The 72,089-nt window shown below is 44.1% G+C and overlaps 1 protein-coding gene and 2 long non-coding RNA genes across 7 annotated transcripts; 1 reads left to right on the top strand and 2 right to left on the bottom strand.

Moving 5' to 3' along the window:
• Window positions 1-9,258: 9,258 nt before the first annotated feature.
• Window positions 9,259-11,140, bottom strand: LOC143296979 (uncharacterized). Its single transcript, XR_013057209.1, has 2 exons — window positions 10,859-11,140; window positions 9,259-10,710 (listed from the first exon to the last, which is right to left on the bottom strand). It is a non-coding gene; the product is annotated as an uncharacterized LOC143296979 (long non-coding RNA).
• Window positions 11,141-12,330: 1,190 nt separating this feature from the next.
• Window positions 12,331-43,035, bottom strand: LOC143297356 (uncharacterized). 2 transcript variants are annotated; one of them, XM_076609662.1, is made up of 6 exons: window positions 42,945-43,035; window positions 32,682-32,984; window positions 28,166-28,307; window positions 23,853-23,945; window positions 18,678-18,749; window positions 12,331-12,625 (listed from the first exon to the last, which is right to left on the bottom strand). In XM_076609662.1, the coding sequence occupies exons 2-6, from the start codon at window positions 32,964-32,966 to the stop codon at window positions 12,480-12,482; spliced, it is 738 nt and encodes a 245-aa protein (XP_076465777.1). In that variant the 5' UTR covers window positions 32,967-32,984; window positions 42,945-43,035; the 3' UTR covers window positions 12,331-12,479. The 2 variants fall into 2 exon arrangements, with proteins under 2 accessions (XP_076465777.1, XP_076465778.1); XM_076609663.1 differs by lacking the exon at window positions 42,945-43,035 and adding an exon at window positions 42,871-42,888.
• A 10-nt stretch (window positions 43,036-43,045) lies between these two features.
• On the top strand, window positions 43,046-59,934 carry LOC143297355 (uncharacterized). 4 transcript variants are annotated; one of them, XR_013057258.1, is made up of 3 exons: window positions 43,046-43,090; window positions 52,638-52,861; window positions 57,770-59,934. It is a non-coding gene; the product is annotated as an uncharacterized LOC143297355 (long non-coding RNA). The 4 variants fall into 4 exon arrangements; XR_013057257.1 differs by having other exon boundaries at window positions 52,638-52,864; XR_013057259.1 differs by lacking the exon at window positions 57,770-59,934 and adding an exon at window positions 54,124-54,597 and having other exon boundaries at window positions 52,638-52,864.
• Window positions 59,935-72,089: the final 12,155 nt, after the last annotated feature.

Raw genomic sequence — 72,089 nt, 5'->3', positions numbered from 1 at the left:
CGTTATGGGCATCATCAACTGTCATGTTGTCCTAACAACAACACCCAGAAAACTGACGTTATAGGCATCATCAACTGTCATGTTGTCATAACAACACCCAGAAAACTGACGTTATAGGCATCATCAACTGTCATGTTGTCCTAACAACAACACCCAGAAAACTGACGTTATGGGCACTATCAACAGGCATGTTGTCGTGACAACAACACCCCGAATAAAGACGTTATAGGCACCATCAACAGTCACGTGAAGACAACAGAAGAATCCGGCAAGATGCTGTTCCATCTGTATCATTCTCTCATTCACTCACTGCACTCATCACACCCTCACCTTCACTCACTGCACTCATCACACCCTCACCTTCACTCACTGCACTCATCACACCCTCACCTCCACTCACTGCACTCATCATACACTAACCTTCACTCACTGCACTCATCACACCCTCACCTTCACTCACTGCACTCGTCACACCCTCACCTTCACTCACTGCACTCATCATACACTAACCTTCAGTCACTGCACTCATCACACCCTCACCTTCACTGACTGCACTCATCATGCACTCACCTTCACTCACTGCACACACAGCACTCGTCACACCCTCACCTTCACTGACTGCACTCATCATACACTCACCTTCACTCACTGCACACACAGCACTCGTCACACCCTCACCTTCACTCAGGGCACTCGTCACACCCTCACCTTCACTCAGGGCACTCGTCACACCCTCACCTTCACTCAGGGCACTCGTCACACCCTCACCTTCACTCAGGGCACTCATCACACCCTCACCTTCACTCACTGCACTCATCACACCCTCACCTTCACTCACTGCACTCATCACACCCTCACCTCCACTCACTGCACACACAGCACTCGTCACACCCTCACCTTCACTCAGTGCAGTCACGAACATCACCACTGTCAAACGACACCAGGGGATCTTGGACAAGCACTCCCACTGTCTTTCTTCCAAACAGCACTGCTGGCTCTGTATCACGGTAGGGGTGGGGTGGTCATCGGAGAGTCAGTCAGAGAGGACCACAGCTCTGTAGCTGTGTAACGGTAGAGGTGGTGGTGGTCATCGAATTGTAACTGACAAAACCCCACAGCTCTGTGTGACGGTGGAGGTGGGGGTGGTCATCGAAGAGTTAAGTCACAGAAGAGGAAGCGGGTTGCTGCTGGAAGCCAAATGGAGAGAGTAGCGCGTTGCTGTTGGAAGTCTAATGGAAAGTGTAGCGACGTGGAAACGGGTATCAGCGATTCCCGTGCCGAGAGCACAGCCACGTGAAGACTGGCGGACGTGCACACCGTGTTGTGTGGCAGTGAGGCCAGGGAAAGGGGGTGTGGCAGAAAGTCAATCACCGTGTGTGTGTGTGCCGCTGCCGTCACCATTGATTATTGTCTCCCCAGCAGGGCCTCACCGCTTATCAGGCAAGCGTCGTGAAGCATAGACAGTGTTGTCTGTCTGTCTGTCTGTCTGTCTGTCCGTCTGTCAGTATATCTGTCCATGTGTGTGTCGACTTATACATGCATCACAATTTGTCTCTGTGAGTGTCTGTCTGTCTGTCTGTCCGTCTGTCCGTCTGTCCATGTGTCTGTTGTATTATGTATGTATCACATTATGTCTGTCTGTCTGTCTGTCTGTCAGTCTGACTGTCGGTACATCTAATCCATGTGTGTGTTGTATAAGATATGTATCACAAAATTATCTCTGTGAGTCTCTCTCTGTATGTGTGTGTTGTATTATACATGTATCTCAATATGTCTGTCTGTCAGTCTGTCTCTCTCTGTCTGTCTCTCAGTATATCTACCCATGTGTGTGTTGTATAAGACGTATTACAATCTGTCTGTCTGTCTGTCTGTCTGGCTGTCTGTGTATTTGTCCATATGTGTGTTGCATAATACATGAATCACAATCTGTCTGTCTGTATATTTGTCTGTCTGTCTAATCATATGTGTGTTGTATTATATATATATATATATATATATATATAAATACAACACAATTTGTCTGTCGATGTGTGTGCTGTATTATAAACGTATCAAAACATGTCTATCTGTCTGTCAGTCAGTCTGTCTGTCTGTCAGTCAGTCTGTCTGTCTGTCCATGTGTGTGTTGTATTATACATTTATCACAATATGTCTGTCTGTCATTCCGTCTGTCTGTCTGTCTCTCAGTATATCTACCCATGTGCGCTGTATAAGACGTATTAGAATCTTTTTGTCTGTCTGTATATCTGTCCATGTGTGTGTTGTATTATCATGTATCACAATGTGTCTCTCTGTATGTCTGTCATTCTGTCTGTCAGTCTGTCTATCCATCAGTGTGATGTATTATACATATCTTACAATTTGTCTGTCTGTCTGTTCGTTCTAGAGAACTGGTCGGCTTTTTGTCGTTCTGTTGATGTTGAGCAGAGAACTGGTCGGCTTTTTGTCTTTCTGTTGATGTTGAGCAGAGAACTGGTCGGCTTTTTGTCGTTCTGTTGATGTTGAGCAGAGAACTGGTCGGCTTTTTGTCGTTCTGTTATGTTGAGCAGAGAACTGGTCGGCTTTTTCCGTTCTGTTGATGTTGAGCAGAGAACTCATCGGCTTTTTGTCGTTCTGTTGATGTTGAGCAGAGAACTCATCGGCTTTTTGTCGTTCTGTTGATGTTGAGCAGAGAACTGGTCGGTTTTTTCCGTTCTGTTGATGTTGAGCAGAGAACTGGTCGGCTTTTTGTCGTTCTGTTGATGTTGAGCAGAGAACTGGTCGGCTTTTTGTCGTTCTGTTGATGTTGAGCAGAGAACTCATCGGCTTTTTGTCGTTCTGTTGATGTTGAGCAGAGAACTGGTTGGCTTTTTGTCGTTCTGTTGATGTTGAGCAGAGAACTCATCGGCTTTTTCCGTTCTGTTGATGTTGAGCAGAGAACTGGTCGGCTTTTTGTCGTTCTGTTGATGTTGAGCAGAGAACTGGTCGGCTTTTTGTCGTTCTGTTGATGTTGAGCAGAGACCTGGTCGGCTTTTTGTCGTTCTGCTGATGTTGAGCAGAGAACTGGTCGGCTTTTTGTCGTTCTGCTGATGTTGAGCAGAGAACTGGTCGGCTTTTTGTCGTTCTGTTATGTTGAGCAGAGAACTGGTCGGCTTTTTGTCGTTCTGCTGATGTTGAGCAGAGAACTGGTCGGCTTTTTGTCGTTCTGTTGATGTTGAGCAGAGAACTGGTCGGCTTTGTGTCGTTCTGTTGATGTTGAGCAGAGAGCAGATCGGCTTTTTGTCGTTCTGTTGATGTTGAGCAGAGAGTCCGTTCTGTTGATGTTGAGCAGAGAGTCCGTTCTGTTGATGTTGAGCAGAGAACTCATCGGCTTTTTGTCGTTCTGTTGATGTTGAGCAGAGCTAGAGAACTGGTCGGCTTTTTCCGTTCTGTTGATGTTGAGCAGAGAACTCATCGGCTTTTTGTCGTTCTGTTGATGTTGAGCAGAGAACTGGTCGGCTTTTTGTCGTTCTGTTGATGTTGAGCAACAAACACACACGTCAGTCGTGAAGGCTTTGCCTCTTATCATGTTAATGTTTTACACAAACCAAGAATAGGCTCTCAGGCACTCGAGACCTAATCAGCGCGTTGGGTTTATGCGATGTTCAGGTATCCACTTCCTGTTGTTGTTTTTTTAACAGCAGAGGTGGTGTAACGTGTATGGATTAGTCCGAGCGCTCTGACACCTCCTTTAAACCGAAACTGAAACAGTCGTTTTCTCCCAGCTGGCTGCTGGCGCAAGGAAAATGGGAAGACCACTGAACCGCTTCAAGGACACCCTGAAAGCTTCTCTCGGGCCTGCAGCATTTCCATCCACTGAACCGCTTCAAGGACACCCTGAAAGCTTCCCTCGGGCCTGCAGCATTTCCATCCACTGAACCGCTTCAAGGACATCCTGAAAGCTTCCCTCGGGCCTGCAGCATTTCCATCCACGGGAGGCAAACCCTCACCACTGACCACAGCGCCTGGCGACTGACTGTCTACAAAGGAGTTGTGACGTTTGAAGAGAGGCGTCTTCAGGACCTGGGCCACAAGCGTCAACCGTGCAAAGAGAGGAGACGAGACCCACCTGCTGTTGCCTGCCCACAGTGCGACCACACTGGTGCGTTTGTCGTTGGGATGCGTCAGTCCGGAGTCACTGAGCATTTATCGTTCGCGATGGTCTTCCATAAATATAGTGATGATAACTTTTCCCACACACTGCATAGCCATAGTACTTTTACCCCATACTGTGTACCCATTAGTACACTTCCCACATACTGTATACCCGGTAGTACTTTCCCACATACTGTACACACAGTAATACTGTAACCAACATACTATACACCCGTTAATACTTTTCCCAATATACTGTATACCCAGCAATACTTTAACCAACATACTGTATACCCGGTAGTACTTTTTCCACATACTGTATACCCAGCAATATTTTAACCAACATACTGTACACCCGGTAATACATTTCCCAATATACTGTATACCCAGCAATATTTAACCAACATACTGTACACCCGATAATACATTTCCCACATACTGTATACCCAGCAATATTTTACCCAACATACTGTACACCCGGTAATGCATTTCCCAATATGCTGTATACCCAGCAATACTTTAACCCACTTACTGTATACCCGGTAGTACTATTCCCAATATGAGGTCCCTACCAGGATAGATGAAGGCCTAGGCAAGTCAGAAAATGAGGGCTTTGAGTGAATGAGAAGTGCTTCTGTCTTATTATCTCATTGTCTTATTTAGTTTGAGTTTGTGCTCTGTCATCCATGGTTTGACATCTGTGATGCATGACTGTAAAGTTTGTATGATTTGACCTTTTTCTGTAGGGTGACATGTTCTATAAAGCTGTGTGTCATCTGCGAAAGACTGATTGGAAACAGATTTTGAATGAGTGTATGAAGAGGTTTGGTGTACATGATGAAGAGTAAAGGACCTAACACAGAACCCTGTGGAACTCCGAACAAAACAGGTGCTGGTTGCGATGAGTGATTATTGATGACTGTCAGTATGCGACTTGAAAGATAGCGTTTGACCCAAGAAAGAGCTAATCCTGAAACTCCATAACAGTGATAAAGGACATACAACAAAAGTGTATGGTCTTTGGTATTAAACGCTGCGCTGAGATCTAACAAACTAAGTACAGAAACATGAACTTGATCTAGTGCCAAAAGTATATCGTTTGTGACCTTGAGAAGTGCAGTTTCTGTACTATGTGAGGGTGTGTATGCTGACTGGTTGGGTGACAGCAGGGAATGTGAGTTTAAGTATTCAAATAACTGACTCATAACAACTTTTTCAATAACCTTAGACATAAAAGATAAGTTTGAGACTGGTCGATAATTTTGTAGAACATATTGATCCATAGAGGGTTTCTTATCTTGTGGTTTTACAACTGCGGCTTTATAACTGGAGGGGAAAGAACCGGACAGAAGACTTTCATTGACTATATGTGTCAAAGTGGGCAAGAGAGTGTCGATGTTTTCAACTAACAAAGAGGTAAGGATGGGATCAAGTTGGCAGGTGGTCGGTTTTGACTTTGAAATGATCTTTTTTAGTTCATGTTCCGTGACAGGATGGAAACAGTCAAAAACAGAGGAAACTGAATTAGTGGCTTGATTCGAACTGATCGCATATAATGCAGTAGTTGTCATACGATCACGTTCTTGTCTGATGTCAAACTTAGAAGTAACAAAAGTACCAGTGTTAGACTCTGCTATAAGGGTAGTGCTCCAGCGAGAATGCTAGCTATCTTCGTTCTAAAATAATCACTAAAAACAGTTGGCAACTGACTAACAGGATACAAATTGGGGAGGGGAGATGGCCTTTCATTGCCAGTGAATCTACCACAGACACTAGAAAGCTGCCTCATCGATTTGCTACCTGAAATCTGAGCACCATAATACATAGCTTTTGCCTTTTGGACAATCTTGGTGAATTTTCTCTTCGCAGAAGCAAAGATTTGTTTACAAACAATCAGTTCAGTCTGCACCGCACCGACATCAGCTGCTTGTGGTGACTTAGCGGTGCAGTGATTTCGGATTCAACACTGTGATTTAGTTAGGAGTTTCTTACGACCAGGTGTTTATTACGATCGTAAGCAGTCAATGCGGATCGTGCGTGACAGTGGGCGCAAAACGGGAGGTGACTGTGAGAGTGATAGAAGTGTGCTAACAGACTGAATGTTGAATTCCACGCCTCAGCAATCGATGCCAGCTGGGCGGATGGCTGCATCTGTGATCATTTCACTCCTTCTCCTGCATAATTGATCCCATCAGCCGCCCAGCCCTGGACACGATAGTTGCTAACGGTTGCAGGAAGCACTGTCTTGGTTACCTGCAACGAGTGACTGCCTCTCTCCCAGCACGGACACACACATTTCCACTCTCCCTGCACCGACACAGACATCTCCACTCTCCCTGCACCGACACAGACATCTCCACTCTCCCTGCACCGACACACACATCTCCACTCTCCCTGCACCAACAAACACATCTCCACTCTCCTAGCACTGACACACACACCTCCACTCTCCCTGCACCAGCACACACATCTCCACTCTCCCTGCACCGACACAGACATCTCCACTCTCCCTGCACCAGTACAGGCATCTCCACTCTCCCTGCACCGACACACACATCTCCACTCTCCCTGCACTGACACACACATCTCCACTCTCCCTGCACCGACACAGATATCTCCACTCTCCCAGCACTGACACACACATCTCCACTCTCCCTGCACCAACGAAGACATCTCCACTCTCCCTGCTCCAGTACAGACATCTCCACTCTGGCTGAACGTTCAAAGATACGTCAATTCTCCCTGCAACAGTATAGACATCTCCACTCTCCCTGCACCAACACAGACATCTCCACTCTCCCTGAACTTGTAAAGATATATCCACTCTCCCTGCACCAACACAGACACCCCCACTTTCCCTGCACCAATAGAAATCTCCAACCTCACAGACAGGCACATTAAGAGGTGTGTGGCCACAGACAGGCACATTAAGAGGTGTGTGGCCACATAGTGTCCCTACAAAGAGTGTGTGTGGCCACAGAGAGGCACATTAAAAGGTGTGTGGCCACAGGCAGGCACATTAAGAGGTATGCGACCACAGACAGGCACATTAAGAGGTGTGTGGCCACAGACAGGCACATTAAGAGGTGTGTGGCCAGACAGGCACATTAAGAGGTGTGTGGTCAGACAGGCACATTAAGAGGTGTGTGGCCAGACAGGCACATTAAGAGGTGTGTGGCCACAGACAGGCATATTAAGGTGTGTGGCCACACAGACAGGCACATTAAGAGGTGTGTGGCCACAGTCAGGCATATTAAGAGGTGTGTGGCCACACAGACAGGCACATTAAGAGGTGTGTGGCCACAGTCAGGCATATTAAGAGGTGTGTGGCCACAGACAGGCACATTAAGAGGTGTGTGACCAGACAGCCACATTAAGAGGTGTGTGGCCACAGACAGGCACATTAAGAGGTGTGTGGCCACAAACAGGCACATTAAGAGGTGTGTGGCCAGACAGGCACATTAAGAGGTGTGTGACCAGACAGGCACATTAAGAGGTGTGTGGCCAGACAGGCACATTAAGAGGTGTGTGGCCACAAACAGGCACATTAAGAGGTGTGTGGCCAGACAGGCACATTAAGAGGTGTGTGGCCACAAACAGGCACATTTAGAGGTGTGTGGCCACAGACAGGCATATTAAGGGGTGTGGCCACAGACAGGCACATTAAGTGGTGTGTGGCCACAGACAGGCACATTAAGAGATGTGTGGCCAGACAGGCACATTGAAAGATGTGGCCACAGACAGGCACATTAAGAGGTATGCGACCACATACTGTCCCTACAAAGGGTGTGTGTGGCCACAGACAGGCACCTAAAGAGGTGTGTGACCACAGACAGGCATTTTGAGGTGTGTGACAAGACAGGCACATTAAGTGTGTGGCCACATATTGTCTGCTCACTCAGCCCTACACCGTCTCCACGCTCAGCTGAACACATAACGGGTGTTTTTTTTGTTTGGTTTTTTTTTTGGCTTTTTTTTTTTTTTTTTCTTTCTCCTACTGGCGTCAGTACACACTCTCCCTCTCCTATTAGACGATTTTAACAGAAACTTCTTGAAATCGGACGAACTCGGAAACAATGTCCATAACCTCATAGATCACATTAGAACTTCAGAACTGAACTTTGTTCTCCATGTTCTCAAGTAAGACCTATGGACACAGATCGTTTTCTTTTCAATCGCCAAAGACGTGGAACAAGCTCCCAGATAACCTCCGTCATTCTGATTCCCTCACATCTTTTAAATCTCGTCTCAAAACTCACCTTTTCCCTCAGCAATAAGTTCAATTGTGGCAGGTCCACTTCCTTTGCGTTAACTGTGCTTGACTATATATGTATACATATGTGTGTGTACATAACTACATGCATGTATATGAATGTGTATTGTGTGCGCGTGCGTTTATATACGTTTGTGCCTGCCAACGTGTGCGTATGTGTTAGGGTAGCTGTTAGATACACATGTATTGTTAAAAAATGTATGTACGCAGTGTGTGTGTGTGCGTGTGTGTGTGTAGTCATATTTTGGTGTGTGTATGTAACATAGATGTAATGTTTTATGTCAACAAAGCGTTTTTGTAAAGCACCTAGAGCAGATTTCTGGATAGTGTGCTATATAAGTATCCATTATTATTATTCGTCATTTTTGACTCACGTGTGTGTTGCCTATGTAATAACACTGCATTTCTAGCGTTTGTGTCCGTACAAACACATGTGTGTGCACGTGTGGGGGTGTGTGGTTTTGGTGGTGGTGTGTGCACGTGTGGGGGTGTGTGGTTTTGGTGGTGGTGTGTGCATGTGTGAATGCGTGTTTGTGTGTATGCGTGTGTGTTTGCATGCGCGTGTGTCTGTGTGAACGAGAGAATACATTTGATGAGCTCTCAAGAGCCTACTAGTGCACAGTATGTGTGTGTACATGTGTGTGTGTGTGTGTGTGTGTGTGTGTGTGTGAAGTCAAGTCAAAATGAACTTTATTGGCGGTAAAATAATAAGATTGTACAGCTTTCTTGCTTTTTTTCATTATGCCCTCAGGAAAAAAACAAAAAGAGAAAAGAAAACAAGAAAAACGGGGAGAAGAAAGAAAGGCATAATGTAAAAACCAGTCACGATAAGCACGCACACAGACATACATACACTCAGGGAACTGGGCAGCAAAGAATTCATGCCGGTTTAATGCTCTGTACAAGCATACACATGCATGTAATCATGGACACAGAAAAACAACAACACCCTTACACAAATGATGTGTTCACTGGTACTGGCATCAACACACACACACACACACACACACCTGTCTGACTTGACTTGTCCTTTGTGGTATAGACTGTATTGCAGAAGTGGAAACACACACACACGGACACCCCAAGTCACTTTTTAAAGCATCTTTATTTGATCCCAAAACAACATTGACTAATGAAGCACACACACACACACACACACACGTGCGCGCGTGCACAGGGAGCATGCTGAATTTTTCATGACTTTTCCATGAAATTTGCTAATTTTGCAAGGATTATATTACAATCACAGTAACCAATCTATAATAAACTTGCCAACAATTTTCATCTTAAACTTAAAGAACTGTGAACTGATGTATCCACCTGTTTTGGGGTTGTTGTTTTTTTAGCTGCATCTATAGAAATTTCATATAGATTTGAGACTGTTTCTTCATCACACCCACCCTGCGCGTCCAGCCTGTATGACGTCACTGGACTTGATGTTGTTTCACGTCATATCCAACAATTTCTCACACATGACCTGTGTTTCCACCCTGTATGACGTCACTGGACTTGATGTTGTTTCACGTCATATCCAACAATTTCTCACACGTGACCTGTGTTTCCACCCTGTATGACGTCACTGGACTTGATGTTGTTTCACGTCATATCCAACAATTTCTCACACGTGACCTGTGTTTCCAGCCTGTATGACGTCACTGGACTTGATGTTGTTTCACGTCATATCCAACAATTTCTCACACATGACCTGTGTTTCCAGTCTGTATGACGTCACTGGACTTGATGTTGCTTCACGTCATATCCAACAATTTCTCACACATGACCCGTGTTTCCAGTCTGTATGACGTCACTGGTCATACTGTTGTTTCACGTCATATCCAATGATTTCTCACACATGACCTGTTTCCAGCCTGTATGACGTCACTGGACTTGATGTTGTTTCACGTCATATCCAACAATTCCTCACACATGACCTGTGTTTCCAGTCTGTATGACGTCACTGGTCATACTGTTGTTTCACGTCATATCCAATGATTTCTCACACATGACCTGTGTTTCCAGCCTGTATGACGTCACTGGACCTGATGTTGTTTCACGTCATATCCAACGATTTCTCACACATGACCTGTGTTTCCAGCCTGTATGACGTCACTGGACTTGATGTTGTTTCACGTCATATCCAACGATTTCTCACACATGACCTGTGTTTCCAGCCTGTATGACGTCACTGGACTTGATGTTGTTTCACGTCATATCCAACGATTTCTCACACATGACCTGTGTTTCCAGCCTGTATGACGTCACTGGACTTGATGTTGTTTCACGTCATATCCAACGATTTCTCACACATGACCTGTGTTTCCAGCCTGTATGACGTCACTGGACTTGATGTTGTTTCACGTCATATCCAACGATTTCTCACACATGACCTGTTTCCAGCCTGTATGACGTCACTGGACTTGATGTTGTTTCACGTCATATCCAATGATTTTTCATACATGACCTGTTTCCAGCATTTCAGAAGAGACCCTGCACAAAGGGTTTAAAAGGGAAGAAAGGGGGTCAGTCACAGGGGAGAGGGGGTCAGTGACAGGGGAGAGGGGTCAGTCACAGGGGAGAGGGGTCAGTCATTGGGGGACAGGGATCAGTCATGGGGAAGAGGGGTCAGTGACAGGGGAGAGGGGTCAGTGACAGGGGAGAGGGGTCAGTGACAGGGGTCAGTCATGGGGGGACAGGGGTCAGTCATGGGGAAGAGGGGTCAGTGACAGGGGAGAGGGGTCAGTGACAGGGGAGAGGGGTCAGTCACAGGGGACAGGGGTCAGTCACAGGGGTCAGTCATGGGGGGACAGGGGTCAGTCATGGGGAAGAGGGGTCAGTCACAGGGGAGAGGGGTCAGTGACAGGGGAGAGGGGTCAGTGACAGGGGGTCAGTGATAGGGGGAGAGGGGTCAGTCACAGGGGAGAGGGGTCAGTGATGGGGAAGAGGGGTCAGTCACACGGGAGAGGGGTCAGTCACAGGGGAGAGGGGTCAGTCATGGGGGGACAGGGGTCAGTCACAGGGGACAGGGGTCAGTCATGGGGGACAGGGGTCAGTCACAGGGGAGAGGGGTCAGTCAGTCATAGTGGAGAGGGGGTCAGTCAGTCAAAGGGGAGAGGGGGTCAGTCAGTCACAGGGGGAGGGGGTCAGTCAGTCACAGGGGGGAGGGGGTCAGTCAGTCACAGGGGGAGGGGGTCAGTCAGTCACAGGGGGGAGGGGGTCAGTCAGTCACAGGGGGTGGGGGGGTGGGGTGGGGTGTGTCAGTCAGTCACAGGGGGAGGGGGTCAGTCAGTCACAGGGGGGAGGGGGTCAGTCAGTCACAGGGGGGAGGGGGTCAGTCAGTCACAGGCGAGAGGGGTCGGTCACAGGCGAGAGGGGTTGGTCACAGGCGAGAGGGGTCAGTCACAGGGGAGAGGGGGTCGGTCAGTCACAGGGGAGAGGGGTCAGTCAGTCACGGGGAGGGGGTCAGTCACAGGGGAGAGGGGTCAGTCACAGGGGAGGGGGTCAGTCACAGGGGAGAGGGGTCAGTCAGTCACAGGGGAGAGGGGTCAGTCAGTCACAGGGGAGAGGGGTCAGTCACAGGGGAGAGGGGTCAGTCACAGGGGAGGGGGTCAGTCACAGGGGAGGGGGTCAGTCACAGGGGAGGGGGTCAGTCACAGGGGAGAGGGGTCGGTCACAGGGGAGGGGGTCAGTCACAGGGGAGAGTGGTCAGTCAGTCACAGGGGAGAGGGGTCAGTCACAGGGGAGAGGGGTCAGTCACGGGGAGGGGGTCAGTCACAGGGGAGGGGGTCAGTCACAGGGGAGGGGGTCAGTCACAGGGGAGAGGGGTCGGTCACAGGGGAGGGGGTCAGTCACAGGGGAGAGTGGTCAGTCAGTCACAGGGGAGAGGGGTCAGTCACAGGGGAGAGGGGTCAGTCACGGAGAGGGGGTCAGTCACAGGGGAGGGGGTCAGTCACAGGGGGGGGTCAGTCATGGGGAGAGGGGTCAGTCAGTCACAGGGGAGAGGGGGTCGGTCAGTCACAGGCGAGAGGGGTCAGTCACAGGGGTGTCGGTCACAGGGGTGTCAGTCACAGAGGGCGGGAGCGGTTCAGTGCGGGAATCAAAACTTGATCACTTTGGGTTTCTTCTTCTTGGCCACCCTGTGGGTGGGCTGGTCCCCAGCGGGGAGGCCCGGGCCACGGTCAGTATCCTCAGCGTCAGCGCTGCTCCCTTCACTGATGGTGCTCAGCTTCTGGCTGCCGATACCTGCAACACACCGTCACCGTCATCAGGGTCTTTATCCGCCCTCTCCGTGTGCTGTTTGTGTGGTCTATGCTCTGTATTGTCTGTGTGGTCCTTCAGTCCTCTGTACTGTCTGTGTGGTGTCTGTGTGGTGTGGTCCTTCAGTCCTCTGTACTGTCTGTGTGGTGTCTGTGTGGTGCGGTCCTTCAGTCCTCTGTACTGTCTGTGTGGTGTCTGTGTGGTGTGGTCCTTCAGTCCTCTGTACTGTCTGTGTGGTCCTTCAGTCCTCTGTACTGTCTGTGTGGTGTGGTCCTTCAGTCCTCTGTACTGTCTGTGTGATGTCTGTGTGGTGTGGTCCTTCAGTCCTCTGTACTGTCTGTGTGATGTCTGTGTGGTGTGGTCCTTCAGTCCTCTGTACTGTCTGTGTGGTGTGGTCCTTCAGTCCTCTGTACTGTCTGTATGGTGTCTGTGTGGTGTGGTCCTTCAGTCCTCTGTACTGTCTGTGTGGTGTGGTCCTTCAGTCCTCTGTACTGTCTGTATGGTGTCTGTGTGGTGTGGTCCTTCAGTCCTCTGTACTGTCTGTGTGGTCCTTCAGTCCTCTGTACTGTCTGTGTGGTGTGGTCCTTCAGTCCTCTGTACTGTCTGTGTGGTGTGGTCCTTCAGTCCTCTGTACTGTCTGTATGGTGTCTGTGTGGTGTGGTCCTTCAGTCCTCTGTACTGTCTGTGTGGTGTGGTCCTTCAGTCCTCTGTACTGTCTGTGTGGTGTGGTCCTTCAGTCCTCTGTACTGTCTGTGTGGTGTCTGTGTGGTGTGGTCCTTCAGTCCTCTGTACTGTCTGTGTGGTGTCTGTGTGGTGTGGTCCTTCAGTCCTCTGTACTGTCTGTGTGGTGTCTGTGTGGTGTGGTCCTTCAGTCCTCTGTACTGTCTGTGTGGTGTCTGTGTGGTGTGGTCCTTCAGTCCTCTGTACTGTCTGTATGGTGTCTGTGTGGTGTGGTCCTTCAGTCCTCTGTACTGTCTGTATGGTGTCTGTGTGGTGTGGTCCCTCAGTACTCCATACTGTCTGTGTGGTGTGGTCCTTCAGTCCTCTGTACTGTCTGTGTGGTGTCTGTGTGGTGTGGTCCTTCAGTCCTCTGTACTGTCTGTGTGGTCCGTCCTCTGTACTGTCTGTGTGGTCCATCCATCCTCTGTACTGTCTGTGTGGTCCTCCAGTCCTCTGTACTGTCTGTGTACGTGTGGTCCGTCCATCCTCTGTACTGTCTGTGTGGTCCTCCAGTCCTCTGTACTGTCCGTGTGGTCCGTCCATCCTCTGTATTGTCTGTGTGGTCCTTCAGTCCTCTGTACTGTCTGTGTGGTGTGGTCCTTCAGTCCTCTGTACTGTCTGTGTGGTGTGGTCCTCCAGTCCTCTGTTCTGTCTGTGTGGTCCATCCTCTGTACTGTCTGTGTGGTCCGTCCATCCTCTGTACTGTCTGTGTGGTCCGTCCTCTGTACTGTCTGTGTGGTCCATCCTCTGTACTGTCTGAGTGGTCCTCCAGTCCTCTGTACTGTCTGTGTGGTCCATCCTCTGTACTGTCTGTGGTCCGTCTGTCCTCTGTACTGTCTGTGTGGTCCATCCTCTGTACTGTCTGTGGTCCATCCATCCTCTGTACTGTCTGTGTGGTCCTCCAGTCCTCTGTTCTGTCTGTGTGGTCCATCCTCTGTACTGTCTGTGTGGTCCGTCCATCCTCTGTACTGTCTGTGTGGTCCATCCTCTGTACTGTCTGTGTGGTCCGTCCATCCTCTGTACTGTCTGTGGTCCGTCCGTCCTCTGTACTGTCTGTGTGGTCCGTCCATCCTCTGTACTGTCTGTGGTCCATCCTCTGTACTGTCTGTGGTCCGTCCATCCTCTGTACTGTCTGTGTGGTCCATCCTCTGTACTGTCTGTGTGGTCCGTCCATCCTCTGTACTGTCTGTGGTCCGTCCATCCTCTGTACTGTCTGTGGTCCGTCCATCCTCTGTACTGTCTGTGTGGTCCATCCTCTGTACTGTCTGTGTGGTCCATCCTCTGTACTGTCTGTGGTCCGTCCATCCTCTGTACTGTCTGTGGTCCGTCCGTCCTCTGTACTGTCTGTGTGGTCCATCCATCCTCTGTACTGTCTGTGGGGTCCATCCTCTGTATTGTCTGTGTGGTCCATCCTCTGTACTGTCTGTGTGGTCCTCCAGTCCTCTGTACTGTCTGTGTGGTCCTCCAGTCCTCTGTACTGTCTGTGGTCCATCCATCCTCTGTACTGTCTGTGTGGTCCGTCCATCCTCTGTACTGTCTGTGTGGTCCATCCTCTGTACTGTCTGTGTGGTCCTCCAGTCCTCTGTACTGTCTGTGGTCCATCCTCTGTACTGTCTGTGTGGTCCTCCAGTCCTCTGTACTGTCTGTGGTCCGTCCGTCCTCTGTACTGTCTGTGGTCCGTCCGTCCTCTGTACTGTCTGTGTGGTCCATCCTCTGTACTGTCTGTGTGGTCCATCCTCTGTACTGTCTGTGTGGTCCGTCCATCCTCTGTATTGTCTGTGTGGTCCTCCATACTGTCTGTGTGGTCCTCCAGTCCTCTATACTGTCTGTGTGGTCCTCCAGTCCTCTGTACTGTCTGTGGTCCATCCTCTGTACTGTCTGTGTGGTCCGTCCATCCTCTGTACTGTCTGTGTGGTCCTCCAGTCCTCTATACTGTCTGTGTGGTCCTCCAGTCCTCTGTACTGTCTGTGTGGTCCATCCTCTGTACTGTCTGTGTGGTCCGTCCATCCTCTGTACTGTCTGTGTGGTCCTCCAGTCCTCTGTATTGTCTGTGGTCCATCCTCTGTACTGTCTGTGTGGTCCATCCTCTGTACTGTCTGTGTGGTCCGTCCATCCTCTGTATTGTCTGTGGTCCATCCTCTGTACTGTCTGTGGTCCATCCTCTGTACTGTCTGTGTGGTCCTCCAGTCCTCTGTACTGTCTGTGTGGTCCTCCAGTCCTCTGTACTGTCTGTGTGGTCCATCCTCTGTACTGTCTGTGTGGTCCTCCAGTCCTCTATACTGTCTGTGTGGTCCTCCAGTCCTCTGTACTGTCTGTGGTCCATCCTCTGTACTGTCTGTGTGGTCCGTCCATCCTCTGTACTGTCTGTGTGGTCCGTCCATCCTCTGTATTGTCTGTGTGGTCCTCCATACTGTCTGTGTGGTCCTCCAGTCCTCTATACTGTCTGTGTGGTCCTCCAGTCCTCTGTACTGTCTGTGGTCCATCCTCTGTACTGTCTGTGTGGTCCGTCCATCCTCTGTACTGTCTGTGTGGTCCGTCCATCCTCTGTACTGTCTGTGTGGTCCTCCAGTCCTCTGTACTGTCTGTGTGGTCCGTCCTCTGTACTGTCTGTGTGGTCCGTCCTCTGTACTGTGTGTGGTCCGTCCATCCTCTGTACTGTCTGTGTGGTCCGTCCTCTGTACTGTCTGTGTGGTCCGTCCTCTGTACTGTCTGTGTGGTCCGTCCATCCTCTGTACTGTCTGTGTGGTCCGTCCTCTGTACTGTCTGTGTGGTCCGTCCATCCTCTGTACTGTCTGTGTGGTCCGTCCTCTGTACTGTCTGTGTGGTCCGTCCTCTGTACTGTGTGTGGTCCGTCCTCTGTACTGTCTGTGTGGTCCATCCTCTGTACTGTCTGTGTGGTCCATCCATCCTCTGTACTGTCTGTGTGGTCCGTCCATCCTCTGTACTGTCTGTGTGGTCCGTCCATCCTCTGTACTGTCTGTGTGGTCCGTCCTCTGTACTGTCTGTGTGGTCCTCCAGTCCTCTGTACTGTCTGTGTGGTCCGTCCATCCTCTGTACTGTCTGTGTGGTCCGTCCGTCCTCTGTACTGTCTGTGTGGTCCATCCTCTGTACTGTCTGTGTGGTCCTCCAGTCCTCTGTACTGTCTGTGTGGTCCGCCCATCCTCTGTACTGTCTGTGGTCCATCCTCTGTACTGTCTGTGTGGTCCATCCATCCTCTGTACTGTCTGTGTGGTCCATCCATCCTCTGTACTGTCTGTGTGGTCCGTCCATCCTCTGTACTGTCTGTGTGGTCCGTCCATCCTCTGTACTGTCTGTGGTCCGTCCGTCCTCTGTACTGTCTGTGTGGTCCGTCCATCCTCTGTACTGTCTGTGTGGTCCGTCCATCCTCTGTACTGTCTGTGTGGTCCGTCCATCCTCTGTACTGTCTGTGTGGTCCTCCAGTCCTCTGTACTGTCTGTGTGGTCCGTCCTCTGTACTGTCTGTGTGGTCCTCCAGTCCTCTGTACTGTCTGTGTGGTCCTCCAGTCCTCTGTACTGTCTGTGTGGTCCGTCCTCTGTACTGTCTGTGTGGTCCATCCTCTGTACTGTCTGTGTGGTCCGTCCATTCCCTGTACTGTCTGTGGTCCGTTCATCCTCTGTACTGTCTGTGTGGTCCGTTCATCCTCTGTACTGTCTGTGTTCCGTTCATCCTCTGTACTGTCTGTTTGACCTCAGGATGTTGTATATAGTGGTCTGTAATGTGCATAAACAGCTATGGCTCTGGAACGTAACTTGCTGGACACTACTGCATTATTAGAAAATTTTGTTTCTTTGTTCAAGAATTTCTAGACATGGCCTCTGTATGGAATAACAAAGACTGGCACCCCTCAGCCATGGGTAGCTAAACAAACAAAACACTACCCTGCTAACTAAAGTTAGCATGCACTTCCAGGGTATGCTCATTCAGTTCAATTCAGTTCAAAATACTTTATTGTCTGCTTCAACCAAAACCGAAAATTCTCTCTCGGCTCACCTGAAATGCCCGTCAGCAAAAAAAAAAAAAAAAAAAAAAAAAGAAGAAGAAGAAAAAAAAAAGAAAAAAAGAAAAAAGAAAAAAGAAAGAAAGAAAATGGAATAACTGTCACACCCTTCCCTCATCACCATGCACACATCAGTTATTATGTAAAATGAAAAACATCTGGGTGAGATAGTATTTCACTATAAGATAGAGTGAAACGACTGTGTGTGTGCGTATGGGTGCGCATGTGTGTGTGTGTGTGTGTGTGTGTGTGTGCATGCGTCGGTGTGTGTGTGTGTGTGTGTGTGCACGTATGTGAGCCTGTGTGTGAGCGAGTGTGCATATGTGTATGTTTCAATCATTATAAAAAGGAAAGTAATCAGTAAGATAATTATAACATTTTAAAAGACAAATGCCCATCAACAAATCTGACAAAAACGAATGAGCAACTGGCACACCCTTCCTTGATCACAGCGCACATATAAATTATCATGTAAAAAGAAAACATTCTGGTAAGAAAACAGATTACATTTAAAAATAAAGTGAAACATTCTCGTCATATGAAAGGACAATATTCACTAAGAAGATCCTAACATTTTAAGACACAAATGAAATGAAAATAAACAAATAACCCATCCATACTTCCCTTACAGCTGTGCAGACATTAATCATCACAAGAAAAGAACAAGAGAGGCAAGGCCTTCAAGACTCACTTCTGATACACTTTATAAAAAAATTAAAAAAAAAATCCAAGCTTTTTATGTATTGAGTATAATTTCAAAATGTAATGTTTACGATGAGAAAGATCAGTTTAAAGCAAATTAAGTCCCCTAGCATTAATTACAGAGTAATTTCCCTTTTTTACCATCTACACCAAAACATTTGCAAAATAAATAAAACTTCCATGCTTAGCAAAAGAATTTCCTGTTTGAACAAAAAATGATAATAATGACTGCTCTTGTTGTTGGGTCAGAATATCAGATCAAAGTGCCAAGTTTAGAGAATACAAAAAATATAAATATAACAGTAAATGTAGTTTGCATATAATTTGGCTTTTTTTTTTTTTTTTTTTTTTTTCCCCCATCCCAGAGGTGCAATATTGTTTTAAACAAGATGACTAGAAAGAACTGAATTTTTCCTATTTTTGTGCTTAATTTGGTGTCAATTGACAAAGTATTTGCAGAGAAAATGTCAATGTTAAAGTTTACCACGGACACACAGACACACACACACAGACAACCGAACATCGGGTTAAAACATAGACTCACTTTGTTTACACAAGTGAGTCAAAAAGAGAAATATATCTGGGAACAGATCTTACCTTGTTTGGCCAAATATTCAGGGCAGTCTCTTTGAAAGTGTTCCACTGACCCACATGTTCTGCATCCCCCACCTGCATTCACAAAACACATGCTGGGACACTTCCAGTCCACCAAACACTGCAGTACATCACAAAACACATGCTGGGACACTTCCAGTCCACTAAACACTGCAGTACATCACAAAACACATGTCAGGACACCCTGAGTCCATCAAACACTGCAGTACATCACAAAACACATGTCAGGACACCCTGAGTCCATCAAACACTGCAGTACATCACAAAACACATGTCAGGACACCCTGAGTCCATCAAACACTGCAGTACATCACAAAACACATGTCAGGACACCCTGAGTCCATCAAACACTGCAGTACATCACAAAACACATGTCAGGACACCCTGAACCCATCAAACACTGCAGTACATCACAAAACACATGTCAGGACACCCTGAGTCCCATGTAAATGAAACCCGGGGAATGTATTCAAAAGATGAGTGACACACAAACGCATGTGGTGAGCATCCTGAGGTCCACTTACGAGCAGTGCATTTTTACATCATTAAAAAACATGTCAGACACCTAACATCAACATTTAAAGTACAATCACAAAATCTGACAAAACGATGACACCTGACCTTTCCTATCACAGCGTACATCACAAATACACATGTCAGAAAAACTCTGAGCATAAACACGATTACATAAATAAAGAAACATTGTAAAGGGACAATCCTGAGTCCATTTAAACACCAAATGAAATCGACAAAAACAAATAACCACCATACCCATTACAGCGTGCAGTTACATCACAAAAAACAATGTAGGACAACCTTCCCATAATCACTGCTGTACATCAAAAAACAAAAACAAAAACCATACAAAAAAAAAACAAAAAAAAAATTCAAGACATACTTGAGTTAATTCAAATATGTTAAGTAACATCATTAAACAAATGTAGGACACCCTGAGTCCATGAAACACTGCAGTACATCACAAAACACATGTAGGGACACCCTGAGTCCATCAAACACTGCAGTACATCACAAAACACATGTCAGGACACCCCTGAACCATCAAACACTGCAGTACATCACAAAACACATGTAGGGACACCTTGAACCCATCAAACACTGCAGTACATCACAAAACAAATGTATGGACACCCTGAGTCATCAAACACTGCAGTACATCACAAAACACATGTTAGGACACCCTGAGTCATCAAACACTGCAGTACATCACAAAACACATGCCAGGACACCTGAACCCATCAAACACTGCAGTACATCACAAAACGCATGTCAGGGACACCCTGAGTCCATCAAACACTGCAGTACATCACAAAACACATGTCAGTACACCCTGAGTCCATCAAACACTGCAGTACATCACAAAACACATGTCAGGACACCCTGAGTCCATCAAACACTGCAGTACATCACAAAACACATGTAGGGACACCCTGAGTCCATCAAACACTGCAGTACATCACAAAACACATGTAGGGACACCTTGAACCCATCAAACACTGCAGTACATCACAAAACACATGTCAGGACACCCTGAGTCCATCAAACACTGCAGTACATCACAAAACACATGTAGGGACACCTTGAACCATCAAACACTGCAGTACATCACAAAACACATGTCGGGACACCCTGAACCCATCAAACACTGCAGTACATCACAAAACACATGTCAGGACACCCTGAGTCCATCAAACACTGCAGTACATCACAAAACACATGTCAGGACACCCTGAGTCCATCAAACACTGCAGTACATCACAATACACATGTCAGGACACCCTGAGTCCATCAAACACTGCAGTACATCACAAAACACATGTAGGGACACCCTGAGTCCATCAAACACTGCAGTACATCACAAAACACATGTCAGGACACCCTGAGTCCATCAAACACTGCAGTACATCACAAAACACATGTAGGGACACCCTGAACCCATCAAACACTGCAGTACATCACAAAACACATGTCAGGACACCCTGAGTCCATCAAACACTGCAGTACATCACAAAACACATGTCAGGACACCCTGAGTCCATCAAACACTGCAGTACATCACAAAACACATGTAGGGACACCCTGAACCCATCAAACACTGCAGTACATCACAAAACACATGTAGGGACACCCTGAGTCCATCAAACACTGCAGTACATCACAAAACACATGTCAGGACACCCTGAGTCCATCAAACACTGCAGTACATCACAAAACACATATGGGGACACCCTGAGTCCATCAAACACTGCAGTACATCACAAAACACATGTCAGGACACCCTGAACCCATCAAACACTGCAGTACATCACAAAACACATGTAGGGACACCTTGAGTCCATCAAACACTGCAGTACATCACAAAACACATGTCAGGACACCCTGAGTCCATCAAACACTGCAGTACATCACAAAACACATGTCAGGACACCCTGAGTCCATCAAACACTGCAGTACATCACAAAACACATGTCAGGACACCCTGAGTCCATCAAACACTGCAGTACATCACAAAACACATGTAGGGACACCCTGAGTCCATCAAACACTGCAGTACATGCATTACAATCAATTCATTTCAAAACCCCACCAGATCTTATTTTTGAAATACAGAGATTTTTTCACGCTCTTTCAGCCAAAGGTACAATCACTGAAGTTTGCTGGGTACCCTCGGTAATTGGTATCAAAGGAAATGAAATGGCCAACAGAGCAGCATAAAATGGCGCACAAAGAATACAGAATACTTTTGAAATACTTATCCAACAATCAGTTTCAGAATGTTTCAGCCTGCTTGAGTCTTCAGTATGGAACAGATGCCAAGCCAGTGATACTGACAGGAAAGGAAATGGGGTTTACCACTGAAATTACACCCCCCAAAATTACGGATTTCCCCTCATACTAGTATAGACAAATGTGTACTGCGCATAGCAGAAGGTAGATGTACACTAACTGAATGTTGTCACTGTGGTTTTGCCTTGATCTGGTGACAACAGAAGGGACAGGAGCATGACACATGTAAGAAGGACGCATATTTCAGTGTGAAAACGAAGCTCAATTACTTTTGAACACTTTGGCCTAAAATAAACACTCTACAATGAACTTGTCAACACTTGGGCCAAACATGACCACTCTGCAGTTTCAGTTTCAGTTTCAGTAGCTCAAGGAGGCGTCACTGCGTTCGGACAAAACCATACACGCTACACCACATCTGCCAAGCACATGCCTGACCAGCAGCGTAACCCAACGCGCTTAGTCAGGCCTTGACAAAAAAAAAGAAAAAAAAGGGGGAATAAATAATAGATAAGCTTACATAAATAAATAAATAAATAATAATTATAATATAGAAAAAGGTAGTAGTAATAATAATAATAATAATAAAAAAAATTAAAAAAAGACAACAAAAAAAGACAGCAATAATGATAAATAAGCAAATAAATGTAAAACATGAAGACACACATTCACACATACCTCAACACATGCATAACAGATATGCACCAAACATGCAGTTTCACAGATATGAAAGCACAGTCAAATACATATAAACGTACATGAGCTCCAACACACACACACACACCACACGCATTACCCTGCACCTCCTCTGCAATGAATAGGAAGTCTATGGTGCTGGGTGCACTTGAGGAACCGTGTTTTCTTTTAAAATGTGTGAAAAGTTTTGAATACTGGGAAGAGTTTCTAAGAACACATGCAACTGCTGGAGGGGTTCAGTACCAGCTAAAAACCTGTATGTTCTCGGAGGTGTTTTCGTTGGTTTTTTAAGTTGATTTTTTTTTATCCACTGCTGATTGGAGTTGTATTCTGTTCTGTTCATGGATACATGTGTCCACATTTGAGTGTCTAAGACTGAGTGTGGTTAATAATTTTCTGGCGTGGTTGTATGTGAATGGGTAATAGCAAGCACACTGCGTCTGAATTAACTTAGAGATAACCATGCATTATACAACTGCAATTCATTATTTATTATCAGTAAGTCTGAATTAACCTCGAGAAATGCACAATACTATTGCCATTCATTATTTCATTATTATTTATCATAATCAAGAGATTGGTGAGTTAACTCTTTCCATACGAACGGCGAAAGAGACGACGTTAACAGCGTTTCACCCCAAATATTGCAAGCGGAAGGCTCTTATACTGAAGAGGTGAATGTTGACAAAGAATACCACAATTCTGACGACGGAAGCTAAAGGTTGGGTCATTGAGACACCCACTGGACATCCGAGGGGTCTGTGTAGAGGAGAAGAGAGGACTGGCCGTACTGAGTGAGTTAAGAGGAAGTGTAAGCAGAAGGAAGAGGAGTGGTGTTTTTTCATGCCAAAAACATTTGACATAATGGAATACAGAGATTTGGTGGATGTGGCATCAAGAACTCGAGAGGCAAAGATGTTTGTCATTGGTGATGATATAAAATGTTTTAATTTATTAGTTTTCAGATTTGATTTTGAACTATGGGTTTTGATAACTGCCATCGCTGTTCCAACTTATGACACTTGTGCTTTGCAATCAGGATGTCTTGTGTGTACTACAGGGCGGACTACCCACTGGGCTGCATTTCGGCAGTGATGGTGCATGTTCATCCAGCAGGTGACAGAGGGGCAAGGGGAAAGAACTTACCTGATGGATACAGGCCTGGAGGATTGTTAGAGGGGCAAGGGGAAAGAACTTACCTGATGGATACAGGCCTGGAGGATTGTTAGAGGGGCAAGGGGAAAGAACTCAATGGATACAGGCCTGGAGGATTGTTAGAGGGGCAAGGGGAAAGAACTCAATGGATACAGGCCTGGAGGATTGTTAGAGGGGCAAGGGGAAAGAACTCAATGGATACAGGCCTGGAGGATTGTTAGAGGGGCAAGGGGAAAGAACTCAATGGATACAGGCCTGGAGGATTGTTAGAGGGGCAAGGGGAAAGAACTTACCTGATGGATACAGGCCTGGAGGATTGTTAGAGGGGCAAGGGGAAAGAACTTACCTGATGGATACAGGCCTGGAGGATTGTTAGAGGGGCAAGGGGAAAGAACTCAATGGATACAGGCCTGGAGGATTGTTAGAGGGGCAAGGGGAAAGAACTTACCTGATGGATACAGGCCTGGAGGATTGACAGAGGGGCAAGGGGAAAGAACTCACCTGATGGATACAGGCCTCGAGGATTGTCAGGACATGACCGAGCCAGGTGACCCTGCTTGCCACACACGTAACAGCTGGCATAGGGCATGGCATCTGTACACACACATAACAGCTGGCATAAGGCATCACTTCTGTACACACACATAACAGCTGGCATATGGCATGACTTCTGTACACACACATAACAACTGACATATGGCATGACATCTGTACACACACATAACAGCTGGCATAAGGCATGACTTCTGCACACACACATAACAACTGACATAGGGCATGACATCTGTACACACACATAACAGCTGGCATAACGCATGACTTCTGTAAACACACATAACAACTGGCATAGGGCATGACTTCTGTACACACACATAACAGCTGGCATAACGCATGACTTCTGTACACACACATAACAACTGGCATAGGGCATGACTTCTGCACACACACAAACAGCTGGCATAACGCATGACTTCTGTACACACACATAACAACTGGCATAGGGCATGACTTCTGCACACACACAAACAGCTGGCATAAGGCATGACTTCTGTACACACACACACACATATAATAGCTGGCATAAGGCATCACTTCTGTACACACACACATACACACACACACATAACAGCTGGCATAAGGCATGACTTCTGTACACACACACACACACATAGCAGCTGGCATAGGGCATGACTTCTGTACACACACATAACAGCTGGCATAAGGCATGACTTCTGCACACACACACACACATAACAGCTGGCATAAGGCATGACTTCTGTACACACACACACACACACACACACACACACAAACAGCTGGTATAGGTCATGACATCTGTACACACATATAACAGCTGGCATAACTTCTGTAAACACACATAACAACTGGCATAGGGCATCACTTCTGTACACACACACACACAAACAGCTGGTATAGATCATGTCATCTGTACACACACATAACAGCTGGCATAACGCATGACTTCTGTACACACAAATAACAGCTGGCATAACGCATGACTTCTGTACACACATAACAGCTGGCATTAGGCATGACTTCTGCACACACACATAACAGCTGGCATATGGCATGACTTCTGCACACACACACACACACACATAACAGCTGGCATAAGGCATGACTTCTGCACACACACGCACATAACAGCTGGCCTAAGGCATGATTTCTGTACACACACATAACAGCTGGCATAAGGCATGACTTCTGCACACACACACACACACACAACAGCTGGCATAGGGCATGACTTCTGCACACACACACAAATAACAGCTGGCATCAGGCATGACTTTTGCACACACACACACATAACAGCTGGCATAAGGCATGACTTCTGCACACACACACACACACATAGCAGCTGGCATAGGGCATGACTTCTGTACACACACATAACAGCTGGCATAAGGCATGACTTCTGCACACACACACACACATAACAGCTGGCATAAGGCATGACTTCTGTACACACGCACACACATAACAGCGGGCATAAGGCATGACTTCTGTACACACGCACACACATAACAGCGGGCATTGGGCATGACTTCTGTACACACACATAACAGCTGGCATAAGGCATGACTTCTGCACACACACACACACATAACAGCTGGCATAAGGCATGACTTCTGTACACACACACACACATAACAGCGGGCATTGGGCATGATATCTGTAGTAGTAGGCCTCCTTCGGTCATGGCTGACCATGGATAGAGTATATCTGACCAAATGTCTAATTGGGCTGTCTGCTTGGACCAAGCAGCATTGCCTGTGACTGTTGAGAGCGATGCGAGAGAGACAGTCTCTGTCGCAGCGGTCACATGTGTAAGCTGATGCTGGTCTGTTGGCTGCCGTCCCTTTTCTGCGAGCTCGCTTTTCTGCTGCAGCAGCTGACAGTTTGTCCTCACCAATCCGTAGCTGATTCTTGAGAGTGCTTCTATATCTGTTGCGGTCATCTGCAAGGTCCTCTCAGGACTCAGTGTTGATCTCAAGTGCCTTCATGTCATGTTTGCAAACGTCTTTGTATCTCAGCTGTGGGCGGCCAATGCTTCTCTGCCCCGTGGCGAGCTCTCCATAAAGGATGTCTTTTGGGATGCGACCATCTTCCATGCAGCGAACGTGGCGCAGCCAGCGCAGCCGACGCTGTCTCAGCATGGTATACATGGGAGGCCAGCGCGAGTCAGGACTTCGGTGTTTGTCACCTTGTCTTGCCAGGAGATTTTGAGTATGCACTGTAGGCTTCTCAGGTGGAAGGTATTGAGCCTTTTCTCCTGATGAGCATGTGTGGTCCACACCTCACTGCCATACAGCAAGGTGCTGAGGACGCAGGCATTGTATACAGCCATCCTTGTCTTCGTGGTCAGCTTGGGATTTGTCCACACTCTTTGTGTGAGGCGGGCTAGCGTTGTGGCTGCCTTCCCGATCCTCTTGTTAATCTCGGTGTCAAGGGAGAGGTTGATGGTGATGGTGGACCCAAGGTAAGTGAATTGATGGATGGCTTCAAGCTCGTAGTCATCAATGGTGATGGCTGGTGGAGATGGCATGTCTTGGCCTAGGACATTTGTCTTCTTGAGACTGATGGTCAGACCGAAATCTTTGCAGGCCCAGGAGAAGCGGTCCATTAGTGACTGCAGGTCCCGCTGGGTGTGGGTCACAAATGCGGCATCATCAGCAAAGAGCATGTCTCTGATGAGGGCTTCGCGGACTTTTGTCCTTGCTCTGAGGCGGGTGAGATTGAAGAGCCTGCCATCTGATCTGTTCCGTAGGTAGATCACTTCTTGTGCTGTGCTGAACGCATGCCCCAGGAGAAGAGCAAAGAAGATTCCAAATAGGGTGGGGGTGAGGACACAACCTGGTTTGACACCGCTGCATACATCGAAGGGCTGGGAGAGGTTACCATTAAACTGCACCATCCCTTGCATGTTGGAGTGGAAGGACTCAATCAAGCTGTGCAGTTTGGAGGGGGGGGGCAGCCGATCTTTCGAAGAGCCCTGAAAAGGCCGTCTCTGCTGACTAGGTCAAAGGCTTTGGTGAGGTCAATGAATGCGACGTACAGGGGCATCCTCTGCTCTCTGCACTTCTCCGGGATTTGGCGAAGGGAGAAGATCATGTCTACCATGGATCTCTCAGCTCGGAAACCGCACTGTGATTCCGGGTAAACGCATTCGGCCAGTTTCTGCAGGTGAATTAGGAGGACCCGAGCGTAGACTTTGCCTACAATGCTGAGAAGTGAGATGCCTCTGTAGTTGTTGCAGTCGCTCCTTTCACCCTTGTTTTTGTAGAGGATGATGATCTTGGCGTCCCTCATGTCCTGCGGTACAGCTCCCTCATTCCAGCACTGACAGAGGTCTGTGTGCAGAGGATGCAGAAGAGTAATCTTGCAGTGTTTAATGAGGTCTGGGGGAATTCCGTCACTGCCAGGTGCCTTGCCTGATGTCAGGCTGTTAATGGCCTTGCTGAGTTTGTCCTCAGTTGGCTCTGTGTCAAGTTCTTCCATGACTGGCATGCACTTGATGGCATCGAGGGCTGAGTTGGACACCATGTCTTCTGTGGAGTAGAGGTCATAGTAGTGTTCTGCCCATCTCTCCATCTGCTGGCTAGAATCGTTGATTACTTCCCCAGTGGAGGATTTGAGGGGGGCAGTCTTGCTCTGTGTTGGTCCCAGTGCCTTCTTGATGCCATCATACATCCCTCGGATGTTGCCTCTTTCAGCAGCATTCTGTATCTCTTCGCTGAGCTCTGTCCAGTACTCATTTGCACATCGCCTGGCGTTGAACTGAACCTTACTCCTGGCGGCCCTGAGGATTTGCAGGTTCTTCTCACTGGGTGACCATTTGTACTCAGTGAGTGCAGCGAGCTTGGCCTCAATACTGGGAGTCATCTCTGATGATTTGGCCTCAAACCAGTCGTGGGACTTCACAGTTTTCTTCCCAAAGGTGGCAATAGCAATGCGGTGCATGGTGTCTCGTAGCGTTTCCCATCTTTCTGTGGCAGAGTCTCTGGGCTGCAGTGCATCGAATTCTCTCTCAGTATGTGTCAGATACACCACATACCTACAACATACCTTACAGCATGTGTCAGATACAACATACCTTACAGTATGTGTCAGATACATTATACACCCTACAGTCTGTGTCAGATACATTTAATACTTCACAGTATGTGTCAGAGACATACCTCAAAGTATGTGTCTTATAGAGGACATACCTTACATTGTGTCCTTGTGTCAGATCTGCTAAACAGCTTACAATGTGGCCCTGAGCCGTCTATGTCAGATACATTACATACCTTTGGGCCCTTTGGCTTTGCAGAGCGAGGCTTTGTGTTCTGTGGACCCACACCTGTAGCAAATTCCTGTTCCCAGAGAATTTGTATCTCCCATCATGCACTCCTCTACTCTGTGCCCAGGCAGTCGGCACTTGAAACACCGCTGTCAAAAGAAACCAACACTGAAACACCGCTGTCAAAAGAAACCAACACTGAAACACCGCTGTCAAAAGAAACCAACACTGAAACACCACTGTCAAAAGAAACCAACACTGTTACACCACTGTCAAAGAACCAACATTGAAACACCACTGTCAACAGAAACCAACACTGAAACATCACTGTCAAAGAAACCAACATTGAAACATCACTGTTAAAAGAAACCAATACTGAAACACCACTGTCAAAAGAAACCAACATTGAAACACCACTGTCAAAAGAAACCAACACAGTTACACCACTGTCAAAAGAAACCAACATTGAAACACCACTGTCAAAAGAAACCAACATTGAAACACCGCTGTCAAAAGAAACCAACACTGTTACACCACTGTCAAAAGAAACCAACACAGTTACACCACTGTCAAAAGAAACCAACACTGAAACACCACTGTCAAAAGAAACCAACACTGAAACACCACTGTCAAAAGAAACCAACACTGAAACACCACTGTCAAAAGAAACCAACACTGAAACACCACTGTCAAAAGAAACCAACACTGAAACACCGCTGTCAAAAGAAACCAACATTGAAACACCACTGTCAAAAGAAACCAACACTGAAACACCACTGTCAAAAGAAACCAACACTGAAACACCACTGTCAAAAGAAACCAACACTGAAACACCACTGTCAAAAGAAACCAACACAGTTACACCACTGTCAAAAGAAACCAACACTGAAACACCACTGTCAAAAGAAACCAACACTGAAACACCACTGTCAAAAGAAACCAACACAGTTACACCACTGTCAAAAGAAACCAACACTGAAACACCGCTGTCAAAAGAAATCAACACTGAAACACCGCTGTCAAAAGAAACCAACACTGAAACACCACTGTCAAAAGAAACCAACACAGTTACACCGCTGTCAAAAGAAACCAACACTGAAACACCGCTGTCAAAAGAAATCAACACTGAAACACCGCTGTCAAAAGAAACCAACACTGAAACACCACTGTCAAAAGAAACCAACACAGTTACACCACTGTCAAAAGAAACCAACACTGAAACACCACTGTCAAAAGAAACCAACACTGAAACACCACTGTCAAAAGAAACCAACACTGAAATACCGCTGTCAAAAGAAACCAACACTGAAACACCACTGTCAAAAGAAACCAACACAGTTACACCACTGTCAAAAGAAACCAACACAGTTACACCACTGTCAAAAGAAACCAACACTGAAACACCACTGTCAAAAGAAACCAACACTGAAACACCACTGTCAAAAGAAACCAACATTGAAACACCACTGTCAAAAGAAACCAACACTGAAACACCGCTGTCAAAAGAAACCAACACTGAAACACCACTGTCAAAAGAAACCAACACAGTTACACCACTGTCAAAAGAAACCAACACAGTTACACCACTGTCAAAAGAAACCAACACTGAAACACCACTGTCAAAAGAAACCAACACTGAAACACCACTGTCAAAAGAAACCAACACAGTTACACCACTGTCAAAAGAAACCAACACTGAAACACCGCTGTCAAAAGAAACCAACATTTAAACACCACTGTCAAAAGAAACCAACACTGAAACACCACTGTCAAAAGAAACCAACACAGTTACACCACTGTCAAAAGAAACCAACACAGTTACACCGCTGTCAAAAGAAACCAACACAGTTACACCACTGTCAAAAGAAACCAACACTGAAACACCACTGTCAAAAGAAACCAACACAGTTACACCACTGTCAAAAGAAACCAACACTGAAACACCGCTGTCAAAAGAAACCAACATTGAAACACCTCTGTCAAAAGAAATCAACACTGAAACACCGCTGTCAAAAGAAACCAACACTGAAACACCACTGTCAAAAGAAACCAACACAGTTACACCACTGTCAAAAGAAACCAACACTGAAACACCACTGTCAAAAGAAACCAACATTGAAACACCACTGTCAAAAGAAACCAACACTGAAACACCGCTGTCAAAAGAAACCAACACTGAAACACCACTGTCAAAAGAAACCAACACAGTTACACCACTGTCAAAAGAAACCAACACTGAAACACCGCTGTCAAAAGAAACCAACACAGTTACACCACTGTCAAAAGAAACCAACACTGAAACACCACTGTCAAAAGAAACCAACACTGAAACACCGCTGTCAAAAGAAACCAACACAGTTACACCACTGTCAAAAGAAACCAACACTGAAACACCACTGTCAAAAGAAACCAACACTGAAACACCACTGTCAAAAGAAATCAACACTGAAACACCGCTGTCAAAAGAAACCAACACAGTTACACCGCTGTCAAAAGAAACCAACACAGTTACACCACTGTCAAAAGAAACCAACACAGTTACACCGCTGTCAAAAGAAACCAACACAGTTACACCACTGTCAAAAGAAACCAACACTGAAACACCGCTGTCAAAAGAAACCAACACTGAAACACCGCTGTCAAAAGAAACCAACACTGAAACACCACTGTCAAAAGAAACCAACACTGAAACACCACTGTCAAAACCAACACTGAAACACCACTGTCAACAGAAACCAACACTGAAACACCACTGTCAAAAGAAACCAACACTGAAACACCGCTGTCAAAAGAAACCAACACTGTTACACAACTGTCCAATAACACACTGAAACACCGCTGTCAAAAGAAACCAACATTGAAACACCGCTGTCAAAAGAAACCAACACTGAAACACCGCAGTCAAAAGAAACCAACACTGAAACACCGCTGTCAAAAACAACTAGAAGCAGCTAGTTGCTTCAGGACAGGAGACTCAAAGTTCATGACACTGCAGCTAGTTGCTCCAGGACAGGAGACTCAAAGTTCATGACACTGCAGCTAGTTGCTCCAGGACAGGAGACTCAAAGTTCATGACACTGCAGCTAGTTGCTTCAGGACAGGAGACTCAAAGTTCATGACACTGCAGCTAGTTGCTTCAGGACAGGAGACTCAAAGTTCATGACACTGCAGCTAGTTGCTTCAGGACAGGAGACATAGTTCATGACACTGCAGCTAGTTGCTTCAGGGCCGGAGACTCAAAGTTCATGACACTGCAGCTTAAGGACAGAAGTCTTTAACTCTTTGACTGCCATAGGTGACTTTTGATGACTAGACAGTGCACCGCCATTGGCAACTTTTGTCGGCATCATGGGGTTATGCTGATGAGACCACTTTTCACACTGTAACAAAGCTTGATAGCTGCAGCCAGTTTCCCTCTAACAGAACAATGAATAATCTTTGCTCCCTGACCCGGTTTGAAGTGAACAAGTCTATTGTGTTGTTTTGACATACAGAAGCCTGTGAACAGGAGAATTAAAGTTGTAGTACTGCAACTAGTTGCTTCAGAACAGGAGAATTAATGCTACAAAGTATAATACTGCAGATAGTTGTTTCAGAACAGGAGACTTGAAGCTACAACACTGCAGCTAGTTGCTTCAGAACAGGAGAATTAAAGCTATAGCGCTGCTTGAGGACAGGAGACGTAAAGCTGTAACAGTTTAACACTGCAGCTAGTTGCTTCAGAACAGGAGAATTAAAGCTATAGCACTGCTTGAGGACAGGAGACGTAAAGCTGTAACAGTTTAACACTGCAGCTAGTTGCTTCAGAACAGGAGAATTAAAGCTCATATTCGTGTAATAACACTGCAGCAAATTGCATCCCCACCCGAACCTGGTCCTCCCCCTATCTATGCACTACATCAACTGCAAACGCTGATGATTAAAAAATAAAAAAATAAAAAAATAATAATAATAGTATTCCAAACTATAGAATATTCATCTTCAACATTCTCGCAATCCATTTTATGAATCTGAATCTGAAGAAACCCAAGTTCACTTCCAGATATGAAAGTGTCTGTGACTTTCACTACAGGTCTTCTTCTTCTTCTTCTTCTTCTGCGTTCACTCGTATGCACACGAGTGGGCTTTTACGTGTATGACCATTTTTACCCCGCCATGTAGGCAGCCATACTCCGTTTTCGGGGGTGTGCATGCTGGGTATGTTCTTGTTTCCATAACCTACCGAACGCTGACATGGATTACAGGATCTTTAACGTGCGTATTTGATCTTCTGCTTGCATATACACACAAAGGGGGTTCAGGCACTAGCAGGTCTGCACATACGTTGACCTGGGAGATCGTAAAAATCTCCACCCTTTACCCACCAGGCGCCATCACCGTGATTCGAACCCGGGACCCTCAGATTGACATTCCAACGCTTTAACCACTTGGCTACTGCTACAGGTCAAAGTGGAAGAAAGCAAAAAGGACAAGACAACAGACAGCAGATGTCAAGCATGCAATCAACAGGAAAGAGCACAAACCTTTTTGGTTTCTCTGTCCTGAATCCTCCTCTGTCTTCGCTGTTCTCGTCTCTGTTCCTTGGCGAGCACGGTGTGCAGAATGTCCTTTCCCTTCATTCTTGCCTTTCCAGCCGGACCTTTCATCTTGTTGGACGCCTGACCACGCCTCTTGTCTGACCTGGCCCTTGCTGTCAACCCAGCCTCAGGCTGTGTTGAGGGGGTGTGGCAGCTGGATCTGAGTGTGTTCCAGTCTGACGCCTCGTGTTTCTTCTTGTTCTCTGGTCCTCGTCTGGCTGTCCGCGTCATGCTGTGTGTGTCAGTCAACTGTATCAAAAAATAAAGAAATAAAAATTAAAATATACATATATATGTAGAGAGAGAGAGATATAGAGAGAGAGAGAACGCATACACACATATATGTATATAGAAAAAACCTGCACCTGCCAAGGCCATCCTGCATGTGGCAGTATCTGCACCTGTGGGACTGTGAGCGTGGGTAGGCGAGAGAGTGGGGAAGGGACTGCACAACTCCTCCTCACTAAAAAAAGCCACCTGTGCTGGTCAGGCAACCAGGCTAATGTCGGAACGACGAGCTAGCCCTTCAACACCCAGCTTTCCCAAGCCCTGCGGCGATGGAGAAGTGGTAACAGGGACAGGCAGAGGATGCTGCTGGCAGTTCCTAGTCACGACTCTGCATGCAGGCGGCTGTGGGGTGATGGTCGTCCACGTAGACTGGGGCAGATGCGGCGCCCGTATCCTCCCACAGTGTCAGAGCAGCCCTTTTTAGGTACAGCACTGCTCTCCCCACATGGGGAAGGGAAGATAAAAGGATCCCTAAACAAAGCCTGCCTCACCTAGTACCTAGTAGGAAACCGCACCTACTTGGACATCCAACACTAGCAGTCGAAAACAACAGAAGGAAAGAACCAGGAGTCATGCCTCTGGGTGCTTGGAATGTTCGCACCCTTTCGGACAGAGACGACAGACCAGAAAGGCGCACAGCGCTCATTGCTCGAATGCTTCATCGCTACCAGGTGGACATAGCAGCCCTGAGCGAAACCAGGTTTGCCGGTGAAACCCAGCTGGAGGAAGTTGGAGGGGGCTACACCTTCTACTGCACTGGGAAGCCAGATGGCACCCCAAGAACCTCAGGCGTGGGCTTTGCCATATGAACCAAACTTGCACGACAGCTTTGTCGGCACTGACTTCTCCTCGTGGCCAAAAGTCCTAGGACAGCATGGCACTGGCAAGTGCAACTCCAACAGACTGCTTTTGCTCTCGCTCTGCATGCAGCATGGACTGAGCATCACCAACACCCTCTTCCAACAAGCGGACAAGTACAAGAACACATGGATGCACCCCCTCTCCAAGCAATGGCACATGTTGGACTATGTGATTGTCCGGCAGAGGGACAGAGGTGATGTTTCCATTACACGCTGCATGAGAGGAGCAGTCTGTTGGTCAGACCATGGCCTGGTACACAGCAAGATGAACATCAGACTTGCATGGAAGCTCCAACCAGCCAGGCAGAAACCCCCGAGGAAGCTGAACATCCACCGCCTCCCTATCACCAAGGACGTGCTGCAGCAGCAAATCCAAGCAGCTCTCCTAGAAATTCCTGCACCGACTGATGTAAAAGAGGTATGGAGCACCTTTAGAGATTGTGTACACAGCAGCAACTGACGCACTCGGCTTTGTACAGAGGAGCCACAAAGACTGGTTTGACGAGAACGACTCTGGAATCTCCAAGCTCCTGAACACACTGCATATACGGCATCAGGATCACATTTCCGATAAAGACTGCCAGAGGAAGAAGGACCAGTTCTTGCAAACCAAGCAACTCATACAGAAGAGGCTGTGTGAGATGAAGAACACCTGGTGGGAGAGAAAGTCCAAAGAGCTTCAGTCCGCTGCTGATGCTCACGACATGAAGACCTTCCATGACGGTCTCCGAGCTGTGTATGGGTCGAGAGTCACAGGATCAACCCCTGTCCGAGCCTTGGACCAGACCACCCTCCTGACAGACAAGAAAGACATCCTTGCCCGCTGGGCAGAGCACTTCAACACCCTCCTCAACAGGGACTCGTCTGTATCTGACGAGGTAATTGCAGCCATGCCACAGCTACGAGTCAATGACTCACTAGCTGCCCCTCCCACCAAGGTCGAGACCCAGAGGGCCCTGAAGCTGACAACATCAGGAAAAGCACCAGGAGCGGATGGAATCCAGGCTGACATCTACTAGTATGGAGACGAGGTGCTGACAGACAAGCTGACCACCCTGTTCCAGTCTATCTGGGAGAGAGGAGAGGTCCCCCAGGATTTCAAGGATGCTTCAATTGTCCACATTTACAAACGGAAGGGAGACAAAACATCCTGCGATAACCACCGTGGAATCTCTCTCCTCTGCATTGCCGGCAAGATTTTCGCCCGCATCATACTGAACAGACTGGTTGACCATGTCTCCAACACAGTCATCCCTGAAGCACAGTGCGGGGAACATGTGACATGGTATTTGCCGTACGCCAGATGCAAAAGAAGTGCCGTGAGCAGAACAAGGAGCTCCACATGGTCTTTGTAGACCTGACTAAGGCCTTCGACACGGTGAACCGCTGTGGTCTGTGGAAGATCCTCCTAAAGTTCAGCTGCCCAAAGAGCCTAATCCAGCTGATTAAATCGTTCCACGATGGCATGCAGGTGAGAGTACAGGAAATTACTGACATGTCGGATCCGTTCCCTGTGGTAAATGGAGTGAAGCAGGGCTGCATCCTGGCACCCACACTGTTCTCCATTCTCTTCTCTGCCATGCTGATTGATGCCTTCCAAGACCGTGACCGGGGCATCTACATTGAGTCTCGCACAGATGGCAAACTTTTCAACTTGCGGCGACTCCACACGAAGTCCAGGGTGTTTGAGGCACTGTTGAGAGAATTCCTCTTCGCTGATGACTGCGTGCTTGCTGCACACACCCATGAGGACATGCAGTTCATTATGGACAGGTTCTCAACCTCCTGCAGGCGCTTTGGACTCACTATCAGCCTCAGCAAGACCGAGTCCATGTACCAACCAGCTAGCTCACAGAACGCCAGTGCCCCCCCCCCCCCCCCCCCCCCCCCGCCCCCCACCTGCAATCATGATCGATGACACAGAGATCAAGTCAGTCGGCAAGTTCTGCTACCTGGGCAGCACCCTATGCAGCAACGGAGCCCTTGATGCAGAAGTGACGCTGCGCATCACCAAGGCCAGCTCCGCCTTTGGCAGACTCAACAACAGGCTGTGGAACAACAAAGGCATCAGGCTCAGCACCAAAAAATCAAAACCTACATTACTGTTGTACTGACCACCTTGTTGTACTGCTGTGAAACATGGACGACGTATCGCCGTCACATTCAACAACTTGAGCAGTTTCACCAGAGATGCCTACGAAAGATTCTCGGCATAAAGTGGCAAGACAGGGTCTCCAACCTCCAGGTCCTAGAGGAGCAGCCTGCCCAGCATTGAAAGCCTGCTGATCCAGTGCCAGCTAAGCTGGGCAGGACACGTTGTCCGCATGACAGACAGCAGGATCCTGAAGATGCTAGTTTATGGCCAGCTACAGGAATGCCACCACAAACTTGGAAAACCCTGCAAGCACTTCAAGGACACGTTGAAGACAAACCTCAAAGCCTGTGACATAGACATCGCTTCCTGGGAGACTGATGCCCTTGACCGCTCTCGCTGGAGGATGCTGTGCTCTAGTGGTATAATAAAGACGTTTGAAAACAAGAGAACGCTGGCCATTAAGGAGAAGCGTGAGCGAAGAAATCAGGGCTCAACTTCTGGAGACGTTTTCCCTTGCACCACCTGTGGGAAGTGCTGTGCATCCAGAATCGGCCTCTTCTCCCATATGAGGACACACACCGACAAATAAGCCTGCCTGCCTACTCATCCGTTGGTCCGATGTGAGACTCCATCATGTGTTCTGTCCAGAATTTGTATTTCTTTTCTTCATATTGCCAACAAATAAAATGAGGTCATGCCATCTTACCAGGCTAATCATCCGGAAATATGGCTTAATTTGGTAGACTTACAACCTATCATTGGTATGACTATGAAGATTTTTTCATACTATGTTTTACCCAAATTTGGCATTGGCAGAGAAAGTATTTCCAGAGAAAATGGTAATGTTTAAGTCAACCACGGACACACACACACATACACACACACAATCAAAGACCAGGTTATAACAGACTTACAGTGTTTACATAACTGAGTCAATAACAACAGCAATAACAATAATTATAATAATAATAATAATGATGATGATGATTATCATTATCGTTATTGTTGTTGTCGTTGTTGTTGTCGTCGTCATTGCCATCATCATCATCATCAATAATAATAATAACATAATAATGAGAGATGAAGGGGGGAAAAGGAGGATAATGTAATTTCATTAATTCCATTTTCCATATATCAAAACAAACCAAAGAAAAATATGGTAAATCATAATTCGTATTATTTCAATATTTTCTAATTCATCTTAATCTCATGAATGAATTGAAGGTTATAGTATACACTTGACTGGTTTGTGACAGCAGACAATATGAATCCAGGGCAGACTATGATGACAGTCTGTACCCCTCATATCACCTGGTAAGTGGTATAATATATATGTCAGTTCACCACCACACTGAGACACTGATCATGCCATATGATGACAGTCTGTACCCCTCATATCACCTGGTATAATATATATGTCAGTTCACCACCACACTGACAGACACTGATCATGCCATATGATGACAGTCTGTACCCCTCATATCACCTGGTATAATATATATGTCAGTTCACCACCACACTGACAGACACTGATCATGCCATATGATGACAGTCTGTACCCCTCATATCACCTGGTATAATATATATGTCAGTTCACCACCACGCTGACAGACACTGATCATGCCATATGATGACACTGACAGTCTGTACTCCTCATATCACCTGGTATAATATATATGTCAGTTCACCACCACACTGACAGACACTGATCATGCCATATGATGACAGTCTGTACTCCTCATATCACCTGGTATAATATATATGTCAGTTCACCACCACACTGACAGACACTGATCATGCCATATGATGACAGTCTGTACCCCTCATATCACCTGGTATAATATATATGTCAGTTCACCATCACGCTGACAGACACTGATCATGCCATATGATGACAGTCTGTACCCCTCATATCACCTGGTATAATATATATGTCAGTTCACCATCACGCTGACAGACACTGATCATGCCATATGATGACAGTCTGTACCCCTCATATCACCTGGTATAATATATATGTCAGTTCACCATCACGCTGACAGACACTGATCATGCCATATGATGACAGTCTGTATCCCTCATATCACCTGGTATAATATATATGTCAGTTCACCATCACGCTGACAGACACTGATCATGCCATATGATGACAGTCTGTATCCCTCATATCACCTGGTATAATATATATGTCAGTTCACCACCACGCTGACAGACACTGATCATGCCATATGATGACACTGACAGTCTGTACCCCTCATATCACCTGGTATAATATATATGTCAGTTCACCACCACGCTGACAGACACTGATCATGCCATATGATGACAGTCTGTACCCCTCATATCACCTGGTATAATATATATGTCAGTTCACCACCACACTGACAGACACTGATCATGCCATATGATGACAGTCTGTATCCCTCATAAATCATATGGATTTCAATTCACAGGTATTTTCTTTAAGGATTTTAACTCACCGGTTTATACAGTCACAATCAGTACTCTTCACAGATACATGTATTGACTCAAGCTCACAGTTATGACTATTGTTACATTTTAATGATTTTTACAATCAGTCATTACTCTTTCAGTTTCAGTTTCAGTTTCAAGGAGGTGAAGGCATGATGAAAACAAGAAACAATTCTAAAATAATTCAGAATACTTTCTAATTCATTTTTCAATTTATCTTTTTTAGTTTTTATCAAAAGTAAAAACACCCCAAAAAACATAATTAGCATCAATGACAATTCATATCTTCCAATGTTCAATGAAAATCCACCTTTTCAATGACAATACATATACATTCAATGACAATACATATATATTCAATGACAATACATATACATTCAATGACAATACATATATATTCAATGACAATACATATACATTCAACGACAATCCATACCTAACAATGGAAATAATCCGAAAAATAGAAAAAAAAAAGGAGAAAAAAAGCCCTGCAGCAAAATTGGAGAAACAAATCAGATTTCATTCATCCAATAAATAATACTAAAATTGCACATACAATTATAAATAAAAATCACTCACAGTAAAATGTGATTTATTGAAAACATGGGTTTACATTTGATTAATCTACAATATATTTCTGTATGCATGTATATGTATGTGTGTGCTGGTGCATGTTTTAATGTGATGTGTGCGTGCGTGCATGTGTGTGTGTGTGTGTGTGTGTGTGTGTGTGTGTGTGTGTGTGAAAATGAAATAAAACTCTTAAAGTCTAATTCAATCAGCATAAACTGAGCACCATGACTCCCTGCATTTTCTTCCACTTAGGCTGTCTATCATCTATTTGGCATTTGATGTACAAAAAGCACACCTCCAGGTAATCTTACAAATGGCAGAATATCTGTTGACTGCATGCAACAATAAATTAAAGTCTTATCAGTATTTACTGGGCAGAATGCAGCCACGTTCCATTTGATCCAAACTACACACACACAAACTGCAGTCAATGAAACTACACTCACACCCACAGACTTACTGTTAGCAAGTCTTCACCAATAATGGTGTGAGTAATTCCAGTCACAGCATTAACCAGCCATTATTCCAGATCAATTTTGTACAATGTTATCCCCATTTCCTAGGCTTATGATAAGCATTATGATTGAATAATTGCATAATTCAATAATACTCATCAGTTCAATAAAACAATTACCCAATCGCTGGTCCAGTCCCATGCCTGAGAATGCAGACATAGTTTGTACGAATGCAAGGGAGATAATCCATCAAAACTGCTCAATTTTCAATACCATTAACTCTCTCCATACGAACGGCGAAAGAGACGGCGTTAACAGCGTTTCACCCCAATTACCATCATCAAAATATTGCAAGCAGAAGGCTCTTATACTGAAGAGGTGAATGTTGACAAAGAATACCACAATTCTGATGACGGAAGCTAAAGGTTGGGTCATTCAGACACCCACAGGACATCCGAGGGGTATGTATAGAGGAGAAGAGAGGACTGGCCGTACTGAGTGAGTTAAGAAACAATGACATAACTACAATTGAAATAATCACTCAATCCAATAACCAGTGAAGCTGCCACCTAATTTGCAAGTCAACAACATAGAATTAGAAAAATACTAAGAAATTTTCCACAAGCCATCTTCTATCGATGTAAGGTTTCCATTGCCTGCAAGCCATCAGTTCAGAATGTAAGACCACCAAAATATAGCTCAGATAATTGACCACTTGACTCAGCTCCATTCAAGGCTTCAATAATATGGCAACACCGAATTCATTTCTCTAAGTTATAACTGAAGTGCTTCTATGTCCTTCTTTATGATTCATTCAATGGCAACTCTTCTTTTCCTGAATGTAAACAATGCAGCTGTGCACCAGTTCACAACACAGTTTCAAAAACAGTTTGATGATGTTTTGATATTGTTAAGTTCTGTTAACTTAGGTTTACAGATTTACATTTGATTCAACTTACTCTGGTTGAGACTGTTTGCAGCTGCCTCTCACAAATGGTGTGCCCTCTGGATGCATCGAGCAACTGTTTGTTAAAAAATTGTTTAGTGGGCAAAGATGCAGGGCCCACTTCCACAAGGGAGATCTCCAAAATATATATTTTCATTGTTTTACAATGCTATCAAATATCTCGAGACTAATGAAACAATGTGTGTGTGTGTGTGTGTGTGTGTGTGTGTGTGTGTTTGTGTGTGTATACATGCATGTCTGTGTGTCCGTGGTAAACGTTAACATTGCCATTTTCTCTGGAAATACCTTCTCTGTCATGAAATACCTTCATGTCACACGCTCCTCTGGTCTTGCTAAAACAATCTTACAAGGCACAGTGAGGGGAGGAAGAAGAAGAGGCAGACAAAGGAAGAGATGGGAGGACAACATTCGAGAGTGGACAGGCATGGAGCTGAGAGACACCCTGAGAGCGGCCGAGAGACGCGAGGACTGGAGAAAGGTGGTTGACAAAGCTTCGAAGGCGCCCCAAAGGATTCGGAATCTGAGGGATCGGTGACGGTGACCTTCTCTGTCAATACCAAATTTGGATTAAACATTGCAAGACAAAAATCTTTACAGTTATAACAATAAGAGGTTGTCTTCCAAATGAAGCCATATGTTCCCGATCATTAACAGTGTATTTTGTTGAGGCTCGATCCGATTCCAAAAACACTATGATATCACCACCCACTTTCCAGAATGTAGGCTATGTTTGGTAAAAAGACAGCATGACATCAATTTTCTTCTTCAGAATTAAAAAAAAAAAGAAAGAAATAAATATTCTGGACAGAGCACATACAGAACTTTACACTTACTACACAATCATTGTGTTTATACTTCATTGTATGAACATTCTAAAGTGGACAGTGAATCAACTAGAATGAACATAAAAGAAAAACTGAATCGACCATTTAATTTTAACTGAGCTTGGTCAGCTTTGCTTTGACTGGTCTGTGCAGATCTTGAGAAAACAACTACATGTTGCAGTGGGCCTGAGGTGGTAGCAATAAAAGTCTCCTTTACTGTCAAATCAAAACATTTTCTTAAATAATTAAGTCTTTTTTTTTTTTAATCACAAATAAACATGATTTAAATTGTGTTATTACCTCCAATACAAGACTATCTTTATCGTGCTAAAAAAGCCATAGCTTTAAATACTAAATTTGGTTGTGAATACAATCAGCCTGAAGGCAAATTTAGTACTCTGTATTAGACAATAAAGTGATTGATTGGATTTTGACTAATTGATTTAATAACTAAATACCTAAGACTAAGAATTAAGATTCTTCAATCTTTTGTAGTACAAGTATTTTAGTCACGCAATCTTGCCTTGACATGTAAGTGACTTGTGTGTACACACCGTATTAGAGAGGGAAAGAGAGAGAGACACACACAGAGAGACTGCTTTTTAAATGTATTGAAAGTGAAAGGCTAAACAGGAAATTACCCTAAATCTTATCCAAAGTAGAATGTCAATACTGAGAATTTGAGGTCATAACTCATAAATGACTCATACTGGCATTACTGGTCTCAGTGTTGAAAAGCATATTCAAAAGTTTCACAGTATTGTTTTCAGGCAAGTGTTGAGTTTTGGTTCCCATGTCCTGAAAATCCGTCGTTTTAAATATTATGGTATGATCGTGACTAGAACGAAGCTATCACTAGCAAAGTAGTATCAAGTTAGTTTTGGATTCTTCCAAAATTTTACAAATGATAATGATTCTTGTCATGGTTGGTAATTGTAATTTGTTTTCAACACTGTGACCAACAAAGCTCTGATGATAAATTTACACTTACAGAATCCTGAACTTGCGTATTTGATCAACGATCTGCCTGTGTACACATGAATGCAAAACGAGTGTTTTACTTCACTGGTTTCAGGCACATGCACATCTGGGCATAGACACTAATATTCTAGTGTCTATGATAGACCGATTGGATACATGAAAAATCTTTTTTTTTACCCCACCTTCTGACACTGTTCTTAACATGTTCATTGGCAAAGAATGTGTGACGTTTTTTGTTGTTGGTTTTTTGGTGTGTTTTTTGTTTGTTTGGTTGGTTGGTTGTTGTTGTTTTTTCTCTTTTTTGTTTGTTTGTTTGTTGTTTTTCTGTTTTGTTTTGTGTGTGTGTGTGTGTGTGTGTGAGAGAGAGAGAGAGAGAGAGAGAGAGAGAGAGAGAGAGAGACAGAAAGAGCGAGCGAGCGAGAGGGAGAGATATCACAGAATCACAGAAATGTTTGGCTATAGGCTAAAAGCCTTTTGCCCTCATAATCAGTGTCCATTTATGTGCTTTTGGATCACTTGTTGTGAACAGACCATTGTTTAAATCAGGCATAGTGTATACCACATTTATCTACAGCTCAATAAAGATTTAACTCTGTATCAGGTACAAATGTCTCACTCACATTCACAAATAGTTGTGTTCAATGCCGATGTATGTGGAGATGCAACTCAAACGGGCTTCAATTCATCTACTTACTCAGTAACAGGTTGGCAAAACTGATGTCTTCAAAACGTTGTCAGCGATAAATTCTGTCAGTGTCACACATGTTTTCAACCACTTCCGGAACATATGTCGGGAATTATTCCCCTTACCCATGACTCGCGCAAAGGCTCTAGAAATGGGTAAAAACTTTTCGTAACTGTACAAAAGCCTATAACTAAATTTTATTTATGAGCCAAATAGCATTTTAAAGATTACCTAGATATGTTTGCCAATGTGCTATAGTCTCCCAATGTTGAAACCCAGAACAAATATGTGTGTGCATTTCGTCAGTGCGTGCTTTAATGCTTTTTTTTTTTTTTTTTGATTACGTAGATGATGTTCACTTGGTCCAGTTCGTTGTTTTGGGGTGTCTGTTTCATGGTGTTGTTCACATGGATGATTTTTTTTAGATTTTTATGTGGTTGCAATTTTTGTGCAGAGTGTTTCTTTTATGTTATATTTTACTCGTGTAATGTGCCCTGAGCATTTTTAAAAATGAAAGGCGCAATATTGACAACTTCACGCTCCCAAACAACATTATCCTCAAACGGCTGAATCCGAAATGGCTGAGCGGTGCGTATGCAGTGGTCTTCCTGTTTACAGCAGTTGCTGTTGTGGAAGGACTGCGTCAGTCCACTTTTTAACTTATTGTTTTGCTATGGCATTGTGTCCAAGACGTTGGAATGTTGAAGAAATGCTTTAGGAAACTGAAATAAAGGTTTGGAGATCATTCATCCTTCACAGGTTTCTTCGGCAGCTTGCATAGACGATATGAAGCGTGGTCTTCAGTGACAAAATATATATCTCATGCTTGCAGAAACACCTGAAGGCAAAGCAATGAAAATGATAAAACTTGAACAGTTTAGTTTCATTCCATTACGTTTATTCACAGAATCACAGAAATGTTTGGCTATAGGCTAAAAGCCTTTTGCCCTCGTAATCAGTGTCCATTTATGTGCTTTTGGATCACTTGTTGTGAACAAACCCTTGTTTAAATCTGGCATAGTGTATACTATATTTATCTACAGCTCAGTAAAGATTTAACTCTGTGGAAAATACATGGTTCTTAAACTTTTTGTCAATGTGATTTTTGAAGGCGTTTACCGATGGTGCATTGATGGTGTCATAGGAAAGGTTATTCCACAGATTTATGATACGGTTAGTAAAGAACTTGCGAAACTGGTTAGTTACGAAATTAGTTTTGTTTATTTTGAAGTTGTGCCCTCGAGTTTTATCGTAGTTAGCCATAGTAAACAATGAAGAGGTGGTGCAAGGATCATAAATATTGTGCATGATCTTATATACTTCAATGAGATCACCTCTTAATCTTCTAAACTCAAGGCTAGGCATATTAAAAAGAGCCAGGCGCTCCTCATAACTAAGATCACGAGTACTAATAGTATTACTAGTTATACACTTGGTAAATCTGCGTTGAACTCCTTCAATCATATTTATGTGCTAAGGTAAGGGCACCATACTGAGTTTCCATATTCAATAATGGGTCTAACCAGAGCTTTGAACAATGGAATCATAATTTCGGGAGATTTATTAGTTATAGTTCTCACAAGAAGACCAGAAATTTGATTTCCCTTTTTCACTATATTATTTATATGTGCCTCAAAGCTTAGTTCTGGGTCCATCGTGATCCCTAGATCTCTTTCCGCTGTTGTACTATCCATTGTTCGAGTTACCCCCTTTTCCTGTATTGTGTACTGATACTGTGGATTATTCTTTCCAAGGTGCAGAACTTTGCATTTCTCGCTGTTAAATTGCAACAGCCAAGTATTTGTCCATTTAACCAGATTATGTATACACATTTGCAAGTGAACTCTATCTTCTGTATTTCGGATGGCAGAGTAAGCCTTGGTGTCGTCTGCAAAAATTTTTACTTTACAATCTACCTCACCAGGCATATCATTTATAAAGTATATGAACAAGGTTGGGCCAAGAACACTACCTTGTGGTACACCACTAGTTACCTTAACCTTTGATGATTTACTACTATTTACACTTACAAACTGTGATCTTCCATTTAGAAAATCTCTGATCCACAATAGTAGCTTGCCTTTCATCCCATAGCCTCCTAGTTTATTCATGAGTCTGTGATGGGGAACTGTATCAAAAGCTTTCCTTAGATCAAGGTAGACTGCATGGACTGGTACCTTCTCATCTAGCATGACTAACCAATCTTGTAATGTAACAAGTAGTTGTGTAACACACGAGCGCCCTCTGGTAAATCCAAACTGTTCTCTAGATAACAGATCATGTTTGGTTAAATGTTGGCAGAGAGCGTCTCGAATAAAACCCTCAAAAACTTTACAGACAACTGATGTTAGACTAACTGGATGATAGTTACCTGCAGAATTTTTGTTACCTTTCTTAAAGATAGGACGTACTTCTGCTTCTTTCCAAGCTTTTGGTATTTCACCCTTATCTAGTGTTCTATCAAACAAGATCTTAAGTGGGTGAGCAATAACTTCAGCAAGCTCTATTAATACTCGTGGGTGTATCTCATCAGGTCCTGGGGACTTTGATGGGTTTAGGCTCTTTAGAGCTTTTTTCACCTGTTCAACTGTGACCTCCACGTTGGAAATTTCAGTAACCTCTGTCTTACATGAAAACTCTGGGACATTTACGTTACTCTCCTCGGTAAAAACACTAGCAAAAAATCTGTTTAGCACAGCTGCTTTTTCTGAGTCATTATGTGTTAAGGTACCATCTTCCTTTCTTAGATTAGCAATTTGTTCTCTTGGCAGAGTTTTACTTGCAACATAACAGAAGAATCCTTTTGGATTATGCTTAGATTCTTTAGCTAATTTAGTTTCCTTAGCTTTCACGTTTTTTCTTGACTCCCATTTTACCTGGTTTCTAGCACGTGCATATATTTTATAGTTCTCACTAGTGGGATATTTCTTATATTTTTTAAAGGCTCTACGCTTTTGATGAATTTTATCTAAAAGTGACTGGGGAATGGGATCACGTCTTTGTTTATTGGAGGGTCCTTGTTTGAATGATTTTTTTGGAATAAATTTGTTCATGGACTTTATTATTACATCATGAATAAGTTCCCAGGTTTCATCCACAGATGTCTCATTTTTCAAAAGGTCATCCCAATTTATCTCACCTACGTAATGCTTCATGCCTTCGTAATCTCCATTATCTAGTTGATATTTCACAGAGTGACCAGATGGATGTTCCCACTTGATCTGAACATCAAAGTAGAGGGCAGAATGGTGGCTCTTCCCTAGAGGGGGCCAGTAATCCAAAGTGTAGATGTTTTCATAAGAGTTAGTAAACAACAGATATAGCACATTAGGTTTTTGTAAACCTCTATAATGAGTGGGCTCGGAAGCCATTTGTACAATGTAATTTTGTTGAACACAATCCAAAAATTTCGTAGCTGGGTGGTCCTCATTTTTACAACTTATCACATTTTGCCAGTCAATTTCTGGATAATTAAAATCTCCAGAGACAATAACCTTGTTTTTAAAACTGTTAAATACATAGTTTATTAGTTTAATTACACTAGCATGATCCTCATAATCTGAGTTGGGGGATCTGTACACTACACCAAAAAGGATGTGCTCGTTACTACCAGGTAATGATATTTTACAAAAAATTGAAGGAGAAAAGATCCTTTCAATTTCTACAATCCTGGACACCTCCCACCCTTCCCGCACGAACAGACTGACACCTCTTCCCTTGTTGTTTGTAAAACCTGTATAACCAGGAAGTACAAAATTTTCAATTTTAACCTTGGAGTTTTTTGGTAATACTTCAGTTAAAGCAATAATGTCAAAGTTGTGTATGTTACACAATAGTCCCAGTTCATTTAGTTTATTGCGGGAGAGTAAAAACAGTGTTCTTAAATACGCCACTACCGGGCCTGTGTTGTCTGACCGAGGCAGAATTGATGTCGAGTCCGTCCGTGAACAACATGAAACATGTGAAGCTGACAATGTTTTGTGCCAACACACACAAGCACGCGCATGCGCGCGCACGCACACACATGAACGTGCACACACACGTACACACGCAAAAAAACAAAACGCGTGTGCCGAGTTATAAATTGCGTGCACACACACACACACACACACACAGAAGAAAATTGTAGATCTGTAAATCAATGACAAAATCAAAGCACAATTTGATTCAAAAGATAAATTTTGTGTTTGAGGGCTCTGAAAACTATGTATCTTGAAAGTCATGATACTGCTTCAGTTGTGTATATGTGTAAACTATGTGGCAGAGAAAGAGAGCAATAATTGCCATGTGCATAATTTATATATGTTATTAATGAAGTATCCATATTCTCATGAATACAATAAAATGATATAACATGATTATTAATCAGTCCTGTAATGGCATATAATTGTCAAGTGGACTAAATGAAATTAAAGGTGGTGGTATCAGAAATTATTACTGCTAGTACTAAGGGTGTCTTTGGTTAAAACTGATGATGTCAGGATGATGCTCAGTTTTATGTATTTTAGGAATTTTACAAATTTTCATTTAATTTCATATTGCTTTGAGTACTGCTAACCTCGCAAGACCACATGAGGGCTTTTATGCCTTCCTTTAAGTTCCTTGCCTTACCAAATAATTCAAAACCTTCACCCGATGTCAATGAATAGATAATATGAAAAGAAATATTGTAAATTCTGAATATTTACACCATATTTATCTCACAGATTTTCCCATTGATTATCATTTTCTTCTTCAATTTGCTGATCATCTGCTGATCCACCATTTCACCCCCATATCCTCTTTTTTTTCCCCCACTTGTGGTCTGGAATGAGAATTATCAGCAACTCTAACAACAACAACAACAAAAGTGAATGCTTCATACATAACTAACAATTTATTGAGAGCCCCTACAGCCAGATGGTAACTTTCATTTTTATCAATATTTCAGTGATTTTGGCCTACTTTGGATTGAAGAGTTTTCCAATCCCTAAACATTTATATTGATCTGCTCTTTTGCAACTAATCTATGCAACCTTTTAGGTGCAGGGTGAACAGTACACACTACTACCTGTTTTATTTATTCTCTGTCCACAAAGGCTACAGGAAGGGCAAAATTTTCTCTCCCTATCTTTCTTTTTTCTTTTTTTTTTTCACTATTCATATGACATTCTGAGAGAGGACAGGCTGAGAATAAGACCAATGTATGAGCCATTTACAAACTCAAAAAATGTTTTTGTTATTGCTCCTCCATAAGTACAGAGAACCTGTGATATTGTCATGAACACAAATATATGATGATTGACAAAGTTATTAACTAATCCATACCCAATGTCAAAGTAAATCATGCTAAAAAAAAATGTAAAAAATGTAACAGTGAATGTCAAAAGTCCATTTTTTCCTCTGTGTACTATGAATTTGAGAAATGTCCAAGATAAGATTTAGAGAGCTTAATCAATATGTCTACTCAATTTTCAAAACTAAGTAAACATTTAATTTTAAACATTATATCCATGAAAATACTGCAGACTTATTTGCTTATGATGTTAATGCTTGACTGATCTTGGCTGTTTCACAGTGGATGCAGTGCAGTGTGTCCTAAAACAGCTTTAAGCATTTCACACACACACACACACACACACACACACACACACACCTCATCCTGTCATCCCTCTTTTGCCACAGCCTCTCTCTCTCTCACACACACACACACACACACACACACACACACCTCATCCTGTCATCCCTCTTTTGCCACAGCCTCTCTCTCTCTCAACACACACACACACACACACACACACACACACACACACACACCTCATCCTGTCATCCCTCTTTTGCCACAGCCTCTCTCTCTCTCAACACACACACACACAGCTGTGCATATTTTTGATAATCATTATTATCACTTTTATGTCAAAGGAGAGAGGAGGGGGCGGTAGATTAAGACTTTTACATCCCCCAAGATAGAGGTACAGTTTGTGGTAAAACCAAAGCAAAACTGTCCATTTTGACAGGGATTCATCAGTCAGTCTTTAGAACTCCCTGGTGAAATGGGCTTTAGTTTGAAGATAATGTTGAGCAAATTTATTACCATTTTAACCCCCTCCTCACTTCTCCCTTTCACCACCAGTCCCTGACTGTTAATTGTATTGTAGCATTAATGACAAAAGTTAGAACAATTACTGTTCCAAAGATTCCCTTTAAATACTGCTCAGCTACACCAAGTGTGTTTGTGTGCTTGCATGAGACAGACAGAGAGAGAGAGAAAGAGAGAGTGTGTGTGTAAGGTATATTTTTTTTATTGATATTTGCAATGTGTATTTTTATTTCCAAAGTTTTCTTGTATGTCTTCATGTGCTGTTGTCTGTCATTATTAGTGTTATGCACTATTGTATTTATGTATTGTTTCATGGGAATTACTTTGGTCACACTGGGTAGCTTGCACCTTATAAATGCTATTATTACTATTTTTATACTGCTACTACTACTTAAAAAAAAACATTATTATTATTATTGTCATTCTTCTTCTTATTATTATTAATGCTTTTATTATTATCTTTAAATTTTGTTGTTGTTGTTATTTCTCCAATTTGAGAAAATTAAGTAAAAGATTTAAATATCACTAACTCAGACACTTTGTAGCACCACTGTGAAATAAGCCAGCAGTAGCTTGGGTGTGAATTTTATCTGATTTGTAAATTTCAATGAAAACTGAGCTCCCTACTACATTAAAATGTATAGTGTTTGTAACATGCATGCATGCGCGCGCATGTGTGTATGTGTGTGTGTGTATGTGTGTGCGTGTGCACGCGCTCTAGTATCATATATTCCTTTGTAGACAGCATGCTCATAGTTCATTTAGGCATGATGATAAACTTTGACAAACATAACTTTTCCTAGAATTGACTTTCATTGACATATCCCTAAAACTGGGCTAACATAATATTGTGTAATTAAAGTATTATCACAAATTTCAGAAACCTGATTAGACTATAGATAAAGACATACTTTATATTTTATTTTATAAATGTCCCGCTTACAGTAGCGTCAGTGACTTCCAAAATTTTATGGGTCGTACCTGAAAGCTTGCTTCAGGAGAAAACTAACACCAGTGGTGAATGCTCAGTGACAATTTCTATTTTACACACGTGTATTGGCCGAGTGCATAAAGTATTATTATCGATCGTCACTTAGAAAGTTGACACATCCTCATTCGTCTTCTGTCATCTGTTTTTCAGGGATAAGGTCAGGGCCGATATTTACTGCAGTAGTTTTTCAGTTTTGCTTCAAGATGGCTTTTCTATACCCTCATTAAGCATTTCATTTATTTATTTTACTGTAGGAAGAACCATGTGCTGAACGGTGGTGATCACTGCCTACCGCACTTTCATCACTCTCTGTTCATGTTGTCAGTGTAAACCGGAACATGACTGCATACGGACTATTTATAGTAACGGCTATGGCAGCGCCCTTTAAACCGGAAAACGGCCTATCTTGAAGTTGTGGATAAATGAACTTTTTTTTTCTGGATTCTTTGCCACTTATGCATTAACCCTACTTGTTGAATAGGAACTGATTAGAATGATGACATGCGTTAATCTCAACACCGGATCCTGTACGTATGCATGATCAAACATCATACATCTTTTTCCTCTGAGAATTATTAAACTGACCAGTTTCAATCCTACTGACAAATGAGTGCTAAAAAATTATTGTGTATTTTATTGCTACGCTCAAACTAACCCCTCAGTTCCCAAATCAGGCTCAACTGGTCAGTTAGCTACAGAGCCGAGCATGTCACTTCTCTCACAATTCTTGTAATTTTAAGTTGTGATATGTGCATTTGACTATGGAGTATCAAGTTGCTTTCACTATTCAGTCTTATTGTATTGTATCATAAGCGCACAGAGCTTTAAGAATATGCGCTATATAGCAAGATGTCTCAAATGAATTAATAAATGAATAAATAATAAATGAATGAATTAATTAATGAATTGATTAATTTTAATTGATACCGTAGGCCTTTTATTGATTTTGTTTTCCATTTCTGTTATAAATATCTCATTTTGTTTCGTTTGTTTGAAATAGTAATTGTTCGCTCTTCCTCTGTGACATTCACCCTGTTATTGTCATGTTTAATTGTTTATCTGTGACTCAAAAGAGTTAATGGAAATAAACGCATTGTACGTAACTGTCATTGTCAAGGACGTCCGCCGTGTGGCCATGTCTGCGTGTTTCCTTTTTTTTCTCTCTCTCTCTCTCTCTCTCCTCCTTTATATCTTGAAATCAAGAATACGCCAGACAATTATGGTTTAAAACTGTGAATTGTTGTAAGTGATAAAATTAGGTTCCTTTTTGTTTGTTGTTGTTGTTTGTTTTTTTTTTCTTCCCCAAGGCCTGACTAAGCGCGTTGGGTTACGCTGCTGGTCAGGCATCTGCTTGGCAGATGTGGTGTAGCGTATATGGTTTTGTCCGAACGCAGTGACGCCTCCTTGAGCTACTGAAACTGAAACTGTTGCAAATGTGCTGCAGCGCGAGATTACCCGGACACGACATGCAAGTCAAATCAGGGGAAACCACCGTTTCTGACATCGACGATACCAGCTTTGCAATCTTATTTCAGTTACTTCCCTTGGGTCAGGGCGAGGGTTAGTGTTAGGGTTTAGGGGTAGGGGTATTTTCTAGGGGGTTTAGGGTTAGGGACCGAGTCAGGTCAGGTCTCTACCTGCCACAGGTACCATGTAACCCTGTGCTACCTGTCACATGTGGGCAGATGGAGCTCGACAGCCTGGGAAGGCAGTCCATCTAAGACAAGGAAAAGTCTGAAGTAAAACCCATGAAGTGCTAAGGAATGCAGGACAGTCTCGACATGCATTGACCCTGGGTCCATGGCCATGTCCCGACTTTCAGTAGCCGCGCCCCCGTGCCTCCGGGGAAGGTTTTTGAGCCAGAGGCTAGGACAAGGACAGTCTGATATAAAACCTACGACCTGAGGACCTCACTGTCACCGTCCCAGCTTGCTAGGCTATGGCAGATGAACCACGGGTGTAAAGGGTGGGGCCAGTACTGCGCACACTGCACTCCACCTAAAAATTCCATTGCGCAGGCTTGAAGGACATGTCCACGTCCGCGCCACCAACTATTCCAAGTCCTAGGGTAAGTGTTTTGTGTGTGTGTGTGTGTGTGTTATTTTTTTTTTTTATTATAGGGTTTTAGGGTCAGAGATAGGATTTTTGCAATATCATTCCAGCTACTTCTGTAGGGTTAGGGGTTTGGTGTTGGTTTTGTTGGTTTTTTGTTTGTTTGTTTAGTTTTTTTGTTGTTTTTTTCGGCGGGGGGGGGGGGGGGGGGGGTTGATTTGATTTTGAGCTGGGCTGCTTGTTTAAAATTTGGATGTGCGTTTTACAGATTGGTATTGATTTCACCACGAGGTTCGTTGATACTTTGTGCGTGCGAATATACAATAAATGTGCATGGATGTTGCATACGGGCGGGTGCATGTGTGCACGCTTGTATATGTGTGTATGTAACATAGATATAATGTTTTATGTTATCAAAAGCGTTTTTGTAAAGCACCTAGAGCAGATTTCTGGATAGTGTGCTATATAAGTATCCATTATTATTATTATTATTATTATATGTGTGTTTGAAATGATGGAAAGTTTTCGGACTTGCTTTGCTATGACTGAGTTGTGTGTTATTTTATGTATATGTTGTCAGGTCAGGGGCATAGCCCTTGCTACTGGTACCATGTAACCCAGTACTACCTGCCGCATGTGAAGTCTCCCAACGACGGACCAGGCGGAGGAGGAAACCTTTGCCAACGGCTGTGAAGGCGGAAGAGGATGACCAAAGGGCAGGGGGAGCTCTTATCCTTGGCTGGAAGCCCCATAGGAGACGGAGCTCTGAAGAAAAAACCTGCACCTGCCGAGGCCGTCCTACACGTGGTAATATCTGCACCTGTGGGACTGTGAGCGTCGGTAGGCGAGAGGGTGGGGAATTCAATTCAATTCAATTCAATTCAAAATACTTTATTATCTGCTTCAACCAAAAACAGAAAATTTTCTTTAGGCTCACTTAAAATAAAATGCCCGTCAGCAAAAAAAAAACAACAACAAAAAAACTGACACACCTTTCACTTATCACCATGTACACATCAATTATTATGTAAAAAGTAAAACATGTGGGTAAGATACTATTACATTCAGAGTGCAACAACTGTGTGTGTGCTGCGTGTGTGCCCGCGCGCGCGCATGCATCGTTTTGTGTGCGCGCACGCGCGCGCGCATGTGTACGTTTCAATCGTTATAAAAAAGAAAATATTCAGTAAGATAATAATGACATTTAAAAAGACAAATGCTCATCAACAGATAAAACCGAAAAAAAAAACAACAAACAAATAAGCAACTGGCACACCCTTCCTTAATCACCGCATACATATTAACTATCATGTTAAAAGAAAACATTTAGGTAAGAAAACAAGAATTACATTTTAAGATAAAGTGAAACATTTCAATGATATAATAGGAAAATATTCAGTAAGATAATTATAACATTAATAAAATATTTTAAGAACATGAAATCGCAGTTGAAGGGTCAACACCGCCACCAAGACTGAAGCATGTAAAATTCCTTTCACGCCCCTCTGCGGAAAGACAGTAACACTGAGCATGTGTACGTTTCAATCATTATAAAAAGAAGAATATTCAGTAAGATAATAATAACATTTAAAAAGACAAATACTCATCAACAGATAAAACCGAAAAAAAAAGAACTGGCATACCCTTCCTTAGTCACAGCATACATATTAACTATCATGTTAAAAGAAAACATTTAGGTAAGAAAACAAGAATTACATTTTAAGATAAAGTGAAACATTTCAATGATATAATAAGAAAATATTCAGTAAGATAATTATAACATTTAAGAACATGAAATCACAGTTGAAGGGTCAACAAATTAAAGTAAAAAAAAAAAAGAGCTTAAAAATTGTTTGTTTAGAGAGACAAAGAGAGACGGACAGACAGACACAGAAAGAGACAGACAGAGAGAGACAGACAGACAGAAATAGAGACAGAGAGAGAGACACACACACACAGAGACAGACAGACAGAGAGAGACAGAGAGAGAGAGATGCACAAAAAAGGGGGGCTTGTATAATTTACTTCTTCTTTTTTCTTTTTTTTTTTGTTTTTTTTGTTTTCAGATGGAAATCAAACCAAAGAACGATGAATACTCAGACTTTTCCAGTATATTAGGCGGTTTTCCCTCGAAACACGAGGGACTGTCAACCTGAACACTGCTTTTGGATTTGCAAAAACGAACATTAGAAAAAGCACACGACGCAGACATCATGCTGCGTTTAGGCTCAATGTTGACCTTTCAAAGGCAAACTTGAATATCATTGAAGAAGAATTGGTTCAACCATACCATGGAAGCTGAGCCATCTCCCTTCCCCCCCTCCACTTTCCTGCCCTATATAGATCTACAAAGGAATCACCATCTCCCTTCCCCCCTCCACTTTCCTGCCCTATATAGATCTACAAAGGAATCACCATCTCCCTCCCCCCCTCCACTTTCCTGCCCTATATAGATCTACAAAGGAATCATCTCCCTTCCCCCCCTCCACTTTCCTGCCCTATATAGATCTACAAAGGAATCATCTCCCTTCCCCCCTCCACTTTCCTGCCCTATATAGACACTTTCCTGCCCTATATAGATCTACAAAGGAAACATCTCCCTTACCCCCTCCACTTTCCTGCCCTATATAGATCTACAAAGGAATCACCTCCCTTCCCCCCTCCACTTTCCTGCCCTATATAGATCTACAAAGGAATCACCATCTCCCTTTCTCCCTCCAGTTTCCTGCCCTATATAGATCTACAAAGGAATCACCATCTCCCTTCCCCCCTCCACTTTCCTGCCCTATATAGATCTACAAAGGAATCACCATCACCCTTCCCCCCTCCAGTTTCCTGCCCTATATAGATCTACAAAGGAATCATCTCCCTTCCCCCCTCCACTTTCCTGCCCTATACAGATCTACAAAGGAATCAACATCTGCCTCCTCCCCCCCCCCACCCCGCCTCGCCCTTCACTGAGGAACAACAAAGACTTTTTTTTTTATTGACCAGTTTTTAGATATTATCTGTGAAAGGAGAGTATGTACATGCCTTATTTTTACGAGAATGTTTTGACTTAAAAAAAAAATTTCTGGTGGATGTGTAAGAGAGAAATTATATCCATGCCTATATTGTAATGTGCTTCTTTTTTATGTTGGGTTAAAGGAAAAGGGGATGTGGAGAAGGAAAAAAAAAAGTGGAAATCATGATAAAGCAGAGGGCAACCATTTGCAAAACTATAAATAATTGTATGATCTGCGATTTTTTTGTTTTGTGGACGAACGAATCGCGCACGCACACGCGCACGACAATATCCAGTGTTTCCCCCTCAAGACAGAGTAGTGGTGACAACACGGCGTGAACATTTACTCAGCTGGTCACATAGCGGTGTGGATGATAGCCCTGCATAAAATCTTTTCTTTTTTTAATTAAAAAAAAAGAAGAAATGATGTACTTTGAATAAGGTGACGTAACAAGAAATGATGTGAAACAGGCTTGCCGGCTAAAGACAAAAAGAGAAAAGGAATATGATAAACATGACGCTGCACATCACTTATATGTAACATCAAAATCATCATACATACATACATACATAACATTATTAAGACTGACCAACAAATATTCAAACCTTTTTGTAGGTTATGTAGCGTCTGTCTCTCTGTTCTTCTCCACTGGAACTTCACTATCCATTGGTTTTTTTTAATCAAAAAGGATACACCACAGTCTTCTCTTCACTGTCTTCCGCAAACACTAACTGCGGCAGGCAGCATATCAGTGATACATAACACTAACTGCGGCAGGCAGCATATCAGTGATACATAACACTAACTGTGGCAGGTAGCATATCACTAACTGTGGCAGGCAGCATATCAGTGATACATAACACTAACTGCGGCAGGCAGCATATCAGTGATACATAACACTAACTGCGGCAGGCAGCATATCAGTGATACATTAACACTATCTGCGGCAGGCAGCATATCAGTGATACATAACACTAACTGTGGCAGGCAGCATATCAGTGATACATAACACTAACTGCGGCAGGCAGCATATCAGTGATACATAACACTAACTGCGGCAGGCAGCATATCAGTGATACATAACACTAACTGTGGCAGGTAGCATATCACTAACTGTGGCAGGCAGCATATCAGTGATACATAACACTAACTGCGGCAGGCAGCATATCAGTGATACATAACACTAACTGCGGCAGGCAGCATATCAGTGATACATAACACTATCTGTGGCAGGCAGCATATAAGTGATACATAACACTAACTGTGGCAGGCAGCATATCAGTGATACATAACGCTAACTGCGGCAGGCAGCATATAAGTGATACATAACGCTAACTGCGGCAGGCAGCATATAAGTGATACATAACACTAACTGCGGCAGGCAGCATATCAGTGATACATAACACTAACTGCGGCAGGCAGCATATCAGTGATACATAACACTAACTGTGGCAGGCAGCATATCAGTGATACATAACACTAACTGTGGCAGGCAGCATATAAGTGATACATAACACTAACTGTGGCAGGCAGCATATCAGTGATACATAACACTAACTGTGGCAGGCAGCATATCAGTGATACATAACACTAACTGCGGCAGGCAGCATATAAGTGATACATAACACTAACTGTGGCAGGAAGCATATCAGTGATACATAACACTAACTGTGGCAGGCAGCATATCAGTGATACATAACACTAACTGCGGCAGGCAGCATATCAGTGATACATAACACTAACTGTGGAAGGCAGCATATCAGTGATACATAACACTAACTGTGGCAGGCAGCATATCAGTGATACATAACACTAACTGCGGCAGGCAGCATATAAGTGATACATAACACTAACTGTGGCAGGAAGCATATCAGTGATACATAACACTAACTGTGGCAGGCAGCATATCAGTGATACATAACACTAACTGCGGCAGGCAGCATATCAGTGATATATAACACTAACTGTGGCAGGCAGCATATCAGTGATACAAAACACTAACTGTGGCAGGCAGCATATCAGTGATACATAACACTATCTGTGGCAGGCAGCATATCAGTGATACATAACACTAACTGCGGTAGGCAGCATATCAGTGATACATAACACTATCTGTGGCAGGCAGCATATAAGTGATACATAACACTAACTGTGGCAGGTAGCATAACACTAGCTGTGGCAGGTAGCATAACACTAGCTGTGGCAGGCAGCATATCAGTGATTCATAACACTAACTGCGGCAGGCAGCATATCAGTGATACATAACACTAACTGCGGCAGGCAGCATATCAGTGATACATAACACTAACTGTGGCAGGTAGCATATCACTAACTGTGGCAGGCAGCATATCAGTGATACATAACACTAACTGTGGCAGGCAGCATATCAGTGATGCATAACACTAACTGTGGCAGGCAGCATATCAGTCATACATAGTGGATTTTTCCATAGAATTTTGCCAGGAACAACCCTTTTGTTGACGTGGGCTCTTTTACGTGCGCTAAGTGCATGCTGCACACGGGACCTCGGTTTATCGTCTCATCCGAATGACTAGCGTCCAGACCACCACTCAAGAAAATATCGGCGGCTGAGCCGTGATTCGAACCAGCGCGCTGAGATTCTCTCGCTTTCTATGCGGACGCGTTACCTCTAGGCCATCACTCAACATTATTCTTCTTCTTCTGCTTATGTTGTACCTCTGTTCAGGTGAAGATGTACTCTGACTTTATGTGGAAGTTCTACGCCTTGGACTGTCCACTCTGGAAGGGCGAGAAGACGACTCGCTTCCCCTACGTCGACCTTTTCCCCTACGTGGAAGACGAAGACTACGTCTGGCCGCTCATCATCTGGCTCAAGGACAAGATGCTCTGGCCCCGGAAGTAGGTCTTCCCCACGCGACACGTGACCTTCGAGAACTTCCGGTTGCGCGTGCCGCGTGACGTGGCGGGCGTGCTGACGCACCTGTTCGGTGACGTCAGCATGTGTGAGGCGCGGCTGTTTGAGCGGCGAGAGAGGCGGCTGACGACAGCGGAGAAGCGTGTTCGCGTGGAGTGCAGTGTGCTGGGGAGGGTGTATTCTTTGTACGGCTGGCAGGAGGGACTGGGCGCCGGCCCTGTGTAGCGGGCGTGGGGGAAGTGTTCGGTGGATGAGTCCGCTCGCCGGGACGCCTTCCTTGGAACCGAGGCCAGTGAAACTTGAGGCCCCGCTCAAGTCTTGTGGAGGATGTGTTTTAGGATTGATTTTCCCGTTGTTGTTGTTGTTTTCCTCCTCTTGTTTTGTGCAAAACAAGCCACCCAGAGCGAAGTGTGTAGCAGGGAAGCCGAGTAACCAGTCATGTGTGTGTGTGCGAGAGGTGGGCAGTGGTATATATATATATATAGAGAGAGAGAGGGGTCGGGAGGGGAGGTTGAAGGAACGCGAACTAGATTCATTCTGAACTTGACGTCACTATAGAAACACGTCGTCGTGGTGATGACGTGTCTCTATAATACGCCACTTTCATTCACAAGCAGTCAGGAAGGCAAACGCCGAAATATTTGTTTTCCTTTTTTTATCATCTCTCTCTCTCTGTCTCTCTGTCTCTGTCTCTCTCTCTCCCCCCCTCTCTCTCTCTTTCTGTACACAATATACACAAGTATACAAATTCATTCAGTATACAAAATATCATTATATCGAAAGAGAGAGAGGGGAGAGAGAAACACACACACACACAGACGCTTCAGACGCTTTTTATTGACACTGGCCTAACTGTAGTCCTTATGTCAAGGGGGGCAATTCTGAGTGTCAGCGTCAATTGTGTTGGATGAAAGAAAACAAACTCAACAATAATTACAGCAAATAATGTCAATAAATCAATTAAAAAAAACCCAACAAATCACTTAATCGTACACTTGTGTGTGTGCCCAACACAAGTATGCACGCCATAATAATGAAACAACATACAATGAACTATAAATATACAATGTGACCATCAAGTGTATACAGCTGTAACAGGCTAATCATATAACTAGTGATGATTACGTGTTATAACCATCTACTTTCCTTTTCCTGATAGTAACAGCTTCTGCGATGTATCTGGCAAGCAAAATCATGATTTCATCATTTTCAGAGAATAACAGACGAAGCACGTCTTGCCTTTTCTCAGCAGCACTATGGAAAGTCGTTTCTTCGCTCAAATGTCTTCATAAGCTTTACAATGACATTAAGAAAATTATCTTCAATTTCTCTCACATCCTCCATACACTATGTACACTTACAATGAGCTGAACTCTCAAGATCAAACCATTTTTTGTTAGCTTTTAAATCTAAGGTTCTGTTTCTGAATCTTGCTAGCATATCTCTGTGCTATTTATTGGTAACTACAACTAAAAAAAAATTCTCCGGTTGTAAAATAGTTTTAAAGGAATGGAACCAAGAATACTTCACATCATCTTCCATCTTAGAATGCCAGTTTTGTTTATAACAAGATGCTAAGTTATCTTGAAATTCTGACAGAAACCCTCTTTCACCCCCAACTCCCTGACTAAGCCATACAATAACAAATCCGTTTTCGGAAAGAACTTGTTTAACTTTACCCAAACAGCTACAATGACCAAACTAAAACTGTTGAAGTAACGTCTTGCATGACTGTCTGTATAATCTGTTTTTAGGGAGCTGAGTAAGTTTTAACCAGTACTTGATGCATTTAACAAAAGCTTGGGGTTGGGGGTTGGGGGGCGGAGTCAAGTGCCTTTCTCACGGACACAACACCAGGTCAAAACGGGACGTCGAACACTGATCACTGGTGAACACTGGATCACAAGTCACACTGATCACTGTGAACACTGGATCACAAGTCACACTGATCACTGTGAACACTGGATCACAAGTCACACTGATCACTGGTGAACACTGGATCACGTCACACTGATCACTGTGAACACTGGGTCACAAGTCACACTGATCACTGGTGAACACTGGATCACAAGTCACACTGATCACTGGTGAACACTGGATCACAAGTCACACTGATCACTGTGAACACTGGATCACAAGTCACACTGATCACTGTGAACACTGGATCACAAGTCACACTGATCACTGGTGAACACTGGATCACAAGTCACACTGATCACTGTGAACACTGGATCACAAGTCACACTGATCACTGTGAACACTGGGTCACAAGTCACACTGATCACTGGTGAACACTGGATCACAAGTCACACTGATCACTGGTGAACACTGGATCACAAGTCACACTGATCACTGTGAACACTGGATCACAAGTCACACTGATCACTGTGAACACTGGGTCACAAGTCACACTGATCACTGGTGAACACTGGATCACAAGTCACACCGATCACTGGTGAACACTGGATCACAAGTCACACTGATCACTGTGAACACTGGGTCACAAGTCACACTGATCACTGGTGAACACTGGATCACAAGTCACACTGATCACTGTGAACACTGGGTCACAAGTCACACTGATCACTGGTGAACACTGGATCACAAGTCACACTGATCACTGTGAACACTGGGTCACAAGTCACACTGATCACTGGTGAACACTGGGTAACAAGTCACACTGATCACTGTGAACACTGGATCACAAGTCACACTGATCACTGGTGAACACTGGATCACAAGTCACACTGATCACTGTGAACACTGGATCACAAGTCACACTGATCACTGGTGAACACTGGGTCACAAGTCACACTGATCACTGTGAACACTGGATCACAAGTCACACTGATCACTGTGAACACTGGGTCACAAGTCACACTGATCACTGGTGAACACTGGGTAACAAGTCACACTGATCACTGTGAACACTGGATCACAAGTCACACTGATCACTGTGAACACTGGGTCACAAGTCACACTGATCACTGGTGAACACTGGATCACAAGTCACACTGATCACTGTGAACACTGGGTCACAAGTCACACTGATCACTGGTGAACACTGGATCACAAGTCACACTGATCACTGGTGAACACTGGATCACAAGTCACACTGATCACTGTGAACACTGGATCACAAGTCACACTGATCACTGTGAACACTGGATCACAAGTCACACTGATCACTGGTGAACACTGGATCACAAGTCACACTGATCACTGTGAACACTGGGTAACAAGTCACACTGATCACTGGTGAACACTAGGTCACAAGTCACACTGATCACTGTGAACACTGGATCACAAGTCACACTGATCACTGTGAACACTGGGTCAGTCACACTGATCACTGGTGAACACTAGGTCACAAGTCACACTGATCACTGTGAACACTAGGTCACAAGCCACACTGATCACTGTGAACACTGGGTCAGTCACACTGATCACTGGTGAACACTGGGTCACAAGTCACACTGATCATTGTGAACACTGGGTCACAAGTCCAACGTCTAACGGATTCTGATCCAAGAGCAAATTGTATACCCGTAAATTCCATAAATTCTCCATCCCGCTCAGATTAGATAAGTCTTGGTATGTAGGCATGTACATTTTTATACGCAATTTGCCAGTCTACTTGCGGTCAACTCTGATGTCATAAGAATAAGTGGGTGTTTTTTTTTTTTAAATTGATGACATGAACACATATTTTTGTTAGCAAGTTGTCAAATGATCACGTGTTTGCACCATTTCTTGGAGAGGAAAGGGCGATGATTTTAATACGAACAAATCATCTGTATCCCCCCTTCTCTCTTTGCTGTACAAGTTGATACAGGTGATGGTTATGCTCCAAGCAGATTTAGCTGAGAGTCGTACGTGTTGAATCTTGCAGAGAGTTTTTGTTGTTGAGATAATACAATATTCTTGTGGTGTATATATACATCTCTCTCTCTCTCTCTCTCTCTCTCTATATATATATATATATATATAATTAGACTTTGTGTGTGCTTGAGTGTGCTTGTGTGTGTGTGTGTGTGTGTGTGTGTGTGTGTGTGAAACCAGTCTGACTTTGTTCCACGCAGGATGTGTTCACATCTGTTGCCTGAAAGTTACGAAAAAAGAAAATACAGTGAGATTTTTGCCCTGTTGCTTGCCAGTTGCTTTTTTTCTTTCTCTCTCCCTCTGCTTTTTCAGGTTGTTATCGCTGTGTACCCCATGAAATTTCACAGAAAGCCGGGTTGTTAAAAAAAAAAAAAAAAAGCGAGCGCACGAAATGATAATCTGATATCTCGTTGGGGGCAAAGGATGAAAGTTTTGGTGAGACGTTCCAGTTCAAAGTGATCAGTTCACAGTCCGTGACGGACACTATTTGGGGTTGGAGAGGTATCGTGTCAGTGAAGCGAGAAGGAATTGTTCCCGATGAAGCCTCAATTGAGTCCAGACTGTGAAAGAAAGACAAGCGTATGACTGAACAACCTTGGCGAAGCTGGAGATGACGGTTTTTGTTTGTTTGTTTGTTTGTTTGGGTTTTTTTTTTTTTTTTTTTTTTTTTTTTAACCATTATTCTGTTTTTTCGCGCTAAGGTTGTGTGTGTGTGTGTGTGTGTGTGTGTGTGTGTGTGTGTGCGCGCGCGCGCGTGTGTGTTGTGCGTGTGTATGTGTGTGTGTGCGCGCGCGTGTGTGTATGTGTGTGATTTTTTTTCCCTTTTGTGGGAGGGTGGGGGGGGGGGGGGGGAGGGAGAGGGAGGGAATAGCGGGCGGGGGGGTGGGGGGGTAGTGGGGGTAACTACCCTATCATCTGCCCCCCCCCTCTCCATCCATCCCTCGCCCCTAATTTCATAGTTTCCCTACACACAGTCACAACAAGGTTCGTCTGCTACGGTGTTAGCGCTGGCTGTCCACAGGAAACCATTGTGTGTGTGGTTATAATTATTTCCCCTCTCGCTGGGCTGCCGGGGATCTTTCAGCACAAACAGCATCCCCGCCTTCTGGAAATTCTGAGCTAGAAATGTTCTCTTATCTATTGCTGTCTTTTTTCCTGCCTCCCCCCCCCCACCCCCTTCACTGTTGTCTCCTTGAGCAAGCCCTGGCTTTTTTTTTCTCCTTTCCGCAGTCTATGATAGAACTATCTGTTATTTTGCTGCTGGCGATTAGGTAGTGGAATTGTCAACACTGAAATGGACAATAGCTGTCCACTCGGCAGTGTGTATAGGCGAACACGGCCTTTTTATGTATTTTATGTTTGACTTTAAGAATGTTTTATTTTTCCCTTTTTTACGATTTTTTTATAATTTTATATATTTTTTTGTAATCTGAGGACGATGAATTAAGCGGAATTGCTTACGTATTCAACATGGCTTGATCTCATTTGCCCCAAGGAGATAAATGGTTAAGGTTATGTGTCATGATCTGTGTTTGGCAGGTTTATCTTTATAATTGTTCATATTTTTGTATCTGTGTATGTGACAGTTTTATGTTCAATGCTGCTGGACAATTGTGCAGTTGGGCAGTCCTGGTGTGGCGCTGTGCGGTCGGCAGAACGATGAGCAACAATAAAGATCATAAGTTTTTTTCATCTATATATATATATACTATGGACTGATGGCCCAGAGGTAACGCGTCTGCCTAGGAAGCGAGAGAATCTGAGCACGTTGGATCGAATCATGGCTCAGCCGCCGATATTTTCTCCCCCTCTAATAGACCTTGAGTGGTGGTCTGAACGCTAGTCATTGGGATGAGACGATAAACCGAGGTCCCGTGTGCAGTATGCACTTAGCGCACGTAAAAGAACCCACGTCAACAAAAGGGTTGTTCCTGGCCAAATTCTGTAGAAAAATCCACTTCGATAGGAAAAACAAACACAGCTGCACGCAGGGGGAAAAAAAAAGAAAGAAAAAAAAGAAAAGGGTGGCGCTGTAGTGTAGCGACGCGCTTTAGCTGGGAAGAGCAGCCCGAGTATATATATATATATATATATATATATATATATATATACATATATATATATTGTTGTTGTTGTTGTTGATGATGAGAATCGGTTTTCAAGTTGATTAAAATAGGTCAGTTTGGAAAACATTTATGTCATGGCTCGTACACTGACTTTCTGTGCACACATGTGTGAGAATGTCTATGCATTTGTGCGTGGGATGAGAGAGAGAGAGAGAGAGATACGGATACGGATACGGATAGTTTATTCAATAAAGGCCATGGCCCCTCATGAAGGGGGTACAGTGAATCAACATTCAAAATCAAAACCTTACAAATTACAGAAGTGAATGATGAACTGCAAATGATAATCCACAAATTGGATAATGCAAAACTAATAATAATAATTAACTACATAATACACTGCAAAACTTAAAAGCCTTATATAAGTAAATAGCAAACTGTTTTATAATAGTTTCGTTAGTTGATGACATAAGCATGGCAAGTCGAAATAAAGTAGGGTGTCTATGATATTTTTGTGGAATCCACTCGTGTCTAAGGTCATTCAAAGCAGGGCAACACAACACAAAGTGAAGTTCGGTTTCTTCAGCACGTCTGCATAAAGGACAACTAAGATCAGAGACACTGGACTTTCCATAACGATAATGATGAAGAAATATGTCAGAAATTCCAGATCGGAACCTGGTTGTGATATGTTTCAAATGCTTATCCATTTTCATTGACAGATAAGTAGGAATAGAGTGTACAGAAATGAACTGTCTGTAAAACTCAAACCTATCGCTATCTTGAACATGATAAGACCAATCTTGCCATCTACAGTCAATTAATCTTGTTCGGAGTGCACTAATAAATCCCTTTATGTCCCCTACCCCCTGCTGTAACCAAACATAACCAAATCCCAGTTCATATAACCTAACCCTAACCTTTGATACCCAGTTTACCTTGCCCCTCAAATCTAAATCATATAGCATGTTAAATGTTTTTTTCGGCAACCTTGAATCTTCCATTTGTGTTATTTTCAACCAATAGCGAATACATCTTACTGCGGAATTGAGATGTATCGGATATCTTTTTGTCTCCCCGTAAATTAAATCATTAGGCATTTTCATGGTGACTCCAAGAAACTTTTTCAATGCAAATAAATGAACACTCTCGCAGCAAACTGCAGCATTAGAGAGACCCCAAATTTCTGCTCCATATTGTACAATGGGTTGTACCTGGGAATCAAACAATTTAATAAACAAATCAAAAGATTGATTTTCTAAACTTGACAGTTTTTTCATGATACAAAGTAATGCTTGTTTAGCTCTACTTGCAAGATCTTTACATGCAACTGTGAAACTCAATTTTGTTGAAAAATATATTCCTAAGTATTTATACACATTCACTACTGGCATCGTTATTCCATTATAAGTCCATTTTTCCCTAATTCCTAAATATCCACCTTTTCTAATTACAATTATGTTGCTTTTTGACATATTTACTTTCAACTGAAGTGATTTTGCAGCTCTAGATAGACTATTTAATTGTGTTTGTAAACCAATCACAGTTTCAGATATCAACACAATATCATCAGCTAAGAGGAGAATGAATAACTCTAGAATCTCACCAGTAAATTGTGCACCATGTTTTCCGTTTCTGACAACTGAGAGAGAGAGAGAGAGAGAGAGAGTCTGTTTCGGTGAGCGTGGGTAGTGATGGTGTGTGTGTGTGTGTGTGTGTGTGTGTGTGTGTGTGTGTGTGTGTGTGTGTGTGTCTATATGTGTTATATGTGTGTGTACACGCGGGCACCAATATTGGTGTGTGTGTGTGTGTGTGTGTGTGTGTGTGTGTGTGTGTGTGTGTGTGTCTATAATAATTATGTGTTATATGTGTGTGTACACGCGGGCACCAATATTGGTGTGTGTGTGTGTGTGTGTGTGTGTGTGTGTGTGTGTGTGTGTGTGTGTGTGTGTGCACATCATAGGTTGGGAAAGTCACGCGGCAATGACTGTCTCTCATGCCAACACAGCAGGTGTACGCATAAACTGGGTTAATTCGTGTTGCATAAATCATGCTAATTAGAAGAGAACAGTGAAGGTAGTCCTGGCAATCAGCCATACTATAAAAACACTGAATAAATAAATAAGAAAGGGGGAGAAAAGGGGGGGGGGGGGGGGATACGGGAGTGTGGGAAGGCTTGCTAACCAGGTCTTCAACTTGCTGGGGTTCCTAGTTTGAACAGAGGATTGACAGGAAAATGGTCAGCTTGTCTGGGTTGTGTAGGGGTGTGTGTAGGGGTGGGTGGGTGTGTTTAGGGTGTGTAGGGGTGGGTGGGTGTGTTGAGGGTGTGTAGGGGCGGGTGGGTGTGTTGAGGGTGTGTAGGGGTGGGTGGGTGTGTTCGGGGGGTGTTGGGGTGGGTGGGTGTGTTGGGGGGGTGTTGGGGTGGGTGGGTGTGTTGGGTGTGTGTGTGTGTGTTGGGGTGTGTAGGGGTGGGTGTGTGTTGGGAGTGTGTAGGGGTGGGTGGGGTGTTTGGGGTGTGTAGGGGTGGGTGAGTGTGTTGGGGTGTGTAGGGGTGTGTGTAGGGGGTGTGTAGGGGTGGGTGTGTTGGGGGTGTGTAGGGGTGGTGTGTGTATTGCAGCTATGTAGGGGTGGGTGTGTGTTGGTGCGTGTAGGGGTGGGTGTGTGTTTGGGGTGTGTAGGGGTAGGTGTGTGTTGGGGGTGTGTAGGGGTGGGTGTGTGTTTGGGGTGTGTAGGGGTAGGTGTGTGTTGGGGGTGTGTAGGGGTAGGTGTGTGTGTTGGGGGTGTGTAGGGGTAGGTGTGTGTTGGGGGTGTGTAGGGGTAGGTGTGTGTGTTGGGGGTGTGTAGGGGTAGGTGTGTGTGTTGGGGGTGTGTAGGGGTAGGTGTGTGTGTTGGGGGTGTGTAGGGGTAGGTGTGTGTGTTGGGGGTGTGTAGGGGTGTGTGTGTTGGGGGTGTGTAGGGGTAGGTGTGTGTTGGGGGTGTGTAGGGGTAGGTGTGTGTGTTGGGGGTGTGTAGGGGTAGGTGTGTGTTTGGGGTGTGTAGGGGTAGGTGTGTGTTGGGGGTGTGTAGGGGTAGGTGTGTGTGTTGGGGGTGTGTAGGGGTAGGTGTGTGTGTTGGGGGTGTGTAGGGGTAGGTGTGTGTGTTGGGGGTGTGTAGGGATAGGTGTGTGTGTTGGGGGTGTGTAGGGGTAGGTGTGTGTGTTGGGGGTGTGTAGGGGTAGGTGTGTGTTGGGGTGTGTAGGGGTGGTGTGTGTGTTGGGGGTGTGTAGGGGTGTGTAGGGGTGGTGTGTGTGTTGGGGGTGTGTAGGGGTGGTGTGTGTGTTGGGGTGGGTGGATGTGGGGGTGTGTAGGGGTTGGAGTGTTTGGGGTGTGTAGGGGTGGGTGTGTGTTGGGGTGTGTAGGGGTGGTGTGTGTTGGGGGTGTGTAGGGGTGGGTGTGTGTTGGGGGTGTGTAGGGGTTGGTGTGTTTGGGGTGTGTAGGGGTGGTGTGGTTGTGTTTGGGGGTGTGTAGGGGTTGGTGTGTTGGGGGTGTGTAGGGGTGGTGTGTGTTGGGGGTGTGTAGGGGTGGTGTGTGTTGGGGTGGGTGGATGTGGGGGAGTGTAGGTGTAGGTCAGGGTGGGTGGGGTGGGTGTTGGGGAGTGTAATGGTGTGGGGTGGGTGTTGGGGAGTGTAATGGTGTGGGGTGAGTGTTGGGGAGTGTAATGGTGTGGGGTGAGTGTTGGGCAGTGTAATGGTGTGGGGTGAGTGTTGGGGAGTGTAATGGTGTGGGGTGGGTGTTGGGGAGTGTAATGGTGTGGGGTGGGTGTTGGGGAGTGTAATGGTGTGGGGTGGGTGTTGGGGAGTGTAATGGTGTGGGGTGGGTGTTGGGGAGTGTAATGGTGTGGGGTGGGTGTGGGGGAGTGTAATGGTGTGGGGTGAGTGTTGGGGAGTGTAATGGTGTGGGGTGGGTGTGGGGGAGTGTAATGGTGTGGGGTGAGTGTTCTCCATAAACGCAACACTACATCTGCTTGAAACATAAAGGAACAGATGCCTGACCTGGTCAGAAAGCAAACGCGCTGTTGAGGCCTTGAGAGCCCACCGTGGTTTCAACAACACGTCCACAGAAAACTGAATCAAAGTTATGAAAAGAGTGAATGCATTATGATACAATGACTGAAATGAAAGATACGTCAAAGGCAAGTGACCAACAAAAAATAAAGAAATGAATGGGGAAAAACGAATTTGTGCACACATGTGTATACGGAAAAAAAGGAGTGCAAATGCGCTCACACACACACACACACACACACACACACAACACACAACACACACACACACGCACACACACCCTCACAATCCCCCCCCTGCCCCCCAACCCCCCACCCCCACCCGACACACACGTACACACACTCTCTCATACACAAACAAACGCACACACATTGTAACAGTCTTCATATCTCAAGTTTTATTACGACAAGTACAATTTAATGATGATTTGTTTTATACTATGAATTGTTCATAATAACGCATACTGGACAATGATACATACAAACGCGCGCGCGCGCTCACACACATCAGCACATGCACACGCATATTTACACACACACACACACACACACACACACACACACACACAGAGAGAGAGAGAGAGAGAGAGAGAGAGAGAGAGAGAGAGAGAGAGAGAGAGAGAATCAAATTGTCCAAACGGTTCTTTTTTTTTAAAGCAGATTTCATATTTCGTGAATTATCAGGTGACAAACGTAACGTTCTGCAAAAGAAAATACATCCATTATGCAAAACAGCCTTCTCAGGCAAGATATCTCCCTTTGGAAGGAAAAGAACTGCCAAAAAATAAACAAAGGGGGCTGTGGGTCTTCTTCTTCGTTCGTGGGCTGCAGCTCCCACGTTCACTCGTATGTACACGAGTGGGCTTTCACATACATAGCCGTTTTTACCCCGCCATATAGGCAGCCATACTCCGTTGTTGGTGGTGTGCATGCTGGGTATGTTCTTGTTTCCATAACCTACCGAACGCTGACGTGGATTACAGGATTTTTAACGTGTGTATTTGTTCTTCTGCTTGCGTATACACACGAAGGGGGTTCAGGCACTGGCAGGTCTGCACATAAGTTGACCTGGGAGATCGGAAAAATCTCCACCCTTTAACCATCAGGCGCCCTTAGCGAGATTCGAACCCAGGACCCTCAGATTGAAAGTCAAACGCTTTAACCAGTCGGCTATTGCGCCTGTCGGGCTGAGGATCAACTCTTCAAGAAGCAGATGCAGCAGAAATGGCAAGGAAGCAACAAACAAACAAACAACAACAGTTTCAGTTTCAGTTTCAGTAGCTCAAGGAGGCGTCACTGCGTTCGGATAAATCCATATACGCTACACCACATCCGCCAAGCAGATGCCTGACCAGCAGCGTAACCCAACGCGCTTAGTCAGGCCTTGAGAAAAAAAACCACTAAATAAAATAAAATAAAATAAAATAAAAAGAAATAAGTAAATAAATAATAGATAAATACATAAAAAGAACTACTACTACTACTAATAATAATATTTATAAGGCGCAAAAACTTAATGAAGTCAACTATAAGCGTACAAAAATAAAAACAAATAGATAGATAAATAAATAAATAAACAAATTAATAAATAAATAAATAAAATGAAATAGAATAGAATTGATAAATAAAATAAAAAAAGACAACAATGATGATAAATAAGCAAATAAATGTAAAACATGCAGACACATTCACACATACATGCATAACAGATATGCACTAAACATGCAGTTTCATAGATATAAAAGCACAATCAAATACACATAAACGTACATAAACAACAACAAAAAAAGCAAGAAAAACACATGCAGACCTTTGCTGAAAAAAACAACAACAAAAAAACACCCCACCTCCACCACCACCCCCCCCCCCCCCCAACCCCCCCCCCCCCCCCCCAACACACACACACACACACACACATTCAGTCCTTTGCTGATACGTGCAGTTCAGATTTGCGTGAAACGCGAGAATATCGGTCGACCAGGCGAACTTCTCAGGTGAGCAGATTTCTGTACCGACATTTTCCCCCCAAAGAAATAATGCTTGATAGTAGCTGGGGAATTTTCTCTGGACCAGATATTTCGTTGTGTGTCTTGAGGCTGTCATGTATGCGGATTTTCTCTTGTGAATGTGTTCCAACCGAGATTTTTGTTTCAAGGTAAGACATTGTAGTTTTGTTGTATACACTAACACGGTCACTCTGGGTCAAGTCCAGTTTTAGCATCCTGAATTATTGCACCTGTTTTACCAGCAATTGTTGTGCATGTATGAAACGATATTACCAATTGTAGATGTTGTAACCCATTTTCAGTGGATTTCGACTCTTATTTTGTGCGGTATTTTACTTAATTCTGATGTGGATTCAGTCACTAACTAATGTGCCACCATCTTGATTTTCCGTTTTTCGTCCCGCAAAACCATGGAAATGCAGCTAATATGTTCAATGGTTTAGGTTGCGAAAATTGGACATTGCCGTAACCCTGGTTCCAATCAATTGTATCCGATTTAGGCAATCTCTCGAATCAGCACCACATCGGAAGGCACGTCGCGAAGAATGTTTTCAAAAAGATGTTATGCAGGGTTTTTGCAGGTAATTTTATATGATTTCTTGAGACAGATCTTTTCTATCTGTCTTGTCTGTTCTTTGAACCACATAGATTCGTGGGCAGCGTTTGACTTATGTCACCCCTTGATTGATTGGAATGAACTTGATCGAGTCTGTTGCTGCAGACAGTGGGTGACTCCAGTAAGAGTGGGGGTGACAGGTTGAGTTGGGCTGTATTTTCTGTCCCTGTGTGCCCACTGAGCGCAGAGATGTCACCCCTTTCATTGATTGGACTGAACTTTTTGTCCACAGGCGGGAGTTTAAAACTTGGAGTTGGGCCAGCGACCGGCTGTTTTGGCGGGAAGGCGGAGACACGACTGTCTCTGTAGCGGACTGTGGTGGTCCGCTTTAAGCCTTCCTGCCCAACATGGATATCCCGGTGAGTACCCAGCACTTGTTTGTCAGCTGTCTCCTTCAATGGGTGGTAGAATTTTATCCAGGGGAGGTCTCCTTATCCCGGCTATTTGCCTGTATCCAACAAATAAATACATAGAAAATGAATGAAAACTCAAAGGAATCGGTCACGGGTGAGTTCGGACGATCATTGGAATGAGTTCAGATGCCTGTGATCAGGTGGAAAATTTCATTTAACGCCATCAGAAAACAAGGATAAGAATGCTTTGGCGAAACAAAATACACGGCTTTTTCCACCGTCAATTATTCGAACAAACTTTACGTCGAAACTTAGAAGAAAAAAAAAATAAAGAAAAAGATTATACAAAATGTTTGTTCATTTTTTTCAAACTTTTTATTTTTAAATGAACTTTTCAAATGTGCATTCGTACTACTAGCACACGACTCGGCTAGAAGCTGAAGTCGGCATTGAAAGAACCAGAGGTCCAGCCTGTTTGCAGCAAGCTACTACTGCTGTATTACTGGTGTATCAAAGTAGACTAAATAAACTGCAAGCTTGCAGGATTTGCATCATAGTTGCAGTTACCTGTTTTTATACAGTCATTTAGCTGGCGTATTCCTGTGTCCACAAAACCCCACATTGGGTAGAAGAATCAAATTCGGTTGAAATACAGGGATTTTGTTTTTATTTTTTATTATTGACTTCATACACGAAGATGACAAAAGCAGGGAAGGAGATCTTGCCGAGCCTCAAATACATGCACAACACGTACTGAGGTTCATTTTTTGAAGGAGGACTTTGCATGGAAGTTGATGTATTTCTCTCAAATTAGATACGCTAAGAATGAAAACGTCATTACCTTTAACAGTGTTACTGGGTCACTCCCTGATTGAATAGAAGGGGTTTTGAATAACTGATAAAAACAAACCACAAAACCCACACCATGCAAACAAAACATCAAATATTCAACCGATTCGACTCCGTTTCAGCACGTGGAGTGTGTATACATTTGACCCAGCATGCTGATTTTAGTTACACAAAACATTTCACCAGTGAACTTCTCGACATTCAGAACATGTTGCGTGCGCGAGACTGTGCAACAGTCGTTTGGACAATTTGTCCTCTGACCGAAAGTTGTTTTTTTTATCATGCACACACAACAGAGGTAGTGATGAAGGTTTGGGA

The sequence above is a fragment of the Babylonia areolata genome, chromosome 22 (genome assembly GCF_041734735.1).
Source record: "Babylonia areolata isolate BAREFJ2019XMU chromosome 22, ASM4173473v1, whole genome shotgun sequence".
Lineage (NCBI taxonomy): Eukaryota > Metazoa > Mollusca > Gastropoda > Neogastropoda > Buccinidae > Babylonia > Babylonia areolata.
The sequence above is the reverse complement of the archived record's forward strand: the minus strand, read 5'-3'. Positions and strand labels throughout refer to the sequence as shown.

Coding starts and splice junctions, on each gene's coding strand:
- LOC143297356 (XM_076609662.1), bottom strand. CDS start 32,966: ATGACGCGGACAGCCAGACGAGGACCAGAGAACAAGAAGAAACACGAG. Junction 23,946..28,165: donor CAAAGCCAAAGGGCCCAAAG/GTATGTAATGTA, acceptor GTGTGTGTACAG/ATGCCATGCCCTATGCCAGC. Junction 12,626..18,677: donor TGAATATTTGGCCAAACAAG/GTAAGATCTGTT, acceptor GGTGTGTTGCAG/GTATCGGCAGCCAGAAGCTG.